Raw genomic sequence first — 72,089 nt, 5'->3', positions numbered from 1 at the left:
GTGCAGCAGTGCAAGAATGGGACCTTTTGAAGGAGGTCCCCATTATCTCCATTACCTCCACCACAGTTTGGCCTCAGGTCAAACAACAGAGAGGGAGCACAGCCCTGCCCATCAACAGAAAATTGGATTAACGATTTAACGAGCATGGCCCCATCCATCAGAACAAGACCATTTCCCCTTCAGTCACGCTCTGCCATCAGGAAGCTTCTATGAACCTCTCATCCTTCTCCATCAGTGGGCACACAGAATGAAAATCACAGTCACAGAAAACTGACCAATTTGATCACATGGACCACAGCCTTGTCTAACTCAATGAAACTATGAGCCATGCCCTGTAGGGCCACCCAAGATGGACAGGTCATGGTGGAGAGTTCTGACAAAACATGGTCCACTGGAGAAGGGAATGGCAAACCACTTCAGCATTCCTGCCTTGAGAACCCCATGAACAGTATGAAAAGGCAAAAAGATAAGATAATGACAGATGAACTCCCCAGGTCAGTAGGTGCCCAATATGCTACTGGAGATCAGTGGAGAAATAACTCGAAAGAATGAAGAGATGGAGCCAAAGGTAAAACAGCACCCAGTTGTGGATGTGACTGGTGATGGAAGTAAAGTCTGATGTTGTAAAGAGCAATATTGCATAGGAACCTGGAATGTTAGGTCCATGAATCAGGGCAAATTGGAAGTGGTCAAACAGGAGATGGCAAGGGTGAACATCGACATTTTAGGAATCAGTGAACTAAAATGGACTGGAATAGGTGAATTTAACTCAGATGACAATTATATCTACTACTGTGGGCAAAAGTCCCTTAGAAGAAATGGAGTAGCCATCATAGTCAACAAAACAGTCGAAATGCAGTATTTGGATGTAATCTCAAAAACAACACAATGATCTATATTAGTTTCCAAGGCCAACCATTCAATGTCACAGTAATCCAAGTCTATGCCCGAAAGAGTAATGCAGAAGAAACTGAAGTTGAACAGTTCTGTGAAGACCTAAAAGACCTTCTAGAACTAATACCCAAAAGTGATGTTCTTTTCATGATAGGGGACTGGAATGCAAAAGTAGGAAGTCCAGATATACGTGGAGTAACAGGCAAATTTGGCCTTAGAGCACAAAACGAAGGAGGTCAAAGGCTGACAGAGTTTTGCAAAGAAAATGCACTGGTCATAGCAAACTCCTCTTCCAACAACACAAGAGAAGACTCTACACATGGACATCACCAGATGGTCAATACCAAAATCAGATTGATTATATTCTTTGCAGCCAAAGATGGAGAAGCTCTATACAGTTAGCAAAAACAAGACCAGGAGCTGACTGTGGCTCAGGTCATGAACTCCTTATTGCCAAATTCAGACTTAAATTGAAGAAAGTAGGGAAAACCGCTAGACCATTCAGGTATGACCTAAATCAAATCCCTTATGATTATACAGTAGAAGTGAGAAATAGATTCAAGGCATTAGATCTGATAGACAGAGTGCCTGAAGAACTATGGATGGAAGTTTGTGATACTGTACAGGAGGCAGTGATCAAGACCATCCCCAAGAAAAAGAAATGCAAAAAGGCAAAGTGGCTGTCTGAGGAGGCCTTACAAATAGTTGAGAAAAGAAAAGATGCAAAAGGCAAAGGAGAAAAGGAAAGATATACCCATTTGAATGCAGAGTTCCAAAGAATAGCAAGGAGAGATAAGAAAGCCTTCCTCAGTGATCAATGCAAAGAAATAGAGGAAAACAATAGGATAGGAAAGACTAGAGATCTCTTCTCTGGTGGCTAAGATGGTGAAGTGTCTGTCTACAATGCAGGAGACCTGAGTTTGATCCCTGGATCGGGAAGTTCCCTGGAGAAGGAAAAGGCAACCCACTCCAGTACTTTTGCCTAGAAAATCCCATGGATGGAGGAACCTGGTGTCCATGGGGTCGCAAAGAGTTGGACACGACTGAGTGACTTCACTCACTCAGAGATCTCTTCAAGAAAATTAGAGATATATCTCCTGCAAAGATGTGCACAATAAAGGACAGAAATGGTATGGACCTAATAGAAGCAGAAATATTAAGAAGAGGTGGCAAGAATACACAGAAGAATTATACAAAAAAGATCTTCATGACCCAGATAACCATGACGGTGTGATCACTCACCTAGAGCCAGACATCCTGGAATGTGAAGTCAAATGGGCCTTAGGAAGCGTCACTATGAACAAAGCTAGTGGAGGTGATGGAATTCCAGTGGAGCTACTTCAAATCCTAAAAGATGATGCTGTTAAAGTGTTTCATTCAATATGCCAGCAAATTTGGAAAACTCAGCAGTGGCCACAGGACTGGAAAAGATCAATTTTCATTCCAGTCCCAAAGAAAGGCAATGCCAAATAATGCTCAAACTGCTGCACAATAGCACTCATCTCACATGCTAGCAAAGTAATGCTCAAAATTCTCTAAGCCAGGCTTCAACAGTATGTGAACTGTGAACTTTGAGATGTTCAAGCTGGATTCAGAAAAGGCAGAGGAACCAGAGGTCAAATTTCTAACATCCGATGGATCTTGGGAAAAGCAAGAGAGTTCCAGAAAAACATCTACTTCTGCTTTATTGACTATGCCAAAGACTTTGACTGTATGGATCACAACAAACTATGGAAAATTCTTAAAGAGATGGAAATACTAAACGACCTGACCTGCCTCCTGAGAAATCTGTATGCAGGTCAAGAAGCAACAGCTAGAAGTGGACATGGAAAAACAGACTGGTTCCAAATCAGGAAAGGAGTACGTCAAGGCTGTATGCTGTAACCCTGCTTGTGTAAATTATATGCAGAGTACATCATGCAAAATGCTGGGCTGGATGAAGCACAAGCTGGAATCAAGATTGCTGGCAGAAATATCAATAACCTCAGATATGCAGATGACACCACCCTTATGGCAGAAAGTGAAGAAGAACTAAAGGGCCTCTTGATGAAAGTGAAAGAGTGAAAAAGTTGGCTTAAGACTCAACATTCAGAAAACTAAGATCATGGCATCTGGTCCCATCATTTCATGGCAAATAGATGGGGAAACAATGGAAACAGTGTCAGACTTTATTTTTGGGGGTTCCAAAATACTGTAAGTGGTGATTGCAGCCATGAAATTAAAAGATGTTTGCGCCTTAGAAGGAAAGTAATGACCAACATAGACAGTATATTAAAAACCAGAGACATTACTTTGCCAACAAAGGTCTGTCTATCAAAGCTGTGGTTTTTCAAGTAGTCACGTATGGATGCAAGGGTTGGACTATGAAGAAAGCTGAGTGCCGAAGAATTGATGCTTTTGAACTGTGGTGTTGGAGGAGACTCTTGAGAGTCCCTTGGACTGCAAGGAGATCCAGCCAGTTCATCCTAACGGAAATCAGTTCTGAATCTTTTGGCCACCTGATGTAAAGAACTGAGTAATTTGAAAAGACCCTGATGCTGGGAAAGATTGAAGGCAGGAGGAGAAGGGGATGACAGAGGATGAGATGGTTGGGTGGCATCACTGACTTGATGGACCTGAGTTTGAGTTAGTTCTGGGAGTTGGTGATGGACAGGGTAGCCTGGTGTGCTGCAGGCCATGGGATCGCAACCAGTTGGATATGACTAAGTGACTGAACTGAACTGAAAAGAACAGAGGATAGTAAATCATAACAAAAATATTAATGTAAATATCCTGCAATCCCAGTTTCCAAGGTGAAGAATCCATCAACTACCCATAACAATGGGTAAAAAAGATGCCCACCTGAAAATATCATGATAAATTTTCATTGACATAGGATGGCACCTATAATGTTGTCTAGCCCATAGAAGGAACACAATAAACTTGTACTGAGGAATAAACAAAAAATCCAAAACAAGAGGGACAAGGACATCTGACAGAGAATATTAGATGTAATGAAAATCACAGTATGACTGTCTTAAGTCTGTTCAGGCCACCATGAGAAAATACCACAGGCTAGGTGGTTTGTAAATAACAAATTTATATCTCACTGTTCTGGAGGCTGGAAAGTCCATGATGAAGGCACTGGGAGATTTTATATCTGGTGTGTGCCCACTTCCTGGTTCATAGAAGATGCCTTATTGCTCTAACCTTACATGCCAGAAGGGCTTCCCTGATAGCTCAGTTGGTACAGAATCTGCCTGCAATGCAGGAGACCCCAGTTCAATTCCTGGGTTGGGAAGATCTGCTGGAGAAGGGATAGGCCACCCACTCCAGTATTCTTGGGCTTCCTTTGAGGCTCAGCTGGTAAAGAATCTTCCTGCAATGTGGGAGACCTGAGTTTGATCCCTGGGTTGGGAAGATTCCCTGGAGAAGGGAAAGGCTATCCACTTCAATATTCTGGTCTGGAGAATTCCATGGGCTGTATAGTTCATGGAGTAACAAAGAGACATGACTGAGTGACTTTCACTTTCACTTTACATGGCAGAAGGGGCAAGGGAATCTCTCTGGGGTCTCTTTTATAAGGGCACTAATTCCAGTCATGAGGGCTCTACCCTCAAGACCTAACCACCATGGAACAGGCCTAATTCCAAATATTATCACATTGGGCATTAAATTTCAACAAATGAATTTTGGAGAGCCACATTCAGGCCACAGCAGATTACATAGAATGGGCAGAGGGGAAGAGAGCTCACGATGGGAGTGGGGGATGTGGGAGACAGAGGACTAAATCCTCATTTTCTAGGGTGGAATGACAATAAAGAATGTCTAAAATGTAAAGGCCACAAAGTAAGAATTCAAATATGTTATTTAGCAATACGGAGGCAAATTCCTTAAGAATCAGTTGTTTAGGTAGGGAATGACTCTAGACTGTGAGAAATAGGATCGGGAGGTAAGGACCAGGGACTGTTGTTTTCAAATAAACCTCAAAGAACTCTGATTCTTTAAATTATGTGTATGTATAACTTTAGTAAAAATAAAATATGAATTCGATAAATCAGACCCTGGAAGTGCCCAAGGGTCCAATTCCTAACATGTTAATTGCATGGTGTTGGGTAGGTTATTTAATTTCTTTGCCTGTCAGTTTCTTCATATGAAAATTGGGAATAGTAATGGTACCTATTCTGTAGGGCAGCTGAGATGATTAAATTAAATAAAGTTTATAAAACTTTATCTAGCACCATGCCTTGTCTACGTTCTGGCATTTGGAGGGTTCCTTTTGCTTTACTTCTTGCCAATCATCTTTATTTTATTCACTCAGTTTTTCCTTGGATTATCATATTACTGTCACATTTCAGATCAGATTGGCTTCCCAGATGTTAAACCCACTTTATTTTACTTGGAATTCTGAGTGCTCTCAAATACATTGAATGATTATACCAGTATCTCGCTAAGTGCCAAAAGCATATCCTGTGTCGTTACATGTACATGAGAAATTCTTCCACAATATCTGGCATGCATTTACCATGAGTTATGAGCAATCCATATTTTCTCATTTATTGTCTTTTTCCCCCAATACAGTGGACACATTCCCCCTCTATAAAATCAGGGGAATAATAGACATTTTAAAAACAACTCTTCTGTCATAAAATGTTTAATTTCATCTGTCTTTCTCATCTATTATGTGTGAATTTTACTAGTTTGACTCTGTGAGAGCCAAATTATTCCCAAGTTCCTACGGGCACCTCATTGTTCCTATCCACCAAAGCAATATTCACAGCCTGTTCGGGGCATAAATTACTCTAGTGTGCCAATATAGAAATTGAGGTTCTCTGGCTTGTTTGAAAATCACCACCAGAAAGGAGCAGGTGAAGACTCAAGTTTACGTTTTCTCATTCCAAGCTAAGTATTCTTTCTGCTATATGAGCTGAGTGCCCATCAATAAATGACTTAATCTCTCTGGTCTCAAATTCATGACATGAAGGAATAAAGTAGATAACATATAAGTTTCTACTAGCCCTAATATTCCATGAATTACTGAGGTATTTCAGTAGTTTCTGACTCACAAGAGTTAGCCTGTATTATTAACCATATTTATTTCTTCCATATAGGGACTGTGGTTTCTACCAAGTGCCAAAAATCTGTATGATTGTGAAGTCCAAGTTACTTAACGTGCAATTTTCAATCCCTGTCTTATTCATAAATACCAAGGTACAAAATAGCTTTGGGTCTTATTTTCACATTCACAATCACTCGGGAATTTTATCAAGGCTGAGCAAGAGATTTGGAAACTCATAATGCATTTCCCAAGAAGCTGCAAAGGTTGTGAAATTCACGGTGCTTTAGCCTTCCTGAGAGAGTGGGAGCTGACTGGACAAGACAGCTCATTTACAATAATGTTCCTGGGTAATTCTCTGGAAATAATGGCAAAGGCAAGGTAATTGCTGCCCAGTTTTCTGCTTTCAGCTAGGGCTTGTAAGCAGTGGAACACCCACAGGCTTTTCTTCTCCCTCTGCCCGAGACTTTCACTCAGCTAAGCTCCACTTGGAGCTAGGAGAGGCCATAAAATGATACAGCCCAGCCCTGTCCCCTGTGGGAACTCAAAGGTACAAAAATCAAGTTAATGCCATTGACAGTTTCAAACTGGATACAGATCAAAGAGAGTGAGATTGCTTTTTGTTTAACTCTTGGCGAAACTGTGTGTAATTAACTGTTTGACCCACTTTTTTAGGCATTCTACTTCACTTGCCCATCCCTTACAATAATTAGTCAGGAGTCTTCCTTAGTCTGAGTGGTTTTAGGCCTTGATAACTTATACCTCTGTGAGAGATAGCCATCAGTCTATGCTTAAAGACCCATGATCAACTCTTAAGAAGATTATTTTGAAAAAGGAATTGCTATGAAACTTCTTTTTAGAGCTGCTTGGGAATAAAGGCATAGTACTAAACACCCTTCATAAAAATCCATAAGCAACTAAAGTTGTTCTGATGCATTGATTAGAAATTACTGATCCTTGAGCATGTCAATAATTAATGAACAGCTAAGTAAAGTTAATTATTATAATAATGCAGAGTCAAAAAATCTATCCCGGCCCTTGCTTTTTCCCATGCCTTATAAGGCTCAGGGTGGGGGGGGGCAGTGTGTGGGCAGGTTGGGGCATAAAATTGGGAGAGGGATGATGGTGGTGATCATATTCCAGAGACTACTCTGAGGCAAACTGAACTTTTACTGTGTGTCAGTGCTTCCTTGTCGGTGGCAGTCTATCCCCACATTTACAATGCATCCATAGGGCTCCCCCATTAAAACGGTGTCCTGTAAAGAGTATGATAACATCAAGCAAAATGATTTATAACCGGTGCCATTTACAGTGTTCCCTCTTTCAGAGAGCTTCCGTGGTGGCTCAGATGGTAAATAATCTGCCTGCAATTCAGGAGACCTAGGTTTGATCCCTGGATTAGGAAGATCCCCTGCCGAAGGGAATGGCTACCCACTCAGTATTCTTTCCTGGGAAATCTCATGGACAGAAAGTGAACAAGCTCTGACAGTTGGTGATGACAAGGAAGCCTGGCGTGCTGCAGTCCATGGAGTCGCAAAGAGTTGGACACTACTTAGTGACTGAACTGAACTCAAAAACAAGAATGCTGTAAAGCTCTTAGCATAGTGGTAGGCACATAATGAATGCTCAATAAATGTTTTTGTTCAATCGCTCAGTCATGTCCAGCTCTGCAATACCATGTACTGCAGCACACTAGGCTTCCCTGTCCATCATCAACTCCTGGAGCTTGCTCAAACTCATGTCAGTTGAGTCAATGATGCCATCCAACCATCTCATCCTCTGTCATCCCCTTCTCCTCCTGCCTTCAATCTTTCCTAGCATCAGGGTATTTTCCAATGAGTCAGCTCTTCACATCAGGTAGCCAAAGTACTGGAGTTTCAGCTTTAGCGTTAGCCCTTCCAATGAATATTCAGGACTTATTTCCTTTAGGATAGACTGGTTGGATCTCCTTGAATTCCAAGGGACTCTCAAGAGTCTTCTCCAATATCACAGTTCAAAAGCATCAGTTCTTCAGCACTCAGCCTTCTTTATAGTCCAACTCTCACATCCATACATGACTACTGGTAAAACCATAGCTTTGACTATATGGATCTTTGTTGGCAAAGTGATGTCTCTTTTTAATATGCTATCTAGGTTGGTAATAGCTTTTCTTCCAAGGGGCAAGCCTCTCTTAATTTCATGGCTGCAGTCATCATCCACAGTGATTTTGGAGCCCAAGAAAATAAAGTCTGTCACTGTTTCCATTGTTTCTCCATCTTTTTGCCATGAAGTGATGGGACTCGGTGCCATGATCTTTCTTTTTTGAATGTTGAGTTTTAAGCCAGCATTTTCACTCTTTCACTTTCATCAAGAGACTCTTTAGTTTCTCTTTGCTTTCTGCCATAAGGGTAGTGTCACCTGCATATCTGAGGTTATTAATGTTTCTCCTGGCAATCTTGATTCCAGCTTGTGCTTTATCCAGCCTGGCATTTTGCATAATGTACTCTGCATATAAGTTAAATAAATAGGGTGACAATGTTCAGCCTTGACTTACTCCTTGTCCAATTTGGAACCAGTCTGTTGTTCTACGTCTGGTTCTAACTGTTGCTTCTTGACCTGCATGCAGGTTTCTCAGGAGGCAGGTAAGGTGGTGTGGTCTTCCCATCTCTTTAAGAATTTTCTAGTTTTTGTGGAAAATTAGCAAATGTTAGCTAGTATTTTTATTGTAATTTTATCATTATGGATCCTATCACTTAGCTCCTGAGGGTACCAACTGAACATTCGCTGATAAGAAGGTGGTATAATCCGCCTTAAATAAACTGCTTGGGGCTTGCTCAGAGTCTATTGGCTTCTGGGCTGGTAACTAGAAAGCAACACATTTAGTTTTCTTGACCCTTGATAATGAGATCCTTATAATCCAGGGGCTTATAAGTTTACAAACTCTGACAAGAAAAACTTTCAAAGTTTTGGACATATACACACTTCCCCAGAAGGGCCACAAACGAAGAGACTTTGCTGAGATGTCAACTTGAACTGAAAGGAGTTTTCTGAGGCCAGTAAATAAGTTGTTATGCTGATGAACAAGGCCAGAAAACTGCCTGGCATGCGTGTCTCAACTTTCTGGTATTGTTCTCAACTCATTTCACAGGCAGTCAATGGTGTTATTATTTTGTGTGTCTCCCAATTGCTAGTTCTGGCAATGCACATGAAGTTCTAAGAAAATGATTGTTCTTAGCCAGGCAGCAGAGTTTTGGTGCAGATGAGTATGCAGAATGTATAATTTGGAGGTATTTTCAGTCTATGATAGACATGAATGAGTCTTTTATACCAAACAAACAAGAGATTAAAGTGTTTTAGTGAGTATTCCCAGTTCAAAAGTTGTTCATCAGGTGAAAATAAAATTTTGGTGAAATGAAAAGGCAGTAGTTTATTCAATAGATATCTTCCCCAAATGACATATGTCTCAGCTTACACATTACCACATTGTTTGTAATATCTAAAAATTGGAAAAAATAACTCAAATATCCATCTGACTCTGCAATCACATGCACTGTAGCCCACTAGGCTCCTCTGTCCATGAAATTCTCCCGGCAAGAATACTGGAGTGGGTAGCCATTCCCTTTTCCAGGGGATCTTCCTGACCTAGGGATTGAACCTGAGTCTCCTAAACTAGATTGCAGGCAAACTTTTTACCATCTGAGCCACCAGGGAAGCCCATCAAATATCCATCAATGTGGGATTAATCAAATAAATTATAGTATATCCATCAATGGAATATTATTAAGACTTATAAAAGAATAAGCAAGCTATATATCAGAGAAAAAGATCACCAAGCCATATTATAAAGGAAAAAAAGCAAGGGGCAAACATTGTAAAAAAGAGGTGGAGGGAAAAAATATATATACATATTTACTTATAAAGGCACAGGTTATTTCTGTAATGACACAGAAGACACTGGTAACTTTGGCAGTAGAGGGGAATGGGAAACTTGGTGATTGGGGACAGAGATAGGAAAGACATCTCACTAGAGACAATTTACCTTAAAATTTTTTAATCATGTGAGCATGTTATTGTCTCAAAAATAAACTAGATTAAATTTTTTATTAAAGATGGAATTAAAGAAAAGACAGTAATTTGTAGGATGTGATTTTGTGTACAGGAAATGACATGTTTACCTGAGGAACAGGCAGAAGCCAAAAATATACATGAAATTTTTCTGTTTTTCTCAATTTTGTAAATTTCGAAAGTTTTTAGAAATACCCTTTAGAAATGTTAAGCAATGACACTGAACTTGTATGATGAACATTTTTGGTCATTTATGATCAGTTAAATCTGTGAATGTCAAATGAGAGAGTAATAATGACAAACAAATACGCTTAATTAGGATTGTATTTTTTTTATGCTATATCTTAGCAGACCCTCCATTACAAAATTGTGTTTATTATAGTGAATACGGTGATGGTCTGTCAACATCCATTTGATTCCACCTTTAAGATTAGTTGTCCTATTGTTGGGTGGCCAGTGGCAGCCAAGAGTAGTATAAAACAATTACCAGGGACTTCCTTGATGGTTCAGTGGTTAAGACTCTTTGCTCCCAGTGCAGGGGGCACAGGTTCAATCCTAGGTTGAGGAACTAAGATCCTTCCTGACATGGCTGAAAAACAAAGCAAAACAAAAAACAATCGCTGTAATGTCATCTTCCTTACAAATATTTAATTGGTTCAGGAATGGGCAGCCTAAACCAAACTTGAAAAGTTTTTCTGTATGTATTAGTTTTCTATTTCAGTTCTACTAATTTATTGGTAAGGTTACACTTTAATAGCAATGATATTATTTAATGTTTTTCTTCATACATATTTTTAGCTATCACGTTACCTAGAGAATAGTCTTTGTAATGAAATTCCTTGATGGATAATAGGTCAGTCAAGAAGAATTGACTCATTTTATAAAATGCTTCCTCCAGAATGGGGAAGAGTCCACAGATTCCCCAGCACCTCCCTAGCAGTACAGCTTTCCAAGTGTCTGTCGGACATTGAACCTCACTCCGTGACACAGCACTGGATATTGATTGACAAAGGTTCTATTCCAGAGGTTGCTACAGTTTTTCGGTAAAAAGTCAGATAGTAAATATTTTGGGCTCTGAGTAGTCTCTGTCACAACTACTACTCAACTCTGTCCTTGCTTAGAAGCAGCCTTTGGCAATGGGTATGGCACCATTCCAGCACATCTTCATTTACTAAAAAAGTTTGGGGTCATAGTTTGCTGACCTCTGTTCTATTTTTTTTTTTTAATTCAATTTCTAAGCAGAAAATTCCATTTGGGGGATGATATCCAGCATAGGCTACATTTAATTAGAGCTATTTATATCTTGTGATCTGATAACCTGGCCTCCTATATTGGGTGGTAGAGACACAAACTCTGGAGTCAGAGAAACTAGGTTGAAATTTCAGCTCTGCTCTGCAGTGGCTATGTGGCCTGGAGTTCCTCTCTCCTAGCTTTATATTCCCATCTGTGGAATGTGGATCAGGGTCCTATTTTAGACGGGTGTGTAACGATTAAATGAAAGTGTATGTTAAATATCTGACACAAAGAAAATGATCAAAACATTTTAGTTTCCTCTCCTCCCCCACAAAAACACATGCAAATTGGGCAATACCCTACCTTGCTGCTGCTGTTAAGTCGCTTCAGTCGTGTCCGACTCTGTGCGACCCTATAGACGGCAGCCCACTGGGCTCCCCCATCCTTGGGATTCTCCAGGCAAGAATACTGGAGTGGGTTGCCATTTCCTTCTCCAATGCATGGAAGCGAAAAGTGAAAATGAAGTGTTCAACTCTTAGCGACCCCATGGACTGCAGCCCAACCAGGCTCCTCCGTCCATTGGATTTTCTAGGCAAGAGTACTGGGGTGGGGTGCCATTGCCTTTCCCGATACCCTACCTTATTCACACATATTTTTCAAACCCTCTCTTAGATGGCTAATGTTGGAAATTAAAAATTGAATCTAATTACCTTTAATTTCAGATTATGCTATTTTTAAAAATCTGTTTTCAGTTTCTGGGAATCCATTTTTTTTTTTTTTTTTTAGCTCTTTCTAACTCCTGCATGTTAACAGCCAGCCAGGACATGTCATCAAAGCATTCAAGCAAAGGCTTTAATTCTGATAATTCTGATTAACTCTCTAGGGAAGTAAAGAAAAGCTATAAAAACATACGACTGGATTTTAAAAGTCCAATACTCAAAAGAGTTTTTGCGAGAAGAGTAACAGTTTAAATTCTATTTGATGTTTGCTATGACCATGACTCAGCGTTTTAGAACTGATTTTATTGTAAAACTTCTTAGGGAAATCACTGTCAGTGCCATAAGTGGTGGATTTTAACAGCTTGAAATTATTCCCCTTTGATACTTAGTACTACTTTAAAATACCCCCCTTTGATAAGTTTAATTTAAAAATATACATGCATATATGAGGTACTAGTAACAAGAAGTACTTCCAAAGCAGGAGAGCAATTCTGTGTGTTTATTTACTTGTATAAACATACTGTTACCACAACATTGAGTATATTTATCACATGCTTTTTAAGTTGGGAAGTATTTAAGTCCTCCCATAATTAAAAAAAAAAAAAAACTTCAAAGCTTCCTCACTAGGGCAATAACGTGAATCAATGTTAATATGGCTATTTAACATCAATAAAACAATAACATCTTCAAAGAAATAATGTACCACAAAAGCAATATAACTTTGAAAAATAATAAGACATCCCAAGAGATATTTATTGTTTCAAGCATGAGAACTGAGAATAGAGTGTCTTGGTCAAGGGGTCTTGTCCATTACTTCTAGAATCAGAACTCTTCAATAAGTGACTCAATACATCTGTTTCTTGGTTCATTCATTCATTCACCAAATACACATTTATTTTTAAAATTACCATTTGTGATGCACTATGCTAGGTTGTTGTCAGTCTCTAAGTTGTGTCTGACTCTTTGCAACCCCATGGACGGAAGCATGCCAGGCTTCCCTGTCCTTCAACATCTCCCAGAGTTTGCTCAAACTCATGTCTATGGAGTCAGTGACACCATTCAACCATCTCATTCTCTGTTGCCTCATTCTCCTCCTGACCTCAATCTTTCCCAGGATCAGGATCTTTTCCAATAAGTTGGCTCTTCACATCAGGTGGCCAAAGTACTAGGTACTAGGAACTTAATTCATTTCAGAGATAGATGCATAAAGAATTAATTACAGGATGTTTTACAAGTGTTACTGCAGAAATATATAGCCATAGCTAAAAGAGGAGTGCAAAGGGGAGAAGTCTTTTAAAAGATGGCAGACAAGAATATGTGTAGAGAAGTGGTCAGAGACACTTCATAGAGGATATGAACAGCATCCAGGCTAGGTATTTTCTGAGGATGAAAAAAACAGGAATTCTGGACATAGTGAAGTACATGATCAAAATTTTAAAAGGATAAAAGTGTACTTAGCACCTTTGTAGTTTAATAAAACTGGAACATAGTTTCATGGTGGTGTAGGGTAGTTCATGCTATATGACAAATCTGAGTCCTTCAACCTGTTGGCCAGTGATCCCTTGATCACTATATTGATTTTCTCTCTAACATCTATCCTCTGAATGGCTAAAAAAGGTGTATTAATGAGGCACTTTCAGGTTATGAGGAGCACAGACATGACGCTGATCTTGGGTGACGGGCATTTACTATATGAGGAGCCTGGCAGGCCATGGTCCATAGCGTCACAGAGTCGAACACAACTTAAGCACACACATGCACAAGAGGAAACTAGGAAGCAAATATATGGGAGGTCATTTTTGATAAAACAATTAGGGCTCTTGAAGAGGACTGTTTATCACCTTGTAATTCCCATTTCCGCAAAGGAATGCTGGGGTGGTCATCATGTAAGTGTGCTTATTCCTCCTGCACAAGATGCCCTGCCATTCATTTAATCTGCCTTCTTTGTTCTCTGGTTCTTCCTCCTGCTGTTGTTTTTCTGCCTCCTGGCTACTCCGCCGTTTATCTCATGGCTTCTGAGCGACCGAACTGAACTAACTCATAGAGTCTGCTTAGTCTCTGTTTAGTTTCCTGGCTCATATTCTGCTTCGCTTCAAAGAGATCTCTCTCTCTATGCTTTTATGTAGAAAAGAGTTAATAACAAGTCCAAGACTACCGTTCTTAGAAAGATCTGTTTGCAAGGGTGGTCCTTGACTGGCATCTGAGGATTTAGGTTTCTGCAGAGTTCTGACCATTTGCTAAACGATAAGCATGATTCACTGTGCCTAAACAGTTTGTACAAACAATATGGTTTATGCTAGGCATCTGCTTTCCTTTTGGCAGTCAGAAATTGGTATATGCTAGGAAGAGGGTTACCTGTGTGACCAATTCTCAATAAAAACTTTGGGCACTGAGTCTTTAATGAGCTCCCTGATAGCATTTCATACCTGCTTTCACAATCTGTTGCTAGAGGGATTAAAATCTCCTGTATGAGTCTACTGGAAGAGGACTCTTGGAAGCTTAAACCTTGCTGCCTCCAATCTTTGCCCTATATGCCTGTTGCCTTTGCTGATTTTTCTCTATTTCTGTCGATATCATAGACTTATGTATGACTATAAGCTAAGTCCTAAGCTTGTGAGTCCTCCAGGCAAATTGTTGAAACTGGGGGTGATCTTGAGGGAATCGGACACAACTTGGCTTTCAGGCTCCTGAAGAAAGAATATCTTATTCCCAGTCTACTACTTGGTCCTCATTATGATCTGGACTCTGGCTATCTCTTCATCCTCATCTCTTATCCCTCCCTCACCCCTTATTCTAGTTATGCCAGATTCCCTGCTGTTTCTCAAACATTCCAGGCAGGCTCCTGCTCCAAGGCCTTTGTACTTACTGTTCCTTCTGCCTGTGCCTTTTCTTCCAGCTATCTGCATGGTTGTGTTCATTCATGTCCCACCTACCTAAAATAGCTATCCCCTCCCACTCATATTTCTTAACTCCTTCCTCTAGATGAATTCTTCATAGCAATTATCAATTTTTAAACTTTATATTGTTTGTTTGTTGCCTGTCTTTCCAAACTAGAGTATAACTAAATGAAGGCAGCGACTTTGTTTTATTCACTGCTCTATTTTTAGTAGCTAGAAAGGCGCTTGGCACATAGAAAAGACTCAGTAAATACTGTTTGAAGAAGGAATACTTGATACCACATCTCTCTTGGGCATATGTCTCATACCAGGCCACATATGCCCATGGACATTGTACTGATGTCTGCCTTTAGGCTGAGCATTGTGGCAGAGACTGCTGATTATCCATCAATATCTACTCTTTCCTTATTCTGTAATAATAGGGCCCCTAAGTTTTGGCTTGGCACATAGCTATCAGAAATAAAGAGTGTAGTACCCAATCCCCTATGCTGATAGGTGTAGCGGTATAAGTGCAGGCCAAAGGGCTATGAATGGAAGTTGAATGTACAATACCTAGGAAGTATCCTTATAAGAGTGGATTCTATTTTACCTACCTTTTTTCCTTCCTGCTGGGTGAAACAGACTGTAATAGTTGGGGTTTTGGGAGCCGTTTGGATCATGAGCAACCTTGGTGGTAGAAGGTACAGTCAATGGAGCAAAACAAGAAAGAAGAGACCAAATAATGTGGAGTCCAATGCCAATTCTGAAGAACCTACCTCTTTGACAAGAATCAGAAATAAACTTTTATCTTCTTTAAGCCATGAATGGTTTTCTCTCACTTGAAATTTGCTCTAATCCTAATAATACAAGCACGAATCTCCAGTTTGACTTCTTAGAGCCAGGTAGAGAGTTACAAAGTACAAAGCATGATAACATACACACTATTCACTCACTTGTTTAAAGGGAAGTTGTGGGCATGATAGGAAGGCCAGCAAGCGGAATATTATCCTGTAGGAAATGGCAGCTGTGGGAAAGCATTATACTAATGTCCCCCAGTGATTCACACCTTCCTGAGTCCACATACTTTTTTTGCAACTTCCATCAAGAAAAGGAGCCTATCTCTCCACCCCCTTTGCATCTGGCTTGGCCTTGTGACTGACTTGGACCAACAGAATGTGACAAAAGTAACATAATGACTGTTCCAAAGTCTAGTCTGTACAAGACATTGTAGCTTCCACTGTTGCCATCTGAAATCCTGAGATCACCAAGCTCTGAAGCCTGGTGTAGCTCATAAGAGGATGTGAAACCCTGTGGATGGGAACAGAATCACCCCAGTGCAGAGCCAGCACCACCTGGCAGACATGTGAATGAGACCACATAAATAATGGCAGGCCAGGCAGTCAGAAGTCACTCTCAGATGGCCAGTCGACAGAATCATGAAAATGAAATGGCTGCTGTTTTAAGTCACTAAATTTGGGCAAGGTTTGCTTTTCAGCAATAGGAGCATGAAAATTAATCTAAGTGAATATCTATTTCTTGCTGCAGAAAGATCTTATGACAAAGGCAAATATAAATGAAAAGTACCTAAGCTTGGCAACTTTTCTCTTTTTTTGGCTTGTAGGATCTTAGTTCCCCAAATAGGATTTGAAACCTGGGCCCCAGCAGTGAAAGCTCCGTATCCTAACCAATGGACTGCCAGGGAACTCCCAAGTTTGGCAACTTTTAAAGAGAAATATAAAATCTTCAGCTTATTGACTTTAACATTAAAAATGAGGAACACATCTTTATTTAAAAAATTATAAATTTTTAAAGAGAGTAGCATAAGATAGTAGAAGGAATGTTGAGTGAGAAATTGGTAGAATTGGGTGTGGTTCTCTTTTCATTAACTAGCTTTATAGCCTAGAAAAATCTGCTTAGCCTCTTGGTGCATAATGTTTTTTCAATATGAAGCATGCTGTAGTCCATGGGGCCGCAAAGAGTAGGCCATGAATGAACAACTAAACAACAAAATGAAGCCCACCCCTTGCTCACTCACTCATTCATTTAAGAAAAACACTGATTATCCTTAACTGTTAGGAGACACTGTCGTGAGGGGTGAGATGATAGGAGACTGACTTTATTTACACATTTTTATATGCTGCTGCTGCTGCTAAGTCACTTCAGTCATGTCCAACTCTGTGCAACCCCATAGAGGGCAGCCCACCAGGCTCTGCCGTCCCTGGGATTCTCCAGGCAAGAATACTGGAGTAGGTTGCCATTTCCTTCTCCAATGCATGAAAGTGAAAAGTGAAAGTGAAGTGGCTCAGTCGTGTCCGACTCTTCGCGACCCCATGGACTTCAGCCTACCAGGCTCCTCTGTCCATGGGATTTTCCAGGCAAGAGTACTGGAGTGGAGTGCCATTGCCTTCTCTGATTTCTATATGATTTGACTTAAAAAAAAAATAGGTTACTTTTATAGTCAACAAAGATCATAAACATGTTATGGGCTGAATTTTGCCCCCCAAAATTGGTATGTTGAAGTCCTAACTTCCAGTAACTAAGAATGTGACTGTTCTTGAAAATAGAGACTTTAAAGGGACAAATTAAAATGAAGTCATTAGGGTCCTAATCCAATCTGACTGGTACAAAGAATGATAGTAAGCCAGACACCGAGGATCCATGTGCCCAGAGAAAGGACCATGTGAGGACACAGTGAGAAGGTGGCCATCTGGAAGCCAACGAGAGAGGACTCAGAAGAAACCAATCCTGCTGACAACTTGATCAACCCACCCAATCTGTAGTCTTTTGTTAGAGCAGCCCTGCCAAATACAGATATTTTCATCCTGACAAAACACTAGCACCTTCAGTGAGCACATGGTCCTGATTCTTGAGGTGACCATGTTCAAGCTAGAGAGAGACAGTAACTTTTGATATGGCAGAAAGTGAAGAGGAACTAAAAAGCCTCTTGATGAAAGTGAAAGAGGAGAGTGAAAAGGTTGGCTTAAATCTCAACATTCAGAAAACGAAGATCATGGCATCTGGTTCCATCACTTCATAGGAAATAGATGGGGAAACAGTGTCAGACTGTATTTTGGGGGGCTCCAAAATCACTGCAGATGGTGATTGCAGCCATGAAATTAAAAGATGCTTACTCCTTGGAAGAAAAGTTATGACCAACCTAGATAGCATATTAAAAAGCAGAGACATTACTTTGCCAACAAAGGTCCATCTAGTCAAGGCTATGGTTTTTCCAGTGGTCATGTATGGATGTTAGAATTGGACTGTGAAGAAAGCTGAGTGCTAAAGAATTGATGCATTTGAACTGTGGTGTTGGAGAAGACTCTTGAGAGTCCCTTGGACTGCAAGGAGATCCAACCAGTCCATTCTGAAGGAGATCAGCCCTGGGTGTTCTTTGGAAGGAATGATGCTAAAGCTGAACCTCCAGTACTTTGGCCACCTCATGTGAAGAGTTGACTCATTGGAAAAGACTCTGATGCTGGGAGGGATTGGGGGCAGGAGGAGAAGGGGATGACAGAGGATGAGATGGCTGGATGGCATCACGGACTCGATGGACATGAGCCTGAGTGAACTCCGGGAGTTGGTGATGGACAGGGAGACCTGGCGTGCTGCGATTCATGGGGTCACAAAGAGTCGGACACGACTGAGCGACTGAACTGAATTGAACTGAACTGAACTGAATGTGATAAATGCTGTGGTGGGACCATATGAAAAATACTATTGGAGTCCAGAGAAAGGGGACCTGACTGGCTGTGGAGAGGGAGATGATGGCAGGTCTAGAGTGGAGAGTTTAAGAAACTTGTCCTGTGTTGAGATGCCACCTTCAGTATCGAAGGAGAAAGAGATGATCACACTCCTAAATACTGGCCTTTCTGCTGAACCTCTGTGCTTGGTTGTCGTATTGGTCTCAGATAAGGATTTCAAGAATCAGTAAAATCTCAACAAACAAACACAGAGAATTTGAGAAATGGGTATATTGATAGCAGTTTTGCTAATGTTATATTTTACCTGTTTTTAAAAAGGACATTTGAAAGGCTGTGATATCATTAAAGATATTTTAACATTTTCTCATAATAGATAGTCTCTTACACTGAATATGTTTAGCTTTAAGTTTCTTCCTTGTCCTTGGTTTTTGCACTGCACATGCATTAGTAGCATTTGACTAGCATTTGTTGGCCGCCAGGATTTCAAGGCAACTTTTATTAGTTAGGTTAGGAAAACAATATTTTATTTCTTTATATGACAGAAACTAGTTATTCTCCAAAATCCATACTTGCTTTCTTCCATAGAAAGAGATTACACTAGGTATATGACTACTCAGCTAAAGACTATATACCTCCACCCTCTTTTCACAGTTAGATGTGATTATGTGGCTAAGTTTTGGTTGATGGAATGTAAGTGGAAGTAATATGTAAACTGATGTTATATGTAATTTCTGGACCATCTCTATAAGTAACTTGCCTTGGAGTTCCTCTTTTCCCTTTCCACAGGTTGGAACCCTGAATGTGCCCACATGAACTTTGACAATGAAGCAATAAATGAAAGGAATCTGGTCCTTGAATGACTCTGTAGAGTAGAGATTCCTTGACAGGCTGCACGGTTCACCTTATTATAACATAAGAAAACAAGTTATTTAAGCCTCTGCCTATAGATGTATTCTTTTTGGTGTTTCTTTCTTGGGACAGCTTAATCTTTACCCTATTAAGCAAGTCCTGCTTTATCTTGCTTTTACGGTCATATTTGCCTTCCAACTTCCCCTTCAGAAGTCCCCTGCTGCTGCTATGTATCCCACCCACATGAGATGCATATACTACTAGGTCACCAGAGACAGACATTTGCAGAAGAGTTTCCTACCTAAGTGTGGAATTCCCCCAAAGGAGAACGCTAGTTGCCTCCCTTCCCCTTTTGCATAGTTTCTCCCACACATCTCTACCTTGTTCCTTTGATCTACTTAGACTGCAGTGAAGGGAACCTTTCACCTGGTAGTTCAACTGCTCAGCCAATGGACACAGCCCATCATCAGGACTTTCCATCCTGCCTCTATCACTTCCCTTTTTACCTTCTGAGCACTGCCTCTTTTACCTTCCACAGAACCAGATAATACACATTCCCTTTCAAATTACAAGACACTTTCAACAAATAGCCATTGAAATGGCACCCTATAATGTGTACAGTGATGAAACAGGGAAAGTGTTGGACTTTTCAGTCTACTTGGAGAAAGTAGGTGACTAAGTTGGCAATCCTAAATTAAAATGCAAAGTTCTAAAATTGGAATAAATACAGTATGTCGTGGGAAGACTCAGAAGAGGCACCTAACCCAGCATTTGTACAGGAGTGTGGCCAAGTGAAATAAAGGCATAGAAAAGGTCAAGTAAATGGGTACGTTGGCTGCATAAATCTCTACCCTGTTAGTAAGACATCATTTTAAAACTTCAAATAATTTAGAGTTTGTGAAATAAAAAGTGGAAGTTCTTACTTCTACACATACTAATTTTAATACCCATCAGTTCAGTTCAGTTCAGTCGCTCAGTCGTGTCCAACTCTTTGCGACCCCATGAATCGCAGCACGCCAGGCCTCCCTGTCCATCACCAACGCCCAGAGTTCACTCAGACTCACGTCCATCCGGCCAGTTATGCCATCCAGTCATCTCATCCTCTGTCGTCCCCTTCTCCTCCTGCCCCCAATCCCTCCCAGCATCAGAGTCTTTTCCAATGAGTCAACTCTTTGTATGAGGTGGCCAAAGTACTGGAGGTTCAGCTTTAGCATCATTCTTTCCAAAGAACACCCAGGGCTGGTCTCCTTCAGAATGGACTGGTTGGATCTTCTTGCAGTCCAAGGAACTCTCAAGAGTCTTCTCCAACACCACAGTTCAAAAGCATCAATTCGTCAGCACTCAGCCTTCTTCACAGTCCAACTCTCACATCCATACATGACTACTGGAGAAACCATAGCCTTGACTATCAGACCTTAGTCGGCAAAGTAATGTCTCTGCTTTTCAGTATGCTATCTAGGTTGGTCATAACTTTCCTTCCAAGGACTAAGCATCTTTTAATTTCATGGCTGCAATCACCATCTGCAGTGATTTTGGAGCCCCCCAAAATAAAGTCTGACACTGTTTCCACTGTTTCCCCATCTATTTCATTAATTTTTAGTTCATGTTCTTCCAGGTGTATAGATAGGAAAATAAATTTGAATATATATCCATGTAATGAATGTATCCATTTTACTTTTCAAAAAATCTAATCACAGTATATGTATTGTCATGCAGCCTCCTTTTTTCCATATGGACTTTTTTCCTTATTATGCATATATATTTACCTAACTTAAAAATAGTTTATAGACTTCTCTACTAAGGATACATTAACTCCCTTAATAAATGTCTTCCATTTACTATAATTTTATTTATTTATTTTTAGTTGTGCTGGGTCTTTGTTGCTGCTTGGACTTTTCTCTAGTTGCAAAGAGTGGGGGCTACTCTTCACTGGGACACACAGGCTTTTTATTGCAGTGCCTTCTCTTGTTGCTGAGCATGGGCTCTAGGCCCATGGGCTTCAGTAGTTGCTCTGCATGGGCTCAGTGGTTTCAGTTCCCCGGCTCTGGAGCACAGGCTCAGTAGCTCTGGCACACGGGCTTCATTGCTCTGCGGCATGTGGGATCTTCCTGGACCAGAGATCAAATCCATATCTCCTGCATTGTCAGGTGGACTCTTTACCGCTGACCTACCAGAGAAGCCCAAATCTCTTCCCTTTGAACACTTAGGTTGTTTTCCATTTTTTTCCCTTCTAATAGTAGTATTTCAAAGAACATTCTATCCATTGGACTTGGCGACAAATACTGAGAAAAGGATTACAATCTCAAGATTCTACACTTGCCCAAGATATGATAGGTGGCTCATTGGTAAAGAATCTGCCAGCCAATGCAGCAGATGCAGGAGATGTGGGTTTGATTCCTGAGTTGGGAAGATCCCCTAGAGGAGGAAATGGCAACCCACTCCAGTATTCTTGCTGGGAAAATCCCATGGACAGAGGAGCCTGGCAGTGGGGTCCCAAAGAGTTAGACATCACTGACCATGCCCACACACAGAAGATGTGATATGTGTATGAGAAAAAAATTAGACATTTTTGGATCTGTAAAGTACTGTTTCTCTTTCTGGGGAATTTTACTTGAGAAATCATTCTGGCAAAATCAAAAGCAAAACAAAACTATATCTCAGGGGGATTTAAAATGTATAAACTCATGAATGAGTGGTTAATCTGGCAAAATTTAAAAGACTAGTGTAGAAGATCATAGCATGGTTCCTGAATGGGGAACTTGGATACTATAAAGAAATTTATATTTCCCAAACTAATGTTTAGGCTTCTTCCAATTCCAAACAAACCCTGAGAGGGACCTATTTTTGAATCATAACAAATTTTTCTAGAAAAATAAGTAAATAAGAATGGTTAAAGAATGTTTATCAAAAGGGGACTGGAGGTTGGTATTTACCTTATCAGATGCTGAAGAATTATAAATATATGAGTTAAAGCATGTTAAGTACTGAGAATAGTCAAATCAGTGACTCAGAAGTGATACTGTGGAATTAGAGTTTATAAAATATAAAACAATATAAGAACATATTTTAAAGAAATTACAAACCTAAGAGAAAAGGGAACTTTTTGATGACTACTTTATTAAAATTTTGCATCACAGAATACATATGAATAGATTAAAGAGAAAAATTCAACCCTAAAAAATTAGGGTAGGCATAGAAGTTCATGGGCTTCCCCGGTGGCTCAGATGGTATATCATCCCTTTATGAAGAAGGACTCCCTCAAGCCAGAAAGCAATGGAAGAAACCACAGGAACAGATAATAGATTTTACCATATAAAAATATAAAATTTCTGTGGTTCTAAAAAATACATAGGTAAAAGGAAAAGGCAAATCCCAAACTGGGAAATATTTGTACAATATACATTTTTGCAAAAACCTGGGTTGCTATTGCTTGTCAAAAGAATTGGTTAAATCCAATTCTTAGCCTCAGTTCAGTTCAGTCACTCAGTCGTGTCCGACTCTTTGCAACCCCATGAATCGCAGCACTCCAGGCCTCCTTGTCCATCACCAACTCCCAGAGTTCACTCAGACTTACATCCATCGAGTCCGTGATGCCATCCAGCCATCTCATCCTCTGTCATCCCCTTCTCCTCCTGCCCCCAATCCCTCCCAGCATCAGAGTCTTTTCCAATGAGTCAACTCTTCACATGAGGCGGCCAAAGTACTGGAGGTTCAGCTTTAGCATCATTCCTTCCAAAGAACACCCAGGGCTGATCTCCTTCGGAATGGACTGGTTGGATCTCCTTGCAGTCCAAGGGACTCTCGAGAGTCTTCTCCAACACCACAGTTCAAAAGCATCAATTCTTCGGCACTCAGCTTTCTTCACAGTCCAACTCTCACATCCATACATGACCACTGGAAAAACCATAGCCTTGACTAGACGGACCTTTGTTGGCAAAGTAATGTCTCTGCTTTTCAACATGCTATCTAGGTTGGTCATAACTTTTCTTCCAAGGAGTAAGCATCTTTTAATTTCATGGCTGCAATCACCATCTGCAGTGATTTTTGAGCCCCCCAAAATAAAGTCTGACACTGTTTCCACGGTTTCCCCATCTATTTCCCATGAAGTGATGGGACCAGATGCCATTATCTTTGTTTTCTGAATGTTGAGCTTTAAGCCAACCTTTTCACTCTCCTCTTTCACTTTCATCAAGAGGCTTTTTAGTTCCTCTTCACTTTCATAAGGGTGGTATCATCTGCATATCTGAGGTTATTGATATTTCTTCTGGCAATCTTGATTCCAGCTTGTGTTTCTTCCAGTCCAGTGTTTCTCATGATGTACTCTGCATATAAGTTAAATAAGCAGGGTGACAATATACAGTGTTGACATACTCCTTTTCCTATTTAGAACCTAGTTTATGCCTAAACCTTTATAGATGAGTGTGTCTGCAGAGAAATAGAAAACTGTGTGCACTGGTTTACTGTTAATTGCTTTCAAGGGAGACTTTAGTCCTGTTCTAAAATTGTAACACATTTCCCTAGGTCAATCACTCTGCCATGTTCCCTGACAACTATTTAGTAGCACCTTCTCATCCAGCATTGTGTCCGCATCTTCACTCTAATTTGATGATCTTGCTTATAGTGGCAATCAGAAGAGGATTTACATATATTTACACCACCAGTAGCATCTCTTGTGTTGGAGAAGAATCTTCTGTGCTCCCATTAACACCTTCACAAAGGCACTGATTTCCACCCCTCTCAACTATTCACGGACAAAAACCTACCTCCAGAAATTTCCATTTCTCCTTTTCTCTAGTGAAACACTCCCTTCAGCCCCAGTCACATATTTTTTCACATCTTAAAAAAAGATCTCTTGTCCCACTTTTCCGTCAAGTTATTGTATCATTTCCCTTTGCTTTGGAACAATCCCTCCAGAAGGACTTACATACACTTGATTTAACATTTTCAATTCCTTAACTTCTGTTCTCTCTTGAACGTAATCCACTGAGGTTTCCATCCCCACAAACTCCTCTGCAACTGTTCTTGTCCACGTCACTAATGACTTTCATTATTGCTGAACCCAATGACCAACTGAGTTTTCTCTCACAAGATCAGCAGCACTAGATGCAACAATCACCCCTTCCCAGAAATATGTGATTCATCTGGCATCCAGAACACCACTCTCCTGGCTGTGTTCTTCCTGCCTCCCTGTTTTACATGTCTAAATGGCCCACCTGATCTTCCACAACCCCCTAAGCTGTTTCCAGTGTAGTCTTCTCCATTTCAGTGAGTAACAACTCTATCTTTCCAGGGGCCATACATTTGAAAGCCAAATTTAACTCCTCTCATTTTCTCATATTCCACTTCCATCCAGACTGAACCTGTTGGCGTATCTTCAAAATAGATCCAGGTGCTGATCATATTTTACCATCATCACTGCTCCCACTCTGGTGCAAGCCAGGGCACATCTCCAGGGATTAATACATAATCTGATTTCCCTGCATCCACACTTGCTCCTCTTATTCTCCACCCAGCAGTCAGAGTGATGCTGTTAAGTCAGATTAGCATGCCAGGTTTTTGCTGACACATCCTGAAGTCTTCATGTATGATATCGCCCCCTCCTCATCCTCATCTTTTACACTCTCTCCTAGCCCACTCTGCTTCAGTCCCAGCAGATGGCTTACTGTTCCTGGAAAAAAGCTAGGCAGCTTGAGCCTTTTCAGTGGCTCCCTTCCCTTTTTTGTATCTTCAAATATCTTCTTCCTCACTCACTCACTTTAGCCATTTCTGATAAATCCCTACCCCCTTCTTTGCTTCATTTTTCACCTTGGTTCTCATTACTTTCTAATGCACTATGTAAACAGAAGCAGAAGATATTAAGAAGATGTGGCAAGGATACACAGAAGAACTATACAAAAAAGATCTTAATGACCCGGATAGCCATGATGATGTGATCACTCATTTAGAGCCAGACATCCTGGAATGCGAAGTGGGCCTTAGGAAGCATCACTGTGAACAAATATAGTGGAGGTGGTGGAATCCCAACTGAGCTGTTTAAAATCCTAAAAGATGATGCTGTGAAAGTGCTGCCAGCAAATTTGGAAAACTGACCAGTGGCCACAGGACTGGAACAGTCAGTTTTCATTCCAATCCCAAAGAAGGGCAATGCCAAAGAATGTTCAAACCGCCACACAATTGCACTCATTTCACATGCTAGCAAAGTAATGCCCCCAAATCCTCCAAGCTAGGCTTCAATAGTATGTGAACCAAGAACTTCCAGATGTTTCAGCTGAATTCAGAAAAGGCAGAGGAACCAGAGATCAAATTACCAACATCTGTTGGATCATAGAAAAAGCAAGAGAATTACAGAAAAAACAGCTATATCTGCTTCACTGACTACACTAAAGCCTTTGTGTAGATCACAACAAAATTCTTCAAGAGATGGGAATACCACACCACCTTATCTATCTCCTGGGAAACCTGTATGGAGGTCAAGAAGCAACAGTTAGAACTGGACATGGATCAACAGACTGGTTCCAAATTGGGCAAGGAGTACATCAAGGTTGTATATTGTCACCCTGCTTATTTAACTTATATGCAGAGTACATCATGAGAAACGCTGGGCTGGATGAAGCAGAAGCTGGAATCAATATTGCTGGGAGAAATATCAATAACCTCAGATATGCAGATGACACCACGCTTATGGCAGAAAGTGAAGAGGAACTAATAAGCCTCTTAATGAAGGTGAAAGAGGAGAGTGAAAAGGCTAGCTTAAAACTCAACATGCAAAAAACTAAAATCATGACATCCAGTCCCATCAGTTCATGGCAAATAGATTGGGAAACAATGGAAAGGTGAGCTACTTTATATTCTTGGGCTCCAAAATCACTGCAGATGGTGACTATAGCAATGAGCTTAAAAGATACTTGCTCCTTGGAATAAAAGCTATGACAAACCTAAACAGCATATTACAAAGCAGAGACATCACTTTGCCAAGAAAGGTCCATATAGTCAAAGCTATGGTTTTTTCAGCAGTCATGTCTGGACGTTGAGAGTTGGACCACAAAAAAGGCTGAGTGCCAGAGAATTGATGCTTTTGAACTGTGATATTGGAGAAGCCTCTTGAAAGTCCCCTGGACTGCAAGGAGATCCAACCAGTGAATCCTAAAGGAAATCAACCCTGAATATTCATTGGAAGGATCGATGCTGAAGGTGAAGCTCCAATACTTTGGCCACTGAGTCATTTGAAAAGACCCTGATGCTGGGAAAGACTGAAGACAGAAGGGGACGACAGAGGATGAGATGGTTGGATGGCATCACCAACTCAATGGACTTGAGTTTGAACAAGCTCTGGGAGTTGGCAAAGGACAGGGAAGCCTGGCTTGCTGCAGTGCATGCGACTGCAGTCGGACATGACTGAGCAACTGAACCACAAATAAAATTTTACTGATTTATTTGGTTTGCTGCTGCTGCTGCTAAGTCACTTCAGTTGTGTCCGACTCTGTGTGACCCCATGGATGGCAGCCCACCAGGCTCCTCTGTCCCTGGGATTCTCCAGGCACAAATACTGGAGTGGGTTGCCATTTCCTTCTCCAATGCATGCATGCATGATTTGGTCTATTGCCTGTTATTTACCTTAGAATGTAAGCTCTACAAAGACAGGGATTTTGTTTGTATTAGTTTTACTGATGCAGTCCCACTGCTGGCACATAGTTGTTGTTCTCCTTTCTTTGTTTCGCCTTGGTTTTTCTTTGTTACATAGTATTTAAAAGCCAATCAACCCACCTACCCAGCAGCTTTTTTTCCCTTAAGTGTCCTTGTCACATTTGTTGTCGTTCTGTTGCTAAGCTGTATTGGACTCTTTGTGACCCTATGAACTGCAGCACTCCAGGCTTCCCTGTTCTATATAACCTATGTGCCTCCAAGGTTGGTTGAATCTCTAGATAGAAAACCTGCAGATATGGAAGACTAACTATGACTTAACTATACACTGAGTAACTTCATTTTTAGAAATTTATCTCAGTTTATCTTGGATTTTCCAAGCTGATATAAATAAAATATGTACTGTTCCAGACTTTTAATAGGTATATGAAAAAGAAAGGAAATATTCTGAACAGTGACAGAAATCTAACCTGTTTTGGTTGTCAAACTTGGTTTGAGAACATATTAATTATCTGAGGGGTTTAAAAATATATTTATGCCTGAATCCCACCTTCAGAGATTCTGATTTAATTGGTTTGGATTAGTTGTCTCTTTTGTTATAGATTAGCAGCCTTTGATGATTAGTACTGAGATCCATTAATTCATTAGGGGCTGTAGATGGTAATTCTGTTCAAATCTTTGGGCCTGTATTTTTTCACAAACAAAATTAAGGGGATAGAGTACATTAGCTATAAGCATCTTTGCAACTGGAATACTTTATGTTCATACAGGAAAATCTCTTATTTAGATTATAGGAATATTTGCCATCTCTTCCTACTGGTTTATTGGTGTGTGCACATGTGTGCGAAAGAAGAGCACACGCAGCAACGTCATAATGCTCGGAAAGAAGAAAACATTTATTTTTATTATAGAGAAACTGAGATAATAAATCAAAACTTCATAAAGAGTCATCAAGTCTTCCACTCCAATAGGTGTCAGGCATGATGTTAGAGTAAACTGTTACATGCTTATTGTAGGGCCAGCTAGAGCAAGAAACAGGTCTCTGAAACCAGGAGAGCTGTGTTAATTGTCATTTATTATTTTTTATAAATGTCGTAGTCTGTAGGGGCTGCTATAACAGAATACCATAAACTGGTGGCTTAATTTCTAAACAATAGTCATTGAGAAATATAAATATTTCACAATTCTGTTGGCTGGAAAGTCCACGATCAAGGTATTGGCAGATTTGGTATCTGGTGAGAAACTGCCTCCTGGCTCACAGACATCTGTCTTTTTCTTGTGACCTTACATGGTGAGAGGAGCAGGGAAGCTCCTTGGTGTCTTTTTTTAATTTGAGGATTAATTACACCTATAAGGGCTCTGTCTTCTATACCTAAGCATCTTTCAAAGATCTCCCCTCCAAATACTAAAACATTGGTGACTAGATTTTAACACAAACACTAACGACACAAACATGAAGTCTACAGCAACATAGGATGCTGAGAAACATTAGCAAACAAGAAGTAATTCTTTCTAAAGTGTCTAGGTATATAGTATGAAAGGACTTTTGATTTTACAGAAGCCTTCTTATGCTCAATTTGTACACATGATTTGTAGCATTTTCTACAACATCCTTTTAAGGATAAGGAGTATGATATATACTCCAGTTAGATAAACCTTCCACCAATAAAGAAATAATTTTATTAGTTTTGAGTTCAATCAGTTGCCAATATTTTGTTTTTGCAGCTTAATAAATAATAAATTCAGGCAGACATTTACCTGTGTGGTACACTTGAAAGTTTAGAACACAAAAGTGAAAGTCATTCACTGTCATTAAAAAGATCATGTAGCTGAGTTGAATTAACTCATTCAAGGATGCATTTCTTCCCAAGGGAAACTACAAAGTTATTCATCACAAACTAACCTCACTGCCCCCACCCAATTAGACATTAGAGATCAGATAAAATGTCACTGCACTTACTGGGCTTCCCAGGTTGTACAGTGGTAAAGAATCTGTCTGCTAATACAGGAGACACAAGAGACAAGGGTTTGGTTCCTGGGTTGATAAGATGCCTTGGAGTAGGAAATGGCAGCCCATTCTAGTATTCTTGCCTGGAAAATCCAATGGACAGAGGAGCCTGGTGGGCTACAATCCATTGGGTCACAAAGAGTCAGACACAACGGAGCACATAAGGCCTTTCTTTGGACCTTGCCAATCATGCTACAAAGTGGATTATCTCTGTAATGTGTGAGAACACTATAGTTCTTGTTAGTTTTCTTTTTTTAATTGTTAATCTCACCACACAATATGTCTACTACCAAACAGGCCATGGCCAGGTGTTCTCTTCATGTTGTAATAGTTTAAAGGAGATGGATAATACAAAGAAAGTGAAAATGACCATTCGGGTCCCAGAAACCAGAACCTAGTAGTGAGCATGGGTAGTGGGTCCTGGCCAAACTTAGGCACAAGATCTTAATGGATGCACTTCTGTATTGTTCTGGATCTCACTAAGCAATATCTTCTTTATGCAGAGTAGTAGTGTTGAGGTTCTGGGCATAAACTTATTTCATCTCAGAATAAGTCTGTGTTTGGGCTATGAAAATGAGAAAACCCCACAGAAAACTAGTCTTAGAAGCAACACCTTGAAGTAATCTTGTAACTACAGTAAAGAATCAGCAATATAGTTCTTATGATCTAACTGGCTGGGCAGAGTGATGAATCTTTATTTATTTCACTGAATGGAAATATTAAGAAAAATTATCTGGGTGTGGCAATAGTCACTCTTCCAGATACCTCTTAAAAAAAAAAAAATTAAACATCACCCTTGAGGAGTGATCAATAATTTAAAACTGACCTAGGTTGAAGAATTACTGAAATACCCACTTCAGTTTATTTCTTAAGACTGCCTTTAGTTTTGGTGAATGAGAAAGCACTTGTTGCCATTTCCTTTCTGAGAACTGCTGAGTTAGTAGGGAAGGAAGTGAGAGATGTTCAATTCAATTCTGTCCTGTGGGGGAAGGACAGGGCTGGGCTGTGCCTCTGAGCACCAGCTTCTGCTTTTGTGGGGCTGGCTTCCCAAGTAGCTGGTTCCTATTTATAAATGTCTGTAAAATTGGTTTGAGGAGTCCTACAAATGACCCCGCATTTAGGGAGTGGCTAACTTTCTTTGCCCCAGACTCAGGGCCATAACTCAGAGGAATATTCTTAATTGGTTTCCTATCCATAAAAACTTTAAAGATTTGGTCAAACCTAAAGGGGAAGAAAAAAAAAAGAGGGTCTGATTTAAATGTTGCTTCTTGCTTCTGTGAGAATTTTTTTTTTTTTTTTGTCTGTGTTAAAGAATATAACTTGAGAAAAACCTAGTTGAAGCATCAAGTCACATCAGATAATGATAGAATGAGCTTCTGATCCAGACTGGTAGTCTATGGGAGCCCTAATGTTGGATGTAGTTCTGCCATTAACTGACATGTTTCATTATTTATTTGATATTGAAATCATGCTTATATTATTTTATACCATTTTCCAACATTACATCAGTGTCTTTGGCACACTGGATCTTATCTGTCCATGAACTGAAAGTTTCTTAAGAATGTGTTGACTCTCCTGCTAATGTTGTGATTATTGTTGAAACTCATTTCTTGTGCTGTAATAGATCTATGCTGCTTGTTTGTAGATGTTTGGGAAATGGTATGGTTGAGATAAAAATATTCAGAAAGATTCAAGGAAAAATTAAGTCTTCTGCCAACTAAATTCTCTGATATTCTTCTTAACATGTTACCATATCAGATAGTTAATGAGATAATTCTCTAAAGTGCTATCTCGCTGCTAATACTTTCATTTCTTTAGTCTGCTTTTTGACTCATAATTCCACCATTGCAATTTAACTCTAAAAATTACCTTTAGGCTGGAGGGCTCTGGGGTCAAGACTGACTAGATTCAAAATTTAGTTTGGCCTTCTCCGGGCTTCCCTGGTGAGTCAGAGTGTAAAGCGTCTGCCTGCAATGTGGGAGACCAGGGTTTGATCCCTGGGTTGGGAAGATCCTCTGGAGAAGTAAATGGCAATCCACTCCAGTACTCTTGCCTGGAGAATCTCATGAACGGAAGAGACAGTACATGGGCTCCCAAAGAGTTGGATATGACTGAGTGACTTCACTTTCTTTCTTTTTGGCCTTCCCTGGCTATGTGGTCTCAGGTGAATTTCATCATCTGTAAAATGGGGATTAAAAATTAGCAATCACAGAATTATAGGATAGCAAGGGGGAAAATATTCCTTGAGTATCTACTATCTGTTAGGCACTGTTGGACAATTTGGGGCTTCCCAGGTGGCAGAGTGGTGAAGAACTCGCCTGTCTATGCAGGAGACATTAGAGATGCAGGTTTGATCTCTGGGTCGGAAGATTACCTGCAGGAGGGCATGGTAACCCATGCCAGTATTCTTGCCTGGAGAATCCAATGGACAGAGGAGCCTGGCAGGCTACAGTCCATAGGGTTGCAGAGTCGGACACATCTGAAGTCTTAGCTTGCGCACACACACATCGGATAATTTATGAGCCCATGTGACGCTCTGTGAAGTAAGCATCCTTTTATTTTTGGATGATTCAATTATGACCAGAAAGCTTAGTCAATTGTCCTAAAGGTCACACAGCTGGTAACTACTTTAAGCTCAGGTTTGTTTCTAAAGCATATGTCAAATGAGTATACCACCCAAAGCAATTTACAAATTCAATGCAATCCCTATCAAGCTACCAGCAACATTTTTCACAGAACTAGAACAAATAATTTCAAGATTTGTATGGAAATACAAAAAACCTCGAATAGCCAAAGCAATCTTGAGAAAGAAGAATGGAACTGGAGGAATCAACTTGCCTGACTTCAGGCTCTACTACAAAGCCACAGTCATCAAGACAGTATGGTACTGGCACAAAGACAGACATATAGATCAATGGAACAAAATAGAAAGCCCAGAGATAAATCCACACACATATGGACACCTTATCTTTGACAAAGGAGGCAAGAATATACAATGGAGTAAAGACAATCTCTTTAACAAGTGGTGCTGGGAAAACTGGTCAACCACTTGTAAAAGAATGAAACTAGATCACTTTCTAACACCCCACACAAAAATAAACTCAAAATGGATTAAAGATCTAAATGTTAGACCAGAAACTATAAAACTCCTAGAGCAGAACATAGGCAAAACACTCTCAGACATAAATCACAGCAGGATCCTCTATGATCCACCTCCCAGAATTCTGGAAATAAAAGCAAAAATAAACAAATGGGATCTAATTAAAATTAAAAGCTTCTGCACAACAAAGGAAAATATAAGCAAGGTGAAAAGACAGCCTTCTGAATGGGAGAAAATAATAGCAAATGAAGCAACTGACAAACAACTAATCTCAAAAATATACAAACAACTTCTGCAGCTCAATTCCAGAAAAATAAACGACCCAATCAAAAAATGGGCCAAAGAACTAAATAGACATTTCTCCAAAGAAGACATACGGATGGCTAACAAACACATGAAAAGATGCTCAACATCACTCATTATTAGAGAAATGCAAATCAAAACCACAATGAGGTACCACTTCACACCAGTCAGAATGGCTGCGATCCAAAAATCTGCAAGCAATAAATGCTGGAGAGGGTGTGGAGAAAAGGGAACCCTCCTACACTGTTGGTGGGAATGCAAACTAGTACAGCCACTATGGAGAACAGTGTGGAGATTCCTTAAAAAATTGCAAATAGAACTACCTTATGACCCAGCAATCCCACTTCTGGGCATACACACCGAGGAAACCAGAATTGAGACACATGTACCCCAATGTTCATCGCAGCACTGTGTATAATAGCTAGGACATGGAAACAACCTAGATGTCCATCAGCAGATGAATGGATAAGAAAGCTGTGGTACATATACACAATGGAGTATTACTCAGCTGTTAAAAAGAATTCATTTGAATCAGTTCTGATGAGATGGATGAAACTGGAGCCGATTATACAGAGTGAAGTAAGCCAGAAAGAAAAACACCAATACAGTATACTAACACATATATATGGAATTTAGGAAGATGGCAATGACGACCCTGTATGCAAGACAGGGAAAGAGACACAGATGTGTATAATGGACTTTTGGACTCAGAGGGAGAGGGAGAGGGTGGGATGATTTGGGAGAATGACATTCTAACATGTATACTATCATGTAAGAATTGAATCGCCAGTCTATGTCTGATGCAGGATACAGCATGCTTGGAGCTGGTGCATGGGGATGACCCAGAGAGGTGTTATGGGGAGGGAGGTGGGAGGGGGGTTCATGTTTGGGAACGCATGTAAGAATTAAAGATTTTAAAATTTAAAAAAAATAAAAAATAAAACATTTTAAATCTTAAAAAAAAAAAAAAATAAAGCATATGTCCCTTTCACTACATAACATGAAGAAAAATTTACTCTTTTCCCTCCCCAGGTGATAATGTTTCAGGGTTTCCCACTGCTATTACAGTTGTTTTGCATGTAGAAAACAAATGCATGACTTGGTAGGTCATGACATGGAGGAAATTTAAATGTGGAAGAAGTGAAAGAGACAATATGAAAAAACGTCATACTGTATGATTTCAACTACATGACATACTGGGAAATGAAGACCTTTAAATATCAGTAGTTGTCAGGGATTAGGGGAGAGGGAAGGATGAATAAGTGGCACATAGTATCTTTAGGGTGGTAAAACTACTCAGTATGATACTATAATGGTGAACACACATTATACATTTATCCAATGTATAATATTATAAATGTAAACAATGTACAACACTAAGAGCTGACCCTAAGGTAAATTATGGACTTTGGGTGATGTATTAATATAGATTCATCAACTGCAACAAAGGTACCACTCTGGGGGGGATACTGATAATGGGGAGAGGTTATGCATGTGCAGGTGTAGAGTGTAAGGGAAATCTATGTACCTTCGTAACGTTTGCTGTGAACACAAAACTGTGCCAAAAAAAAAAGTCTACTAAAACACAAACAAGCATAAAGAAAAGCAAAATAGTCAAACGGTGTAACCTGAGAGAAGAGTAAGGAAAAATAAATCTGCAAAAGAACTTATCTGCCTAGCGCTATAGAGTGAAAAACACGAAGTCTAAGTCGGACAACTTATGCGGACGCCCTGCTTGCTCACAAAGTTACTAGGTGACCTTCAGCAACCTACTTCACCTTTCTGGCGTGTCTGCGTGCTCAGTCGCTTCAGTCATGTCTGACTCTTTGCGACCCTATGGACTATAGCCCACCAGATTTCTCTGTCCATAGGATTTTCCGGGCAAGAATAATGGAGTGGGTTGCCATGCCCTCCTCCAGGGGATCTTCCCGACCCAGCGATAGAACCGGTGTCTCTTGTACTGCAGGCGGATTCTTTACCGATGAGCCACGGGGAAGCCCCCACCTTACTGGATCTCCGTTTCAAAATGCTTTAAAATGTGTCGGTTAAACTATCTCGAACTTCTCTTCCGGCCCTAAAATCACAGCTTTATACCTAAGAACCCATCCCTACTTTTTCTTTCAACCCAGAACCACCACCCTGGCCTAAACCTTGTGCGTACTTTGTGACGTACCCGCTGGATCTTAAAACACAGCAACTGGTCCCCGTGACACAGAGGGGGTGGAAGACTGAATTCTGAGGGGGAAAAAAATGTGCGTAAGCCCAGGAGTTCCACAGCCTGCGGCAGTAACCTGAAGAAGACACGGATGGGTAAAACTGACGCTACGCAGCGACGGCGGAAGCGGGAGGAGGGTGGGGTGAGGCCGAGAGCCGATTGGATGGCTGAGGAGGCGGGGCCCGCGCTCACAGCGCTAGGAAGAACGAGGGAGGAACCAGGGAAGCTGCGCGCGCGTCGCTCGCTGGTTTCTGCACCCTGGCTTCCCTTCTCCGGAGCGGGGAGGGCGGGTCGTAGGGCGTGCCGACGCCGTGTGACGTCACAAGGGGAGGAGCGACCCGAGGGTCCTGCCGGCGCGCGGGCGCGTTCCGCAGTCGGTGTTTGGGACGCTGGGTGTTCGGAGGCTCGCTCTCTGCTCCGGGTTTGGTATCACAGCCCAACCCTCCCCGGAGTCCGGGACGGACAGGGCACGCGCCCGTGTCTGTGTGTCAGCGGGACTCAGGACAGAAGCGTCCTCTCGCTACCTTTTTTTCTTCCTTTTATCCAAAGAAGGGGGCAGCTCTCACGCTTGCCTTCCTGTCGCCCCGTTGGGAGCGGGGTTGGTGTGCGGAGTGGTTCGTCTTTTTTTCTTTTAAACTTGTGAGCGCTTTTTTTTTTTTCCCCTCCCCCTTTTTTAGGCTTAGTGCCGTCTGGACTGGTTTCCTCGGTCCCTGACTAACCGCTTTCTGCCCCTTCTCTCGCCACCCCCGCCCAAGGTCGCCCCTCCGCCCTCGCCCCTGGCCCGGGGTGGGTGGGAAGCTTTGTCCGGCTCCCTCCCCACCCGAGTCTCCGCAGCGTAGCCGCACCTGCCTCAATATGAACGGGGTCAGGGACCCCCCTCTTTTTATAAAAGATATTAAGCCCGGACTGAAAAACTTAAATGTCGTCTTTATTGTCCTGGAGATAGGTAAGTGGGGTCCGCAGCCCGCCCCGCCGCCCTGTGCGTCCCGGGACAGGAGGGAAGGGCACCGCCGCTGCGAGCCGGGGGCTCCCCTCCCCCTCTCCTCCCTCGCTTCTCCCCTCCCCCATCCACGTGGCCCCGTTGGCCCCCGCAGCCTTGGTAGCCCGCCTGCGGCGAGAACCAGGGGCTCTGCCTCTTCCCACCTTTCAGGTGCATTTTGATCCCGGAGGAGGAGTTAGCTTTTTGGAAGTCCTCATTATCTAATACACCCCTCCCCCTTTTGATTTTTAAATCTTCACAGGACGCGTGACCAAAACCAAAGACGGCCATGAAGTGAGATCATGCAAAGTAGCAGATAAAACTGGCAGCATCACTATTTCCGTGTGGGATGAAATCGGAGGTCTTATACAGCCAGGGGATATTATTCGGTTGACCAGAGGGTAGGTGTGCTTAAAAGGGTTGGGGAATGAGTGCGCCTCCAAAGTAGGAATCTGCAGAATCCGAATTGGCGGACGCCCGGCACCTTGGCAAGTTCTGGATAAAGTTTAGTGTTTTCTGTGGGCCACTCCAAGGATTTTTGAGCCCCATCCATGTTAACCTGAGATGGTAGGCGGCGTTGGGGTGTAACACCTTTGCTTTTAAAAGTTTCCCAGTTTCAGCTGGGAATCTAGCCACACCTTGTTTACAAATTAGGTAGATTTTTAAATATCATTCTAGAATTACCCAGTCTTTTTAGTAGATTATTAAAACTGACATAGTGAATACTTCATCTTTTTCATTAACTATATAATGTAGTTGTCGCTTAGTTTATTTCTCCAACCTTTACCCCTTTTAATAACTTTTGAAGTCCTACCCATATTTTATCTGTATACACATTTAGACCGTGTGTACTTAAATTGAGATTGTAGCTGGAGAATTTAGCCAGTTTTGTAGTGTGTCAAATTTGTACACAGATGTTAAAAACTGAAAGGAAATTTACAATATCTGGAAGGTGCATTCTTGAAAATGATTCCTTTTGCCTACTGTTGTAACGACAGTGTTGCGCAAAACCCAGAATGTTGTGCAGAAAATGTTTGACAGATATCTATGATACCTCTGTCTGAGAGTTAGTTGGCAGATTGATTTTTAAAAATAATTTAGTACATTCTTCTGGAGGGTTGGTGGGGGAGGTTAGAAGTTAGACTGCATTTACCAAGATTTACCAAGTTTTTAACTTTGGAAGATAAAATGCTAGAGAAGGATCTTTAGATTTTGGAAGCTTTTTGATTTACAGAATTATAATAATTCATTGGTCATAACAATAGGAAAAGTAGGTGGAGATTGATGTTAGCTTAGTGAATAGAATCTCCGAAAAGTGTTGGATCACCCTGAAAGTAGGAACCTAAGAGCCCTTTGATAGTATTTTACAGGTCTTACAGCACCTTCAGGAAGTGAGGCAGAGTATCATCAAAGGAGGAAGTGAGAGTCAGGACTTAGACATTTTTTTCTCATACACTGTGACTCATTATGACACTGGTTAAGTCTTTTAAACTTCCACATTTTTAACTTGCACAAAAGAGAATTTTTACCAGGGAGAGTAGGGTGAAAATTAGCATAATTAAAGTTTTTTGGCTGCCGAAGTATCTCATCCAGTGATTAGAAGTTATTTTATACACTGTAAACATCTTCTCATTTCGATTATCGCTTATTTTGTAGTCACAGAAGATACTTAGATGTGTCCATCAGAAAACCTGTGGAAAAACTAAGTCAGTATCCAAGTAGTATCTGTAGGATCTTAAGGAGTATAGTTACTGAGGAGTACAGTGTAAAGTAAAATTCAAACCCAAAGAAATATACTATTTTCTAACTTCTGTTTAATCTTGAAGTTACTACGTTTTCTCAACTTTCTATAAAATGGGAATCCCAGGTGGCGCTAGTGGTAAAGAACCTGCCTGCCAGCGCAGGAGACACTAAGAGACATGGATTCAGTCCCTGGGTTGAGAAGATCCCCTAGAGAAGGAGATAGCAACCCACTCCAGTATTCCTGCCCGGAGAATCCCATGAACAGAGGAGCCTGGCGGACTATGACAGTCCGTGGGATCATGAACGGACACAACTAAAGCAACTTAGCACGCATACCTTACTAAAGTAACATACCCAGTGGAGTCTGGCCTATTTGTAAGGCCCTTAAATTCTTGTTGAATCTAACAACAGAAGCTTTGGAAGAAAGGTATACATCTCAGTAATGGTAATTTGGATATTGACATGTATATCAGAAAATCCTGCAAACATTGATCTCATTCCTGAAATAAGTGAAAGTTAAATGTTTTAGTGCTGCAATTCATGGGGTCGCAAAGAGTCGGACACGACTGAGCGACTGGACTGAAATGTTTTAGCTGCAGTAAGTTCAAATTTTCTCTCAAAATAGGTGTTAATTTTTACCTTAATAAGGGAAGATATTAGTGCACTGTCTCCTCAGTCAGTTTTTTGTGTAACAAAGTGATGAATGGAATCTTTAATAAATAACATTTACTAAATGAAAAGAAATACATAATGTGAGACTAGAAGAATTTTATTAACTTGTATTAAAAGATAAACCGCTGTACTTCATTAAATAATGCTTGGTTATAATGTATCTTTCTAAATCATGAAACTTAGTTGTACAAAGAAACAAACCTTGGGCTTATTTTACAATACTAAATTATATTTTTCATAGATTTGTGTATAGGATTATTTTGTCTAATGATACTATCTGAATTCAAAATTGTTTAAATGTTCAGCCATTGTTGCTAAAAATAGGGAATTTGGAAAAACAGATCAGTGTAAGATTATGATCTTAGTGTTTTAGCCCCTTCCTTGATTAAATTTACTAAATTTTTAGTAACTTAGGAATAACACATACTAGCCTGTGTTTTATAGAGGCAAAAGAAAAACTATTTTACCAATATCTTGTAGACCAATTACATAAGTGTAAAATTAAACACTAGGATATTGATTTTATATGTCCTGTGATTGAATAAGGTTAAGTCTCTGCAGTTTGAAAGTTCTCCCTTTGTTAATTCACTGAAGATGTGATCTTTGGAGTATAGTAATGCTTCCTTTGCAAAAAGACTTCTATTTTCTAGGGTTAGTTATTGTTTAATTGTATCAAAATTTAGCAGTAGATTTTTCTTCATATTATTATTTAGTAAGTAACAAGTTAATCAATGGCAGAGACAGGGCTTAACCCCCACCTGCACCCCAGTACAAAAAGTTGAAGGAAACATACATATTTCCATAGAACTGTTTCTTTTCTTTCTAGGTATGCATCCATGTGGAAAGGATGTCTGACACTTTATACTGGAAGGGGTGGAGAACTTCAGAAAATTGGGGAGTAAGTATTAAAATATGTTTCATATAATCAAATAAATTACAAATAATATCAACAGAATAACTGGTAGGTATGAAGTATGCACCTCTTCCCTGACCTTTTTTGACTGGTAAACTGAATGCTTCCAGCAGCTTAACTTTCTGTGTATGTGCTAGTTTAACAGCTATCAGTACTGTTTCCTGTGGTTGAGAATGTCAGTTTTTCCTGGCAAAGAGCATTAAGAAGCTGAACTTGAGATGATCCCCGGTGGGACCATTTCTGTCAGCTTTGGAAACGTGTGTCTTTCAGGTGTCACAAGTACCATTTGAAGTAAACTCTCATCTAGTGAATTTTCAGTTAAGAAGCTGAGTATTAGTTTTAGGCAGTAAGTTTAATTTTTCTTTTTCTCTGTTTATGGGTGAATATGTACCCATATGGAAAAGGACTTGAAGCAGTGACAATTGAAGTCCTATATTTATCCAGTCTAGGTACTGGACAGGCTGCCACAGTGTAAGCTTCCATAAACTACTACCCTGGTAATCTCCACCTTGACTTGGAGGAACCATCCTCTCTAGGGGTGTAAAGGTAGTTCAGTCTCCACACTGGCCTAGATATTTGGGATGTACTCATAAAGTACGGTGTAGGCAGTGAACCAGACCATTAAGTCCGTTCTACTTGGTTTATGCCTAAGACACCTACTTAATATCTATAAAAATAGAGGCTATCTAAAGGGAGAAGCCACAAATGGCACCAGAAAACAAAGGAAGAATGTTTTCTACACTGCAGGCATAAGATACTTTGGGAAAAATAAGCAGTGTTTGAGCTTTTTTTAAGCTTTTAAAGATAATAAATTGGTAACACTGCTTCTGCTAGGAGGAAAATTTGAGTTCACTTCTGTTCATATTTAGAGTAATGTTAGAGCAGTGTGCTGTGAGAGATCTTAGCATCAGTCTTACAGAAAGATGCAGGATTCTGACTCAGCCTTCACATACATGTACAGTATTTATAATAATGGAGGTCAGTTAACATGAAGAACCACTGGAGGTCACTCAATGCATAGTGACTTTGTGTTGGGGTCAGTATAGGAGTTACCAAAACTGATTTTAATTTGTGGGTTGAGGAGCTAAGAAAATGCTTATGTGTAATGTTAATTAATATACACCATAGTCATTTGATAAGTCTTGGGATAAACTGTTTTCTTGATAGCCAGTTGTCTTTTATTAATGCCTATAAAATCCACTTTTAACCTTGAATGATTATCTTTGCAGATTCACAGTGATTGGTCAAAGAATGACTATGACTGGATGAGTGTGTGAGTGGATCAGTGCAAATCCATCACCACTGCTGGAAAAACCACTCTGCAACCCTGTACATGGTTCAGAGGCATCAATCAGCCTCTGTGGAAAAATAGGACAAAGATATGTTCCTGTGTCCTTGATCTTTGACATTTAATTTTTGCAGTACAGAATTAGAACTAAAATACAGAATAGAATGTTTTTTAACATTGTAGACAATCAAGTATTTGAGGTTTTTTTTTTTTAATGAAACAAAGCTTTTAGGAAGTTTTACTGTAAATGAATAGAGTTAGTTAGGATGTTGCTGTTTGGTTAATTCATTGACGTCTAAGTTCTTTATTCCTGTCAGTTATGCATATTATATAAAGGTTGATTATTTCAGAAATCATTCAAATTGTCCTTTATTGTCTTTCAGATTTTGTATGGTTTATTCAGAATTGCCAAATTTCAGTGAACCTAACCCAGATTATCGAGGACAACAGAACAAAGGGGTAATTAATCCAAATGTGTTGTCTGTTTTTATGATTAGGCTAATTTGACTGTGTAATATAATTCTATGGCCAGGTTGCCAGGCTTTTCATATCCTAAGTGTAATGGAGACAGTTTTAAAAAGAATCTTTTAAAGGTCATTTTCATTTTATGTGTTTTGTGAGTGTATAGGATCTGAAATGGTGCTGATGAACCTATTTGCAGGGAAGGAATGGAGACAAAAACGTGGAAAATGGACTGGTGGACAGACTGGGGGAAGGAGAGGGTGGGATGAATTGAGCAAGTAGTATTGACATATACACTGAAGTGAAGTCGCTCAGTTGTGTCCGACTCTTTGCAACCCTATGGACCATAGCCTACCAGGCTCCTCTGTACATGGGATTTTCCAGGCAAGAGTACTGGAGTGAGCTGCTATTTCCTTCTCCAGAGGACCTTCCCAACCCAGGGATCGAACCCGGGTCTCCCACATTGTAGGTAGATGCTTTACCGTCTGAGCCACCAGGGAAGCCTATACTGTGTGTAAAACAGTTAATGGGAAGCTGCTGTATGACACAAGGAGCCCAGCCTGGCGCTCTGTGACAGCCTTAGAGGGGTAGGACTGGGTGACTGGTGGGAGGGAGGTTCAAAAGGGAGGGACACACACACACATACACTTAGTTATGTCAGATTTGAGTTGTATAGCAGAAATCAACGTTGTGAAGCAATTTCCTCCAATGAAAAATAAAATTTAAAAATTGTTTTAAAAAGCCTTGAAAGTTAAAAAAAGAATGGATGCATGTTCTATGTTTATTTTGAAATCTTCATTTGATTAAGTTAAAACTTTTTTTTTATAGGCACACAATGAGCAGAAGAATAATTCCATGAATAATAGTAACAATGTGGGTACAGGTACATTTGGACCAATGGGTAAGATTTTTTTTTTTTGGCATATTTGTAATCAGGTATAAGAATTAAGGGAATCTCTTATGCAAAAAAAAATGTCTTTAGGCAAAAATTAGTACTAAAAGGGAAAGTACTGTGAAAGAGGGAATTCTCAAATAACTACTTTTTCTAGAAAAAAAAATACCCTCTTATTAAGTGAATTTATTGAGCACATTCTGTATTTAAACATTTGGACCAGTTACTGCGAACACAGTGATTAAGAAATTAAGTTTTGATGATGCATTATGCTATTTTTTGTTGATTTTTACAGAATTTCTATAATCTAGTAAATATTTATAGTAGATGCAGAATAACTGGTTATTTTTGTTTACTGAAAGCATTTTATCCTCAGATTAATAGCTCACCTTAGTTTTTCATATGCTAATAGCTGGCCTTTACCCCTCAAATACCCTCGAAGGTCAGTGGCTCTTATATCCTTGTTAAAGGTCTTGAAGCCTTTATTCTAAAGACTTAGGGAAAAATCTTTTGTGATTGTAATTCATTGGGTGGCTGAGGAGTTCTCTGGCTGCTTAGACTGTAGAGAATCCACCTGCAATGTAGGCGACCTGGGTTCAATCCCTGGGTTGGGAAGATCCCCTGGAGAAAGGGCATAGCAATCTATTCCACTATTCCTGCCTAGAGAATCCCCATGGACAGAAGAGCCTGGTGGACTGAGGTCTGTAGGGCCGCAGAGTTGGACACAGCTGAGCACACAGCACAATGTGGCTGGAATTTACTTGACCTGTTGGCTACATGTTTTGGCACAGCTCTGATGATTGTTATGTTGTGGGACACTTTGCTGTTTTTTCCTTTAAAAAGTTAGAATTATAGTCTCTCTCTTAAAACACGACTAACCTTATTTGAATCAAATGCCAATACTCATATACTATTTTTCTTTTACTCTTGCCCTCAATACAGGTAGTACATTATGCTTTTTTCCTACTTTGTTATTATCTCATTCAGTTGCCCAAGTTGTTCTTTTCCCTCACTCCTTATTGATACAAGCATCAAGTTAATACATTTGAAGTAATTACACATTTGGAAAAACCTAGAACTCACACTGATTTTTTTCCAGTAGTTTACAAATAAAGGTATTTGTTTTCCATAATATAAGCATTAATAGCATGTGTTACAACTTCAAATAGATGTAATTCTGTCTGAAAATGGTGATTTTTTTTTATATTCTTTTTTAGGAAATGGGGTTCAGACTGGCCCAGAAGCGAGGGGATGCCAATTTTCATATGCTGGTAGAAGCAATGGCCGGGGACCTATAAATCCACAGCTACCAGGAACAGCTAATAATCAAACAGTCATGACCACAATAAGTAATGGCAGGGACCCTCGGAGAGCCTTTAAAAGATGACCTATGCCAAATACTCACATGTAGTTTTTAAACTACATGCCCTACTTGAACACTTATTGCACTTTTATTTATTGTTAACTGTGAAAACTGTCCTTTATCTGTTTCTTTTTATGTTTTTGGTTTGTTAACAAGAGTGGTTTGTTTTTTATAGAAGAACTATTAAGCTGCTCGAGTCTCCTATTGAAGAATGGGAACACTCTGAAGAATAGGGGCATTTATTTTTAGAGCAAAAAGATCTTTGGATATCCTCTAAAAAACCTGCACCCATTTCATGGGTGAGTTACTTATGCCATCAGCATTTTAGCCTCTATGAGTCTGTCTTCTATATAAATTTTGTAATATTTAAAATAAGGCTTAGTGGGAGATGTTCTTTTGTCTTAAATACAGATATTGCCAACTAAAGCAATAACCACCAAAAAAAACAAAAATCTGGTCAATGTTAACAGCAATTTTTGAGTGTGACTCCAGGGAATGATTGACTTCTTGAGTGATTGCCATTAAGATTTTCCAAGGACTGAATCATCCTAAACTCTTGTTTTGTTACCAAAAAGCATATTCTTTATCAGAATTATGGAATAGAATGTGACCTGTATTATGACAAGTTTTTAGAAGGAATCTAAATTTATTTTAGGGTAGTCCTATTAATATTTATCAGCTTTGTGCATTACACTGAATGGAAATTTAAACCTGAGGCCTTGAATGTTTATTTTTTGAAACTACCGTGTCAAATATTGAAGTTTAATTTGAGGGAGTTATGAAGTGATAATAAACATTGATCTAACTTTTACAAATTATGGTAGATAAACATTATAGTGAAGGCAACTCAAATTGAATTTATGTAGAAATATTCAATCTTATAGGGTCCTGGGTACTTGCAGAAAATCAGCCTGGAGTGAAAATCCTAGGTTCTTTCTTATTTGAAGGGACTGTGTATGTGTGTTTGTTGTCAAAATTTCTGAACACAATTCACAAAGCCTTATCAGCAGAAGTTAAGAAATGGCTCTCTCAAAGAAGCAAATACAGCTTTATTTAGAAATATAAAAGTTAAATTTACTCATGTGATGTTAAATGGTGTCCAGTTCCACTTTTCACTGTAGTGTGGATAACTGGAAAATTTTTCCTTTGTCAGAATTAAACTCTTCTTCAAAATTATCTCTTGAATAAAATTTGCATTAATGTTAACAGACCTACCTTATTTTTGCTCTTTTCATGATTTACAGTGGAGAGCCAGTACTTTTTTTTTTTACTGTAACTGTAGTCATGACTTCAGCCTGGGTGACTACTTAGCTCTGTATTTGTCACTTTGTCTTTTTCCTCTCACCTCAAATAGCAAAATAGTTTAAGAAGGCTTTGTTTTCTGAAAGTGCCATGGCATTTGAATATAAAAGTCTGTGCCAGATATTTACTTGCTCTAATCCAGTTTCTAACAGTGTGCCACATATCAGGCACTGTGTCGGTAGTGTTAAGGGGTAAAGCAAGTAATGAAGAAGCTCAAGAAGTTTCTTTATGGTGCTTAAGTAACTGGGGATGATACGTTATAGAAATAAGTTTTCCCTTTATTCACATACTGATTAGTATAGTTCATTTGGTTTTGTGACTAGTACCTTTTCAGGATGTTCACAAAATTACAGATGTTTGAAGTAAAAAAGAAAATTACAAATTAGTTTTTTTTTTAATCTTTAAGTAAGGGTAGAAGCCCTAAGACTGAGTTATTTGTGGGAGATTAGTATTAAAGGTGATTTTGAATGAAAGAATTTTAGAGTTTTTAAAAAAATAATCAGGTAATGGCTTGCTGAGATGCTAATCCTGGCCTGATTCTCTTCACCTGTGGTATTGGACAAGCTGTTCACTTAAAACCTCTGTAAACCTTAGGTTCCATAACTATAAAAATAAGTAAGTGATATTACCCCTTTAGAGTTATTTAAGATTTTTCCAAGTGAATGATTAGAATGATTTCTAGCTCCTAATAAGCAATCAAATGTTTATTGTCTAATCATGTCTCAAGAATAGGAGAAAATGCAGGAGTTAGGTGTGGAGGTATTGTTACCCTTTAATGTGTTGAGATTAAGTAGAGAAAGACCTTACATTTTACTTCTGTGATTGATGTTTGCCTCAATAATTTAACCTTGCTGTTCTGTGGGTTTTTTAAAAAATCATTTATTAACAAATTTCTTTTTTCTTAAGGGAAGCCTCCAAAACCAAAGCAAAGTGAGTTACAATTCATATTGAATATTTGCCTTCTCAGCCTCCTCGGACAGTACTCATCAAGAAGTTAAGAGGAAGAAAGTTTCCCACCTTCCCCCTTCCTGGCGCTTTCAGCTAACAACTTCCTAAGTTTAAACACCTACTGAAAACAAAGGCCATTTGATATAGAAATACACACTACTGAGTTTGGGTCCCACTTTATATTTCTAAGTCAGTTCTGAAGTGGATTGAAGTGAATTGAAATCTCATTAAGCAGGTGGCCCCTTCTCTCTGGGCAGGTTCATTGGGGGGTTACTGTAATACAGACTTGGAAACATGAAACCCATAAAGCAAGGTGGTGGTACATATTAGTGAAGCCTGCAGGATGCTTTCCCATGGACATTTATGCCAACTTATGTTTGCTTGGTTCCTATAGTTTTAGTAATTGCATTTTAAATTCGAGGACAGTTTAACTTGAGGCTCCCCTATCACTGAGAACTGAGTATTTGTCACTTGTAGTTTTATCTTTTAACATTTTAAGAGAATGTTTAATTTGCTTGATTGAGTAATAATGCTGAGGGAATGATACTAAAAACAAATAGATGCAAGGTTAGTAAGATCAATGATCTATATGAACATGTAAAGTAATCAGAAGGTGGTTAACCGGCCCTAGAAAGTTTTCTCAGAAGGTACAAATTTGAGAGTATTTTACATCAGTCTTAAGACATAGTAGCAGCTCTTAGTTTATATGGATCAGACACTCCAATTTAGTCACTGACATGCCTGCCTTTTTCTTATACCTTAATAATACATTATCATAATGTACCATAATGACAGATTGCTCTAAGCAGTTGTAGGCTGCTGTGACTCTTAATTAAAGAGACTTTATTCACAAAGGTTCTAGAAACAACAAACAAGAAAACCACGTGAAAAGCAGTTGTTAACTTAAGACTTTCACACCAAAGTCTGTTTATTTCTCTAGACTTGTTTTTTGGGTAGCTTCTGCTATGATGCTGTTTTTTTTTTTTTTTTAAATCTTTTCCTTCTGTTCATTTTGTCCCCTATCCGATGGAAGTGAACATTTCTAGTAGAAGAGAGTCACATTTCTCTGGTACAGGGTTAATGATGAGTAAAAGCAGATATACTTGGCCATAGTGACAATCTTGAGTATTGAGGTTCCAGCCAATTATTAAATAGATGTTGGGGTAAACAGTCCCACATTTCACAAAGTAGTCATAATGACTAACAGTTGAGATACGCTTTTGAGGAAATCTAATTGTGACCTTGGGAAAACAGCACTAACCTGAATGGTATGTTGTTAGGACTTGGGGAGAAACTAGAAAAACTTTCCAGGTGTGTTCAAGTTTTTTCCAAGTCTCTTCAGGTTTACTTCATTAGGGATGCATCAGAATTTGTTCCAATGCTGTGATCACAGTACTCCAGGTTTCTGAGCTAAAAGTGTGTAATGATGTTTCTTAAAGCACTAATCACAGATGAGAGAATCAAGTCCAGACCATCTGACAAGCCATTCAGGTAGTGTTTCCTCATTAAGAACATTAGGTCCAAAGATACTCCTAAGACCTGTTTACCATTGAGATAATCAGTATGGTGAAAATGAGCATTTAAACAAGTTTTGACTAGTAGACATTCCATTTATCTTTTTCAAGGCCTTGGTAAGTAATACATGTCTTTAAAAATCAGATCTTTAACCAAAATTTGAGTACATTTTTGTTTCATGCCAACAAAATTTATACTTCTGGACATGGCGAGTTCAGTTTCTTTGTCCACATACTGGTACTGAATAAAACTCTCAAAGAATGGTTTATAAACCTATAAGATTTTCCCCAGGAACTTGTTAGGTGTATGGATTATTTCTGTGCTCCACCAGAAGAATGTGTAAGTGTAGGTTGGAGAGAGCTGCACTTAAAGTCCCTGAAGATTTTTGTCTCCTGTCCTTGATATTAACAGAAATAACTTTATCTTGAAATAAATGTACACATGCACATACCAGTTTATTTTTGTAAGGTTAGAATGTACAAGGTTCTAGATTATGAAAAATAGTACTTACACATATACTCCTCCAAAAGTCATAATTAATGAGTAAAGCTGTAATTCCAAGCAGGATAGAGTTTGAGTACTGCCTGTCAGCACTCTTGAGTTTTGAACTAGGTTCAAATAGAATATCTTAGGTTATCCATAGTGGAATTGCCTGGATTCCTCTGGACCTATATTGATCAAGGGATTCCCTGGTGGCACAGAGGATAAAGCATCTACCTGCAATGCGGGAGACCCAGGTTCGATCCCTGGGTTGGGAAGATCCCCTGGAGAAAGAAATGGCAACCCACTCCAGTATTCTTGCCTGGAGAATCCCATGGACAGAGGAACCTGGCGGGCTACAGTCCACAGGGTCACAAAGAGTCGGACACGACTGAGTGACTTCACTTTCACTTATATTGATCAAAGTGAAAATATGCCTTTTCAAACCCTAGTTTTCTGTTAAAAAAGAATTAAAATAGATTTTAACATTGTTTATTTCAGCAAGCCTGTTTGCAGCAGCATCTGCCTTTCTGTCTCCCAAAGCATTCCTCAATTCCCTTTATTGTGTGGAGAGGCTGGCCAAATAGAAAAGTAGTGGAATTGGAGGCCTGATAAACATTGCTGAGAATACCTCCAAAACTAACCTCATTGACCAATCCTGTTCTTCAGAGGGGCAGGTATCATAAATATTTTACATAAATGAGTAATAAGGCATAGTTTGTCTGCCAGGTGAGGCTAGTCTTGATTCAAATAGTTATAACCCTAGTAGGAAGCTGGGTAAGACCTCTGACCTAAGACTAAGATAGAAAACCAATGAAAATGGTCAGTTCAGTGCCTTAGTTGTCTCCGACTCTGTGACCCTGTGAATTGCAGCACGCCAGGCCTCCCTGTCCATCACCGACTCCCAGAGTTTACTCAAACTCATGTCCATCAAGTCGGTTATGACATCCAGCCATCATCCTCTGTCGTCCCCTTCTTCCCTCAATCCCTCCCAGCATCAGAGTCTTCAGTGAGTCAACTCTGCATGAGGTGGCCAAAGTATTGGAGTTTCAGCTTCAGCATCAGTCCTTCCAATGAACACCCAGGTCTGATCTTTAGAATGGACAGGTTGGATCTCCTTGCAGTCCAAGGGACTCTCAAGAGTCTTCTCCAACACCACAGTTCAAATGCATCAATTCTTCAGTGCTCAGCTTTCTTCACAGTCCAACTCAGATCCATACATGACCGCTGGAAAAACCATAGCCTTGACTAGACGGACCTTAGTTGGCAAAGTAATGTCTCTGCTTTTAAATATGCTATCTAGGTTGGTCATAACTTTCCTTCCAAGGAGTAAGCGTCTTAATTTCATGGCGGCAATCACCATCTGCAGTGATTTTGGTGCCCCCCAAAATACAGTCAGCCACTGTTTCCACTGTTTCCCCGTTTACTGACATGAAGCAATGGGGCCAGATGCCATGATCTTCGTTTTCTGAATGTTGAACTTTAAGCCAACTTTTTCACTCTCTCACTTTCATCAAGAGGCTTTTTAGTTCCTCTTCACTTTCTGCCATAAGGGTGCTGTCATCTGCATATCTGAGGTTATTGATATTTCTCCCGCAATCTTGATTCCAGCTGTGCTTCTTCCAGCCCAGCGTTTCTCATGATGTACTCTGTATATAAGTTAAATAAGCAGGGTGTCGATACACAGCCTTGACATACTCCTTTTCCTATTTGGAAACAGTCTGTTCCATGTCCAGTTCTGTTGCTTCCTGACCTGCATACAGATTTTTCAAGAGGCAGGTTAGGTGGTCCTGTATTCCATCTCTTTCAGAATTTTCCACAGTTTATTGTGATCCACACAGTCAAAGGGTTTGGCATAGTCAGTAGAGTAGAAATAGATGTTTTTCTGGAACTCTCTTGCTTTTTCCATGATCCAGCGGATGTTGGCAATTTGACCTCTGGTTCCTCTGCCTTTTCTAAAACCAGCTTGAACATCTGGAATTTCATGGTTCATGTATTGCTGAAGCCTGGCTTGGAGAATTTTGATTATTACTAGCGTGTGAGATGAGTGCAATTGTGTGGTAGTTTGAGCATTCTTTAGCATTGCCTTCCTTTGGGATTGGAATGAAAACTGACCTTTTCCAGTCCTGTGGCCACTGCTGAGTTTTCTAAACTTGCTGGCATATTGAGTGCAGCACTTTCACAGCATCATCTATCAGGATTTGAAATAGTTCGACTGGAATTCCATCACCTCCACTAGCTTTGTACATAATGATGCTTTCTAAGCCCCACTTGACTTTACATTCCAGGATGTCTGGCTCTAGTTGAGTGATCACACCATCGTGGTTATCTTGGTCATGAAGATCTTTTTTGTACAGTTCTTCTGTGTATTCTTGCCACCTCTTAATATCTTCTGCTTCTGTTCTGTTAGGTCCATACCATTTCTGTCCTTTAATGAGCCCATCTTTGCATGAAATGTTCCCTTCAGTTCAGTTCAGTTCAGTTGCTCAGTCATGTCCGACTCTTTCTGACCCCATGAATCGCAGCACGCCAGGCCTCCCTGTCCATCACCATCTCCTAGAGTTCACTCAGACTCATGTCCATCGAGTCTGTGATGCCATCCAGCCATCTCATCCTCGGTTGTCCCCTTCTCCTCCTGCCCCTAATCCATCCCAGCATCAGAGTCTTTTCCAGTGAGTCAACTCTTTGCATGAGGTGGCCAAAGTACTGGAGCTTCAGCTTCAGCATCATTCCTTCCAAAATAATCCCAGGGTTGATCTTCAGAATGGACTGGTTGGATCTTCTTGCAGTCCAAGGGACTCTCGAGTCTTCTTCAACACCACAGTTCAAAAGCATCAATTCTTCAGCGCTCAGCCTTCTTCACAGTCCAACTCACATCCATACATGACCACAGGAAAAACCATAGCCTTGACTAGACTGGCCTTAGTCAGCAAAGTAATGTCTCTGCTTTTGAATATACTATCTAGGTTGATCATAACTTTTCTTCCAAGGAGTAAGCATCTTTTAATTTCATGGCTGCAGTCACCATCTGCAGTGATTTTGGAGCCCCAAAAATAAAGTCTGACACTGTTTCCGCTGTTTCCCCATCTATTTCCCATGAAGTGATGGGACCGGATGCCGTGTTCTTCATTTTCTGAATGTTGAGCTTTAAGCCAACTTTTTCACTCTCCTCTTTCACTTTCATCAAGAGGATTTTTAGCTCCTCTTCCCTTTCTACCATAAGGGTGGTGTCATCCACATATCTGAGGTTATTGATATTTCTCCTGGCAATCCTGACTCCAGCTTGTGTTTCTTCCAGTCCAGCGTTTCTCATGATGTACTCTGCATAGAAGTTAAATAAGCAGGGTGACAATATACAGCCTTGATGTACTCCTTTTCCTATTTGTGTAACCAGTCTGTTGTTCCATGTCCAGTTCTAACTGTTGCTTCCTGACCTGCATACAGATTTCTCAAGAGGCAGGTCAGGTGGTCTGGTATTCCCATCTCTTTCAGAATTTTCCACAGTTTATTGTTATCCACGCAGTCAAAGGCTTTGGCATAGTCAATAAAGCAGAAATAGATGTTTTTCTGGAACTCTCTTGCTTTTTCCATGATCCAGCAGATGTTGGCAATTTGATCTCTGGTTCCTCTGCCTTTTCTAAAACCAGCTTGAACATCAGGGAGTTCACGATTCATGTATTCCTGAAGTTTGGCTTGGAGAATTTTGAGCATCACTTTACTAGCATGTGAGATGAGTGCAATTGTGTGGTAGTTTGAGCATTCTTTGGCATTGCCTTTCTTTGGAATTGGAATGAAAACTGACATTTTCCAGTCCTGTGGCCACTGCCGAGTTTTCCAAATTTGCTGGCATATTGAGTGCAGCACTTTCACAGCATCATCTTTCAGGATTTGAAATAGCTCAACTGGAAATCCATCACCTCCACTAGCTTTGTTCGTACTGATAGGAGGAAGATCCGATGCTGTAAAGAGCAATATTGCATAGGAACCTGCAATGTCAGGTCCATGAATCAAGGCAAATTGGAAGTGATCAAACAAAAGATGGCAAGGGTGAATGTCGACATTCTAGGAATCAGCAAACTAAAATGGACTGGAATAGGTGAATTTAACTCAGATGACCATTACATCTACTACTGCGGGCAGGAATTCCTCAGAAGAAATGGAGTAGCCATCATGGTCAACAAAAGAGTCCAAAATGCAGTACTTGGATGCAATCTCAAAAATGACAGAATGATCTCTGTTCATCTCCAAGGCAAACCATTCAATATCACAGTTATCCAAGTCTATGCCCCAACCAGTAACGCTGAAGAAACTGAAGTTGAATGGTTTTATGAAGACCTACAAGATCTTTTAGAACTAACACCCCAAAAAGATGTCCTTTTCATTATAGGGGACTGGAATGCAAAAGTAGAAAGTCAAGAAACACCTGGAGTAACAGGTAAATTTGGCCTTGGAATGTGGAATGAAGCAGGGCAAAGACTAATAGAGTTTTGCCAAGAAAATGCACTGGTCATAGCAAACACCCTCTTCCAACAACACAAGAGAAGACTCTACCCATGGACATCACCAGATGGTCAACACCGACATCAGATTGATTCTATTCTTTGCAGCCAAAGATGGAGAAGCTCTATAATGACAACAAAAACAAGACCGGGAGCTGACAGTGGCTCAGATCATGAACTCCTTATTGCCAAATTCAGACTCAAATTGAAGAAAGTAGGGAAAACCGCTAGATCATTCAGGTATGACCTAAATCAAATCCCTTATGATTATACAGTGGAAGTGAGAAATATATTTAAGGGTCTAGATCAGATAGATAGAGTGCCTGATGAACTATGGACTGAGGTTCGTGACATTGTACAGGAGACAGGGATCAAGACCATCCCCATGGAAAAGAAATGCAAAAAAGCAAAATGGCTGTCTGGGGAGGCCTTACAAATAGCTGTGAAAATAAGAGAGGCGAAAAGCAAAAAGAAAAGGAAAGATATAAGCATCTGAATGCAGAGTTCCAAAGAATAGCAAGAAGAGATAAGAAAGCCTTCTTCAGCGATCAATGCAAAGAAATAGAGGAAAACAACAGAATGGGAAAGACTAGAGATCTCTTCAAGAAAATTAGAGATACCAAGGGAACATTTCATGCAAAGATGGGCTCAATAAAGGACAGAAATGGTATGGACCAGAAGCAGAAGATATTAAGAAGAGGTGGCAAGAATACATGGAAGAACTGTACAAAAAAGGTCTTCACGACCCACTAATCTAGAGCCAGACATCTTGGAATGTGAAGTCAAATGGGCCTTAGAAAGCATCAGTACGAACAAAGCTATTGGAGGTGATGGAATACCAGTTGAGCTGTTTCAAATCCGGAAAGAAATGTTCCCTTGGTATCTCTAATTTTCTTGAAGAGATCTCTAGTCTTTCTCATTCTGTTTATCTCTATTTCTTTGCATTGATCGCTGAGGAAGGCTTTCTTATCTCTTCTTGGTATTCTTTGGATCTCTGCATTCAGATGTTATATCTTTCCTTTTCTCCTTTGCTTTTCGCTTCTCTTCTTTTCACAGCTATTTGTCAGGCCTCCCCAGACAGCCATTTTGCTTGTAGTCAGCATAATTAGTGCAGGGAGGCCTGGCGTGCTGCGATTCATGGGGTCGCAGAGTCGAACATGACTGAGCGACTGAATGGAACTGAACTGAACTGGATGGTTACTAAATCGTTTCAGTAATTTAGGAATCTGGTTTAATGTGGGGAAAAGTTGCCATTATTCCATCAGATGGGAATTTTTTTGATGTTTAAGCATGTGTGGAAGATCAATAAGGAGTTGAGCTATATGTTTATAACTGATGAACAAGCAGCAATGACATTAAAAGTAGATTCCTTTCAGTTAAGCAGCTTTATTAAATAAACCCTGAACAGCTCCCTGAAGGGTCAAAAAATATGGAAATTGTTGCCAAGTTTTATACTCGTTATATATTTCAATAATACTGGTGGGAAGTGTAAATTGTTAAAAATACCTTTGGGTGGGCAGTGGTTTGGTAAAAACAGTTGGAAGTAGAACGTGAAACTGCTCTTATAAATTTTATTCCTTTACTAGTGATATTTTGTCAAATCCTGGCCAAGTGACTGCTGTTCCTGGAGTTATGTTAGCTTTGCAGAACATAACCTATTTTAATTGCCAGAGACAATGTGCTTTGGTGAAAAGAACATGATTTTGAGCTGAGGAGATCTTGGTTTGAGACCTAGATCTATTTACTGGCTCTATGGTCATGAGCTTCATTTTAAAAAGAGGAATCAGGGGCTATCTATATACTGGCAGAGCGATGAGAACTCTGTGAGCCAATGTATGCAAAACATGTGTTCCATATGTAGAGCTCAACAAGTGTTATTTTTTTTTCCCCATGAGGAATGGAAATAAGAGGCAAATACTGGTCATTTCTCCATGCCATTATTAGGAGACAACCTTTTCTATAAAATCTGGAATATTAAGCAGTTTATATAATTGCAATTAGGTTCCTTTAAAAAAAAAACAAACAAGCTTTTAGAGTCTTCTGGATGCAGAAAAGTACTATGCTGAGAATTTACCATGGCAGTTGTTGGATTGAGTCTTCATCACAAAATCTGTCCAATAGCTGAGTACCTTGCACTGTTTTTTTCCATTCATCCTTTCCCAGAGGGTGAAGGCATGACTATGAAAGTGCAGGGGAAGAAGAAGAATGTGTGGGCCAGGGTTTGTGTCCGGGAGAAAGTCAGTGGCCAAGGGGAAAACAGAGGGTACTGGAAGGGATTCTGTATTTCCAGTGACACCCTCAGTGTTGTTGTATACCCAGAGTTTGCTGGTTTGCTTCTGATAAAGCATTAGGTAACTTTCCCTAACATTCTATTATGAAAAATTTCAAACGTGTTGAAAGAATTGTAGACATGTGTACTCGCCAGTGAGATATTACCATCTGACTGCTTGTTTTTATTCCATCCATCTATTCATCCTATTCTATTCATTAGTCTGTTAAATACATTTCAACTAACTGCAGATATCAGTGAACTGAATATTTCGCTATTTTGGCATACCTGTTCATTATGGAGTTTAGGGCGGGTTTTTAGTGTAAAATTTACAAAGAAATGCACATCTCAGGTGTACATTTGTGAACTTTAATGAATGCCTGTGCCACCTGGGTAACTCCAACCGCTGTGGAGATACGGAACATTGTCATTATTCCAGAATGTTCTCTCATGTAGCTTCCCAAGTGAATTCCTCATCCCCACAGACCCAGTGGCAGTCACTTTTCTGATATTTTAAAAACCACTCAGCTTAAAGCTAACAGTCCCATGTACCAAGGTCAGCTCTAGATTGCCTTACTGAGTTACATAATTCCAGTTTCAACCATGCCAGAATATAACCAAGCCCAGCACCCTCACACACCTCACAAGTGTAATTCCATGACTTTGGTATTTTTAAGTCTCTCTCCTTGTTTCAGTTTAGCTCTGGCCTTACTGAAATCTATTTTTTCCCCCCTCAAGATTTACATCTGACACTCTAGACTCTTGGGGCAGAAACTGCTGAAATGAAGACCAGCTGAACAATAGGAATTGCAGTCCTATGAATGTGACTGGAAGGAGTTGGTTACCTGGAACACACCACTGCCAAGAGCAGCTCTGAGCCAGGGATTAGAGGGGGAGCCTCTGGCAGGATATGATATGAAGTCCTCTGGGATGGAGTGCCAGGAATAGAAGAGACACACTGGAACTTCAGTGTTTGCAGGTCAAATGCTCAGCTGTTTAGCAGATCTTGAGTCTAAAACTGATTTCTTAAGGCATGAGCTGACCAGAAGTGTCTTCTGCTTCTTATGGTTTTGCCTTTTCTTCCCATCAGTTGGCTTCAAAGCTGGCATACTCAAAGAGTGTGAAAGTTCCTTGCCAAGCAGAGGCCTGCCACTCTCAATCTATAGGGAAGCATCCTCAAATGAAACGCACTGAAGAAAACACTATTGTGTGTGCTTTCCCAATTTATGTACACATGTATACACACATATTAATCATTGTCAACAAAGTTTTTTCTGCATTAAGCCCATATTTCTCAGTCTTAGGTACTTGCCTTTTTTTTTTTATTACTTGGTCTCTCCACTTCTTTAATGGGTACCCATGATTTATTGAGCCCTTACTATGGTCCAGCACTGTACTTATGACTTCCCTACATTATCTCATTGATCCTATTAAATGACCCTGTGAAGAAGGTTTTCTTATCCTCACAGATTAAAGATAAAAATGACTAAGATTTAGGAGGGCTGAGCAATTTGCCTGAGATCACACAATCAGGAATTTATACTTTCAACTGCCCCAGTAATATGGAAACTGGGAGGCTCCTGCTGACTCACTGGGCAGTGTGGACAGGAGCTGGGGTTTGAGTTAGTTTTAAAAGGGAGTGTAAATTCAGCTATAGATAGAGGCAGAGATGGAGAACAAGAATACAGAATTTGAATAAGTCATATTTTCACTTGGAATTAGTCATACTTTAAATGTCAACTGAATACACGCCCAATTAGTTAAAGAAATTTAGTCTACAACAAAGGTGGTATCTTGATAGGGAAATGAATAATTAGATCCCCTCCTCTCAACACACAGATATAGAACAACATGGGTGAATTCCCTCATTGTTTGGAAATGGAGAAAAGCTATTCCAACAATGGCTCAACATCCAAAACCATGATGACAAATTAGAAAAAGTATTTGTAATTTAAATCACTGATAAAGGGCTAAAGTCCTAATATAAAAAGCTTGTAAAAGTAGAGAAGACCAATTATTATGAAAGAAATGGACAAGAAATATAGGCAGTTCACAAAAAAATCAAATGGTTCTTAAGCATATGAGGAGAATGCTCAATCTCATCCATATTGGGAGATTAAATTAAATTAAATTGTCACTGAGACTCATCACTTGCTTTTAGATCAAAAAATATAAAAGTTTGAAAATATACTCTATTGGTGACACTGAGAAACAGGCACTTGTGTTCCTAGTGGGAGGGAATACAAATGGCCTAATCCCTAGGGTTAGGGGTAGGGAGAATTGGAATTGGTAGGGAGAATTACATTGGAATTTGCCCTGTGACCCAACATCCTAGTCCCTGGGGAATCTATCCTTGTGGTGGATTGTAAATGACTTCTAGAATACCTCTGCCTGTACGCATGTCTTTGGGTGGTCACCCTCTTCCCCAAACAGTGGGTTTGTCTGAGTATCCTGGGATGGTAACAAAGTTAATGCAAGCAGAAAATTGAGAAGTACTTGTGCACCGGGGCTTGTTTTCTCCTGATATGCTTGGAACCCTGAGATTGACACAAGAAGGCATAAACAAGTTCTAGCTAGCCTACTGGGTGGTAAGAGGCCACTCATGGCATCTTGGTTGACAGCCAACCAACCTGCTGACATGAGAATGGCTCTACCTTGGATTATCCAGTTCCAACTGAGATGACAGCTGACTTGAGTCACATGAGTGAGAACATGTGACTGAAGTCAGCTGTCAGTCACATGTTGAAATCTGCCAAAATTGCTGACCTATAGAATGCTGAGCTAATATATGAGATTGTTGCTTTACACCACCAAGTTTTGAGGTAATGTGCTATAGATAGCAAAAGCTAACTGATACTATTCTAAAGATACTCTGACAAACCAAAAGACATGTTCACTGAAGCATTGCCTATAATAGCAAAAGACTGGGGACAACTCAGATGTCCACCAGTTCAAGGATGGTTGGATACAGTACAGTGTGTTCACTCAGGGGATACTAAGCAACTGCACTAGAAGTATCTCTACATTTATGAAGTGACTTTCAGGATATGTTTTTGAGTGGGAAAAAAAGCAAAGTACAAAATAGTCCATATATGTGCTACTTTTTTAAGGAAGGGGAATGTGAATATTTTTGCTTTTATTTTTTTAAATTGAAGAAATGACAATAAAAAATTACTTGTTAAAGAAAAAGGAAGGGGACACAAATGAGACTTCACTAATATATTTTGTCTTGTGATTATAATTTTAGAATTATGGAAATGTTTTATATGTACTATATACACACACACATACACATGAAATCATGAGAATATTTGATCTCACAGCTGGACACCTGTAAGACTCACTGGAGGTTGGCCAATATGCCAGCAGAACTCATCAGGAAGCCACCCATTCGGGTGCTGCTGAAACTCAATGGGAGGTGAGTGCCCCTGTGAAGCTCCTGAGCTTGGTTGCCCTCGACCACAGACAAGCAGCGGAGAGCACAGTAGAAGCTGGAAGAGATGCCCCTTCCTCTTCCAGTGTCTCTCTGATGTCCTCTAGTGACAAAGCTTAACATCTTGCCAAAAGAGAAATATTTCTAGGGTCTATCTTTAGGATCACATCCTGGAACAAGGAAGGGTGGGTTTGGAGCTGCACAGTGTTAAGTTGATAACTAGCTCACATACTGCGGTTTTTATAGATGATATAATAATGTGTGCAATTTGCTTCAAAATAGTCCTGTAGGTATAGATGAAACAATATCACTCACATGTTGATAATTATTGAAGTTAGGACAGGTATATAAGGGTTCATTTTACTTTTTATATGAACTTGGGCAAACTCCCGAAGATGGTGAGGGACAGGGAGGCCTGGCGTGCTGCAGTCCATGGGGTCGTAAAGAGTCGGACACAACTGAGCAACTGAACAACAATAGTACTTTTTATACATGGTTTTCTGCTTTATATATACATATATATGAGAAAAACGTGTATAAAAAGTCTCTACTTTTTATATATGTTTTTATTTATATGATACATTTGTTTTCTTATGTATATCTCATGTATATGAGATAGACATATAAATACAAATACATGTATGTGTGTATGTGTAAATGTTCCCTACTCATTTTCATTATCAAAGACGTTTAAAAAGGTGACTGTGGACATATGATCTGTCCCTGGGAAGTCTACACTTTATTTTGTAATCTAGCCATCTAGGACTGCTAGTGCTGTTCAGAATTTGGGAGAAGCCAGCTATGAAGCTTATTGCAGTCTGGGTGTTCCCTGACTGTGGAGACAGAACTGTCACTCTTGCTGATGATTACAGAGACAGGGCTTTCCCTCCTACTGGAAAGTCCAAATGGCCTCACTGTGGCCCAGAAACAGGTGCTGAATTTGATCAAGTCTTGCCCAAGACCTGAAGGACTGAACTTTCAGGATCTCAAGAACCAACTCCAACACATGTCCATAGCCTCAGTCAAGCTAGCTGTGGATTTTCTAAGCAACAAGGGACACATCTATTCCACCATGGATGATGATCATTTTAAATCCACAGACGCAGAATAACTGGATCCAATTGGGTACCTGGGATATTTTCCAGTTGAACGTTTTTTTGCAGCCTCTTGTCTCCAGCTGTGAATATAATTGGCGAGTTGACTTCTAGGAAGTAGATTTCATCTGTAAAAGATCTCAGCTGACATCCTTTTGAAGCTTGCTACTACTCTTCTGTGTTTTTCATGGACTTCCCTGGTAGCTCAGACGGTAAAGCGTCTGCCTCCAATGCGGGAGACTGGGTTCGATCCCTGGGTCAGGAAGATCCCCTGGAGTAGGAAACGGCAACCCACTCCAGTATTCATGCCTGGAAAATCCCATGGACCGAGGAGCCTGGTGGGCTATAATCCATGGGGTCGCAAAGAGTCGGTCAAGACTGAGCGACTTCTGTGTGTGTGAGGAGGCCAAATTACAGGTGCCAACATGTTCTTAGCATTGAAAGAGACCAAAATAATTGTTTGAAATGAGTTCATGTGTGTCAAGCACTGAATGCCTAGAGTGTTCTAAGTGCTATGAGTGTGTTTGTGTTAATGATTTTCTCATTGATTTTCTCAATGATTTTCTCATGTTAATGATTTTCTCATCATCAACCAACCTGAAATATGCCCTCTGCTGACAAGGTCCCTCCTTCACTCCTGAGGTGGTGTCTTTGATTCCTTATAACCCAGGAATTCAGACCTTGAACTCTTGAAGGAGAGAGCTGACTGGTAGCCAAGAATGGTTTTGTTTTCCTCTGTTTCTTGCTTTTTGTGGGGAGAGGCAGCCAGCAGAACTGTTATCTCAGCAATGCAGCAACAGTTGAGACTAGCACAGTGCTGGGGGTGGAAAGGATGATGGCCATAGTGCTGGTCACGGTGAGGGCAGCAGCAACTGTGGCACAGAGCAGGGCCAGGCGCCAGGGCCGGCTGCTGGTGGGGCCCCAGAGGAGCGCAGTGTGCACAGGGCCATCGTCGGTACCATGTAAGTATCTCACGGGCTCCAGGAAGTAGATGAGACATCTGGCCACATGGCAAGGGTGGGATGAGGGTTGTAGATGCCAGGGCATTTGACGACTAGTGGGACAAAGTTGATAAAAACTTGAGATTTTGGATGGAGATGTTTCATAGTCTGCCCCCTCAGGGGTGGCAGTATGCTATGTGTTCGTGTGTATATATGGACATCTTTTTGCATGCAGCAGTGGCAATAGGAGATTTAGTTGCCCAGTAAAAAGGAGTCAAACTTCATATTTCGATTAAATAGGCAAATAAGTAAACTCTACTGGGTAATCAACCTGATATATGTTTTTTCCTCTACAGTGGGGTTGCATTTCATACACATACACATATACATTAAATTTATTGGAATTTATCTAAAAGTGCTTGGCTTAGCAAACCAACAGCCTCAACAACAGTAAAAACAAGATAAAAGTGAGCTAAAGACAAAAGTATTCATTTTAATAGTGCATCTACCATGACACCAACAACTGCTGCTCCCGTGCACTGTCTCAGCTCTTGTGTGATTCTCAGAGAGCAGCATCTTGCTGCTCTGTGGGATTCTAGCCCTTAAAGACATGGTTTCGTTTTTTGTTTGTTTTTTAATAGAACATGTACTCTAAATGCAAACCAGCTGCCTCATTCAGAACTCAATGAAGAATACTAACTTCTCACTCTTTTCTTACAAAATCAAACAATATTGAAAATTATGTTCTTCATGTCACTTATATTAAATGGAATCATTTGAAAGTGATATATATTACCAAGTAGGGCAAGTATACACATTATGCACTTGAAATTAAGGGGTTAACAAATTTGGCTGCTACATGGTTTGATTTTACATGCTGACTTTAGATCCTCAGTTCAGTTCAGTCACTCAGTCGTGTCCGACTCTTTGCGACCCCATGAATCGCAGCACGCCAGGCCTCCCTGTCCATCACCATCTCCCGGAGTTCACTCAGACTCACGTCCATCGAGTCCGTGATGCCATCCAGCCATCTCATCCTCTGTCATCCCCTTCTCCTCCTGCCCCCAATCCCTCCCAGCATCAGAGTTTTTTCCAATGAGTCAACTCTTCGCATGATGTGGCCGAAGTACTGGAGTTTCAGCTTTAGCATCATTCCTTCCAAAGAAATCCTAGGGCTGATCTCCTTCAGAATGGATTGGTTGGATGTCCTTGCAGTCCAAGGGACTCTCAAGAGTCTTCTCCAACACCACAGTTCAAAAGCATCAATTCTTCGGCTCCTACCCCTGTATAAAACTTGGCTCCTCTCAATGATTTCTATTACATATATTGAATCACAACAAATGTCTCATTTGTAGGTATTGAATTAGTGTTGCACAGAGGGTGTATCAAAATTTAATGTTTATCATTTTGTTTCATATAAAACAACAGTAGATCCTTAAGACCAGGTGGGTTCAGCATTGGAAAGTGAAGAGGAAGTTTAAATGTAGCATCTAGGGAAGGAAGGCCCAAGGGATGCTAGAAAACAACCTTTTTGTATCTCAAAGAGACTAAACAGTCACAAGCAGAAAAGTGGCAGAATTGCCACAAGGACTTGAATTTGGCTATGTAAATTTCCAAACCCAAGTCTGATTTACCTTGTCTTATGTGACAATGTGAATATTATAAACTTCTTATCATATGTGAGCCTTTTGTACTCACCCCCAGCCCTACATTTTAGCTATACTGTGTAATGGAGTGAAGCACCCATTCAGTTCATTTCAGTCACTCAGTCAGGTCTGACTCTTTGCGATCCCATGGACTGCAGCACTCCAGGTTTCCCTGTTCATCACCAACTCCCGGAGCCTAATCAAACTCATGTCCATTGAGTCGGTGATACAGTCCAACCATCTCATCCTCTTGTCGCCCCCTTCTTCTCCCGCCTTCAATTTTTCCCAGCGCCCATTGATCCAAATCAATCTTGCGGCTGTCTCTCTGTAGGACTGAAAGTGCTCTTGATTCTGCTTCTCACCTTCCCTGTCCTCTTCCTGGACTCTTCCTTGGAACTGTCAGTTCTTCTGGGGTTTCAGCTTGCCTGGATTTCTTGTTCATTGGAGGCAGAAGAGCCTGCTGGGAAGTAAGCTTAAGCTGGGGCTCAGGAGCATCGGCTCTGGACAAGCTGGTGAGACTGCCTGACACTTGTGTTTTGAAGGGGAGAGGAAGGTGATGGAAAAGGATCAGAAACTTCCTGGAAGGAAAGAATCTGAACACGTGGAATGTGACCTGGAAGAAAGTCTTAGTCATCAGGGTTAAGGTAGGAAGCTCTGAGTACAGTGCCATGATTGTTCTCAGAAAGTGGCCTTCAGTGCTGGCAGGTTCCTGGGGAAGGAGAGAGCTGAGGAGATAAGGGAAAGTGCTGCTACACTAAATTGATATCACCACCAGGCACTGCTGAGATTCCTCTAGCAAGGGGTCAAACAGATTCCTCTAGCCTGTCCTCAGGCCAAAATACAGAGAAGTTTTTTATCCTCAGTAATCACCTGAGGATTCAGGGGGCTGCCAACTGGTAGGGTGTTCGTTGCTGGGCTCAGGGGTTAGAGGGGGAGCAGGTGCACACCCAGAGGAGTGGTGGCCCCTGGGTTGGGGATGGGGTTTGCTGGAACTCTCAGGTGGGAGCTGGAGTGCCTGCATCAGCCTTCCAGTGTGGGTTAAACTCAATATTAACTCTTTGGGTTATAAGTTTTTCTAGGACTTCAAATTATCTCTTTACATATAGCATGGAATTATATGGCTTTATAAAGAGTAGTTCTAAATGTATTAATGTGAAATAAGTTTATTATGCTCTAAACTTTAGCTGACTCATTGGAAAAAAAAAAAAAACACAACAACCCTGATGTTGGGAAAGATTGGAGGCAAAAGGAGAAGGGGGTAGGGGAGGATAAGATGGTTAGGTAGCATCACCAACTCAATGGACATGAATCTGGGCAAACTCCAGAAGATAGTGGACAGGGAAGCCTGGTGTGCTGCAGTTCATAGGGTCACACAGAGTTGGACATGACTTAGTGATTGAACAACACAAACTTGTCTTATCTGTGGATGATTCAAGCCTCTTATTATGGGGCACTAGTATGAGATTTTAACTTTCCTGTTGTATATTCTTTAGACTTTGGAATGTTAATACATAAAGCAACTAAGTTTTTAAAATAAAAAAATGCTTTGGAAGATTTTCAAGAATGGTTTGGGAAGAAAGTTTGTGTTCTTGGTTTGTTTTATGTGATTTTCATACAAACCTCCTAAAAGCAAAATCAATATGCAAAAAAATCCTAGAGCAGGTACTGTCAGTTTCTTACTAATAAGTATGTTAGACTGAGTCCCTTGTCCTGCTCATGTACCTCTCTCTATATTCTGTTTCCAGGTATGGAAATGCTTTTGGTATGCATTTCCGAATGTGGAAATACCTTGCTGTATAATAGTTTTCATCTTGTACCCCTCCTACCTCTTGCAATTATTCCCCCTGCTTCCTGTAGAAGTTCTGTAAAGTTGCATGATATATATATACATAATTTTAACTTTATAGGAAGGAAGAAGAGACCGTCAATGTATAAGAATGATTGGCTGCTTTTCCTAATCACAGAGGGAGAGAAAAATTCATCAGCAGGCAACACTCTATCCTCCGTTGTTTAATTCTTACCGCCATCTTCCCTCTTTCAGATTAGTGTCAGAGTTCACCCAAGTTCCAGAGGAGGCTGGCCTGATCATCAGCTGGGCTACGTGGAGACCTGGTGCTCCTTCATAGCAAGTGACCTTGGGCCCAACTCTGAATTCAGCCACACGAACACTGCCTGTGAAGCACTGGCAGGTCAGTCTGCTTCCACTGGCTTCTCTTTTCATTTCTTCCACAGTCACACACAGAGCCTTGATTCAAGCTTCTAGGAATTAATAAAGGAAGAGACAAACATTAGCCTTACCAAGATTCTAATTAACTTTGATGTGGATTTATGTGTAAAGTTGGATGAGTCACTGATTTTTAATAAATGAGAGAGAAAAATCTTAAAGATTAATGTAATAGCTGGGAACACAGGAGCGAGAACTTTGATGCTTGCTTAATTCTTCTCCCCAACCCACATCATTTGGAGGAAAAAATATCAAAGAACTTTACAAAGGGTGGAAGAGGGGAGGAAAGGGGATTATGCAAATTAAAAGTTCACAGGACTAAATCATTACTCTTGTGCAAATGAGCTTCTCCTTCATGTGCTTTTCCGGAGTGTTTTAGGGCTGTATTTACCGAGGATATATTCCTGAGGATAATGAGAAATAAGAGGCACGGTAAAAAGAAGAGGGGGCATTATAAGCTAATTGATCATCAGAAATTTCTGTGTGTTACAGAGTTCTAAGTATTCAGTTTCCCCCCTCATGCCAGCTAGTCCAGGCAGCTGTCAGAAACCTAGATCAGTGTGGCTACATTTCCAGCCATCCTTAGAGTGGTCTAGGCTCTTTGTGGGCTTCAGGGTCATTGCTGTCCTGCCCTATCTTTTGCCCTGATTTGAGGACTAGGGCAGAGTGAACATTTCTGACTGCTAACAGAAGCTTCTCATTCTTTGGTGCAAGAGATAAAACCAGTAGCTCTGTGGGTTTCCAAGCCACTCACTTTCCCATGTGATGGAACGTTCCAGTGTTGAGTGTCATCAAGGTTAAATAATTTAGCCTAAAACTCTCTGTGGCCTGACAGTAGACAGCTATAATATATAAAGATATATTTTGAGTTGTTGTAGAGATTAAGTATCCAACTTCTTCCTAAATGGTAAACTGACATGGTGATAGATATGAACAGTGCACAAGGCCTTATTGTGTTTGATTAACCTTGACTGTGAGTGCTGCCATGGCTCAGATAGCTAGTTTGAACAAAATTGTCATTTCACAGCCATCCCCCCAAAAGTCATTAATCTTTTATCATTTTATAGAGTAGAAACTTAGTATATATTTACAGATAATGAGGGGACACATGTAGGTTGATATAATTTATTGAAACTTTATTTCACATTTGAGTTCTGTGGACAAATATTTATAAATAATCTCCTGGGATATTCATCTTTTCTCACCTGTCATATTTTTGTTTAGAATAAATTCATGAGACTATATGCCACAGAGACTGCTGAGAAATAACTAATAGTGGTAAAGAATTTGAAGGCAGACTTCTGGCTTTATCTCTTATTAGCTGTGCAACTTTGTGTAAGTCCCTTAACAGCCTAATTTCTTCAGCTCAAAGACAGAGATAATACCACTCCATCTTAGAGTTCTGTATTAATAAATGAAATAACATTTGTAATATACACAGACCAGTGGAGGGCATGTAGGAAAACACTTCTGAGCATAGCTATTATTCCTAGAAATAGAATTGCCAGATTAAGGGTATGTATATTAAAAATGTTGATGCAAATTGCCAAAGTTAATCTTAAAATTTGATTATAAGGTTTTAGGACTCATTAATGAATACATGATAGTAGCAGATAATAAGCATGCCCATGAATGCAAGAATCTACTCCTAGTATTCACCTGTGTGTTTCATATCTGTTCTCACTTCTTCTGACAACAGCGTCTTGATTTTCCTTGGGAGAACCACATTTCCTCCATTTTCAATCCACGTAGTACAGTGGGGCTGACTCCAGCCTGTGTCTTCAGCAGGAAGCGGAAGTATGGGAGACAGTCCTGGGTAATAAAGACAATGTATCCCCCTGCCACAGTGCCTGGTTCATTAATGGACACAGGCTGGCCTGATAAGAATCCACCCTAGCATGTTTATTGACACTATTGGGAAAGAGACACCATCTTTTTGCTGGGGTTGCTAAGGCTGGAGCTGCTGGTGACTATCTTTCCTTCTATCTGGAAAGGATCTACTGGGGAATAAAGCATGAAGAAATGCAGAGTTGAGCTGTGTTCATATTTGAATACTTGGGTATAACCCTGCCATGTTTTGAGTTACATGAGTCAAAATATCCCCTTTATTGCTCAAATTACTTTGTATTGGGTTCTTATTGAAAGGTGATCAAACCTGACAGATTGTATTATCTCCCTCAAGGTCACATCTGCATTAGAAATAAGCAGAATTTCTATCATGTGAAATGTCTGAAATAGTTACATTCCACAATATTCCTGAATGATGGTAGGTCACAAGACAATACGAGTTACGCAATTCTTGCCTGAAGTTGTCATTGTATTAAGGCCTACACTGGACAAGTTTAGGTTTCCTTCAAAAGCATGACTACAGCTATGGATACTCGTTGATCACCTGGTAACTTGCCATGGTTCTATGAAAGTGTGTATATGTCTGTGAACATAAACACAGGAAACATTTTTTAAAAATTGAATAAGTTGCTAAAATGAAAATCTGCAAACCATATCTACTGGTGTTTATTTCTAAGACTTCTTCGCTATAGGTTTGCCTTGCAAAACATAAGCACTGTCTGTATTTGACTTTTTCATTTGTCCCCAGTGAGTGTACAAAGGCTGAAATGGAAACCCTTCTTGAAAGCGAAGCCGAACAGAACATAAAGACCAAACTTGGGAGAACTTTGACCACTAGTCCAGAGCATTTGCACTTCATTCTTTGTGTCATGAAGAGCCCTTAAATATTTTGAGAAAGTTTCTAGAAGATTAATAGGGTGATAATATGCAGATGAGAGGAAAAGCGAGGAAACAGGAAGCAAGGAAAGGAATTACTGGACTGTTGCCAGTAATTCAGGTTGAGGTGTGTTTTTTTTTTTTTTTTTTTTTCAAAAAAAAGTGGGGTGATGGGAATGGAAAATAAGCAATGGACAGGGGAAACATTGAGAAGGAGGAGTAAACAAGACTTGCCACCTCAAGAAGAAGGGGCAACAGGGAAAGAAGAGTCAAAGAAGAGCTTTTATTTTTTAAAAAGATAAGTTAGTTTTGAGAACTGATTTGGTTTGGTGGAGGAGCTGTGGGTAAGACAGTGAGTTTGGTTTTATGTTTATTTGAATTCTTTTTGATTTGGATTTCAGTTCTCTGAGAAGCTGAATGTAGTATGTAGAGTGGGGGATAACTATGAGGTAGCCCTGGAAGTTGAAAACTACTCTCAGAGCTATATTTAGAGGGAAGTATGAAGAGTAACTTTAAGAACAATAATCTTTGTCCATAGCTTGTGACTCTATTAGCTCATCTAAAGAAAGAATGGCTCATTAGAAAGGGGATTATTTGGTAATGAAATAAATAAAATGGTGAGCCATGAAGATAAAGTTTGGCAGTGTCCCAAAAGCATTGTTTGGGATGGTCTGAGGCCTTAGACAGTCTGGTGTGATTGGCAGCTGCGATCCCAGCCTGTTGGTGGATGGATGTACCAGCCTTTTTTAACCTTATGGCACTTCATAATTTGTTCTAATTTTATGCTCACCAAATCAATTTTCTAAATATACTTTGGCTCCCCATATGGTTTCTCTGCCAGGAGAAAAATTCGTTTTGAGTAGCAGATCTTTTTTCATTGTCTGTCATTAAATTGATATTCTGGGCAAGAAGCACACATGTCAATTATGAGTCTCCACAGTGTTGAGTCATCACCCTCTTGAACTGTGCAACCCCGAGGCACAGGGAAAACTGGTTTTCCCCGTCTTTGAGGCTGAGGGCCAGTCTCTGCCTGGTGGTGAGCTGCTGGGTCAAAGCCTCACAGTGGGTAGGTAGCTGACCTTCCCCTTGGTGTGTTTTGACATTTCTATAATCTCTTCTTCTCAAGCGTATATATTCCCTGACCCAGAACACACCAGGCAACAGAAAATCAACAACAAGGCCAGAAATCTACTAGATGATCTGTCACAGGCTGGAAGAATTAGTAGCTGGGACATTTTTCCACTTGGGGAATTTTAAGGCAACATCTATATCCTATTTACTTTTAGCTTTGCATGTGCATGTGTGTATGGGGTGTGTATGTGGTATGTGTGTTTGTGTGTGTGTGTGACAGAGAGAGATCATAAAAGTTATGCTTAATCATTATAGAAAAAATGAGGAAACAAAGATGCATAAAACAAGTTAATGTCCCTACCCACAAGCAACCATGGTTTGCATTCTGGCACAGTTCTACCTAGGCGATTTCTTTTTACTTTAAATTATATGCAATTTTAAAACCTTAGTTATGTGGTTCCCAATTCCACTATAGATTAGAAGCAGCAATTGAAAGAAAAGGAAGAGAAAGAAAAGTCATAAAAAGCAGATATAACTTATTCACGTGTGTAGTGCTCTGGATCATTTCATGGACTGTAATGCACAGTTTAGTAATTCCTGGGATCGGTCCCTGTATGTAATTGGTACAACAATAAATTTTCAACATCAGTACCTCAAATCATCATTAAATGGTTAATTTAAGTTCAGTATACTTTTGTTAATAGTAGCAAATATAAAGAATATACTTTTGAACTATGTCATTCAAGTCAGTTAATATGTATAAGGCGTGCAGTAAACCTGTAGCTGTCTGGAAACACGACTATACGGAATTCTTCTTTTTCTATGGGTTCCAAATAGACAAGATGTAGCTAAAAGTCTTGGCTGGTCTCTGGCATCCATTCTACCCTTCTCCCATTAGTTGGCAGCCATTCTCTTGGAGGGACTGACTTACTGCTTGCTCCAGAGAAAGGCTCTGCTCCGCCTAAGCTAATCATGATAATCATTGGAAAAAACCCTGATGCTGGGAAACATTGAAGGCAGGAGGAGAAGGGGACAACAGAGGATGAGATGGCTGGATGGCATCACTAACTCGATGGACATGAGTTTGCGCAGGCTCCAGGAGTTGGTGATGGACAGGGAAGCCTGGCATGCTCCATTCCATGGGGTCGCAGAGTCAGACATGATGGAGTGACTTGGCTGAACTGAACCGAATCATGATAATCACATCCCTTTGCCCCACTAACTGATTCAGGAAGGAGCCTAGAGCTATGGCCTAACCAACAGCCAAAGCATTTCTCTGGCCACAGTGACCATTCAGAGGTAGATGCTGACCCTGTTCATCAGCCACGATAAAGCCCTTACTTCTGTTTAGCGGCTGTGGAAGAGAGGTTATCTTCTCCTGTAATCTGAGATGTACACTTGAGTCCTGGGACTGCTGCAACCATTTGTTACCATGAGAAAGTCCACCTGAGGATTTTCCAGCAAGAGGGATGATTTGTTGTACATGTGATACACTCAGCCACAACTGAGAACAGGGCTAGTGCAGAACATCACAGGACCAAGAGAGCCTGTTTTGGTATGAGCAAGGTGGGGCTGTCAGTGTGGCTGACAACAGAATGGCTATGGAAGTTCGAGATCCGCTGAAATAAGATTCAGGCCATAGCATGGGGTCTCACAGCTTGTGCCAGTTTGCCCAGCCTCCTGCCTTCAATATCTCTGCTCTTGTAGTCCCAATGGGTGTACAAGATAGTGATTTACTTGGACCTCTGACTCATCTTTTTTCCCCCCTTTGGGCTTCAGCCTGCACATTTGCTTCTTCCACTTGGCTCTCATGGTGTGGAGGTTTCTAAAAGAAGAGGGTGGTAAGGCCAATAGCCTGTCTGAGTATTAATGTAGCCTATGATACAAGCCAGAATTGAGGCAGAGAGAGAAGAGAAGCCAGAATCCTGAAATTCATTCTACACCTGGGCTTGAACAAATGATTTTCATTTATATTTAAGTTATTTTGATTTGCATATTCACTACTGTGCGTTGTTGGAGGTGAAGGTAGGCCATCGACACAGAAAGGTCAAGAAATTCTGTTAAGGGCATGCATCTAATGTTTCAGACAGTCAGGGTGAGGCTTGAGTCACAGTGAGGAAGAAGATAGCATACCACATAGGGACTGCTCAATAGCTTAATATTGGTTGAATGTGGTGGAGTAAGTCAGAATGGGTCAGGACTCAGCAGAAGTAAAGATAGAGTAGAGGTCTGGAAGACTCAAATTCCACTGAGCACAAGGAGGAAAAACTGGAATTAGTGAAGGAGCCACTGAAGAGCTAGGGAGAGAGACAGCATGTTGTCCTATCATTGTGCTTAATGAGAAAAAAATTGCCATTAAGAGCTGGTAATCTACAATGTCAAATGTTTCAGAGATAGCAAGATAATCAATGGGCAAGGTGACCTTGGTGATTTGGAGGTAATTGGTGACTTGGTGAGATGCACTGAAACAAATAGTAAGTGACTTTGAAATTTATTAGATTTGGGCTAAGTATGGTGTAAACAAAATTCCCCAGAGACACGGGCCCAACTAAGTATAGAGTCATATCATAGGAATAGATACAAAATGGATTTTCTTTGGTTCTACGTCTATTTTCTTTGTAGAAAAATCTAGAGATTTAATTCTTTGTACATTTCTAAGGGACCCCAGGGTGTTTTTTGTGTGTTTATTACAAACAACTTGTTGCTAAATGTTCACCATTTTCCTCTTGTGCTCTTCTGGCTCTCTAAGGGGACAGATATTGGCAAATGCACTAGCAGGGAAGAGAAGACACTTCTAGAAGATTAGCCTACCACCAACCACTTTCCACAGCTTGTGGCATTCACTCTGTGGGTTTCACTACTATCAGGGTGTTGCTACTCCTCAACCCTGGGGCTCAGAAATCTCATTTTGCCAGCACCCCAAGACAGTGCCATTAACCTGGCTCTGAGAATCTTGTCTCCTATGCATGAATTTGTCAAATTTTAGGAAGTATTGTAACTGTCAAGAAATAATGCCTGGATTGGCAGAAGATTGGTGAGCAAGGACTGAAAATATTAGGAGTGATTTGATTCAAGAAATGTACCGCAGCTGGAACAGATTGAGGTACACTGGGGATGATGTTGCCAGAAATTCAGAATTGTAGTGTTCAGTCAGAATTCCTTTTCCTCTATGTTTCTTCCTCTGGGATCCTGTTTTTTTCCCCCTGCTCATGTGGTTGATCAACTTCTATTCATGTGGTTTTCTTTCAAACATGAGCCTGATATACTTGATTAGAATTCTACTTACAATCAAATGCCAATTCTGCCTCCTTGAGACTGTTCTCTCACCTTGATTGGCATTTTAAATGTTCACAAACATTCCCTTCATACATTTTTAAAGACAGTCTTTGAAGTTTATTCCATAGTTGAAAACGTGTATTCAGTGACTTTGATATTTTCTAGTTTGTTCATTTATTCATTTCTCGTCCATTTATTCACTCATTCATTCCATAAATGTTCAATGTAGGCCTACTATGTGTCAGGTATTGTGTTGGATGTTGGGATAATAATACAGGCACTATTTGGCCCTTCTCAGCTTCTGACGAGTTCTACCTAAAACTGCTTTTGCTGTGTCCCTTAAGTTCTGATATGTTCTGTTTCCATTTTCTTTTGTTTCAAGATATGTTTAATTTCCTCTTTAACACCTTGGTTGTTTAGGGTTATGCTGTTTAATTTCTACATATTTGTGAAAATTTTCAGTAATTCTTTTATTATTGATTTTTAGTTTCATATCATTGTGGTCAGAAAATGTACTCAGCATGAGGCTAGTCTTTGTAAGTTTGCTAAGGTTTGTTTAGTATCCTAATATATGATCTGTCGTGGAGAATGTTCAGTTTGTGGTTGAGAAGAGTGTGCATTCTGATACTATTGGATGGAAAGTTCTGTACCTGTCTGTTAGGTTCATTTGGTTTAAAGTACAGTTCATGCGCAATATTTTCTTACTGATTTTCTGTCTGGGTGATGTATCCATAGTTGAAAATGAGGTAGTGGAGTCCCCTACTCTTATTGTATTGTTTTCCATTACTCCCTTTAGATATTTTAGATATTTGCTCAATATATTTAGGTAATCTGACATGGACAGGGATGCCTGGTGTGCTGCGATTCACGAGGACGCAAAGAGTCGGACATGACTGAGCGACTGAACTGACTGACTGACTGAACTGACATTGATTCCATATATATTTCTATCAGTTCAGTTCAGTTCAGTTCAGATCAGTTGCTCAGTCGTGTCTGACTCTTTGTGACCCCATGAATCGCAGCACGCCAGACCTCCCTGTCCATCACCATCTCCCGGAGTTCACTCAGACTCGCGTCCATCAGGTCAGTGATGCCATCCAGCCATCTCATCCTCTGTCATCCCCTTCTCCTCCTGTCCCCAATCCATCCCAGCATCAGAGTCTTTTCCAATGAGTCAATTCTTCGCCTAAGGTGGCCAAAGTATAGGAGTTTCAGCTTTAGCATCAGTCCTTCCAAAGAATACCCAGGACTGATCTCCTTCAGAATGGACTGGTTGGATCTCCTTGCAGTCCAAGGGACGCTCAAGAGTCTTCTCCAACACCACAGTTCAAACGCATCAATTCTTTGGCGCTCAGCTTTCTTCACAGTCCAACTCTCACATCCATACATGACCACAGGAAAAACCATAGCCTTGACTAGATGGACCTTTGCTGGCAAAGTAATGTCTCTGCTTTTTAATATGCTATCTAGGTTGGTCATAACTTTCCTTCCAAGGAGTAAGCATCTTTTAATTTCATGGCTGCAATCACCATCTGCAGTGATTTTGGAGCCCCCCAAAATAAAGTCTGACACTGTTTCCACTGTTTCCCCATCTATTTGCCATGAAGTGATGAGACCAGATGCCATGATCTTCGTTTTCTGAATGTTGAGCTTTAAGCCAACTTTTCCACTCTCCTCTTTCACTTTCATCAAGAGGCTCGTTAGTTCCTCTTCACTTTCTGCCATAAGGGTGGTGTC

The 72,089-nt window shown here is 40.2% G+C and overlaps 1 protein-coding gene across 4 annotated transcripts; it reads left to right on the top strand.

The window, feature by feature from the left end:
• NABP1 (nucleic acid binding protein 1) lies at positions 34,977-47,388 on the top strand. 4 transcript variants are annotated; one of them, XR_001296702.2, is made up of 7 exons: positions 34,977-35,564; positions 35,860-35,998; positions 38,839-38,910; positions 40,597-40,672; positions 41,504-41,576; positions 42,785-43,229; positions 45,139-47,388. XR_001296702.2 is itself a non-coding variant. In XM_005676282.3 (6 exons), the coding sequence occupies exons 1-6, from the start codon at positions 35,474-35,476 to the stop codon at positions 42,952-42,954; spliced, it is 621 nt and encodes a 206-aa protein (XP_005676339.1). In that variant the 5' UTR covers positions 34,977-35,473; the 3' UTR covers positions 42,955-44,144. The 4 variants fall into 4 exon arrangements, 2 of the variants coding, with proteins under 2 accessions (XP_005676339.1, XP_005676340.1); XR_309793.3 differs by having other exon boundaries at positions 45,200-47,387; XM_005676282.3 differs by lacking the exon at positions 45,139-47,388 and having other exon boundaries at positions 42,785-44,144.

The sequence above is a fragment of the Capra hircus genome, chromosome 2 (assembly GCF_001704415.2).
Source record: "Capra hircus breed San Clemente chromosome 2, ASM170441v1, whole genome shotgun sequence".
NCBI lineage: Eukaryota > Metazoa > Chordata > Mammalia > Artiodactyla > Bovidae > Capra > Capra hircus.
Note: the sequence above shows the minus strand (reverse complement) of the source record. Positions and strands in the feature narration are given on the sequence as shown.

Bases quoted from the DNA above. Each gene is read 5' to 3' on its own strand.
- NABP1 (XM_005676282.3), top strand. From the start codon at position 35,474: ATGAACGGGGTCAGGGACCCCCCTCTTTTTATAAAAGATATTAAGCCC. The intron at 35,565-35,859 runs GTAAGTGGGGTC...AAATCTTCACAG, and splicing joins CTTTATTGTCCTGGAGATAG to GACGCGTGACCAAAACCAAA. The intron at 38,911-40,596 runs GTAAGTATTAAA...ATTGTCTTTCAG, and splicing joins GAACTTCAGAAAATTGGGGA to ATTTTGTATGGTTTATTCAG.